Below are 71,827 nucleotides of genomic sequence, written 5' to 3'. Positions count from 1 at the left end.
GTCTGTTTTATTGTACAGAATATAAGTTGCACAAGGGCAGGGCCCCTGTCTTGTTCATTTCTGTACCTCTCATGTCAAGCGCGTGCCTGGCACAAGATAGGCACTCAGCAATTATCGGTGGAATGAACAGATCAGAGTGGATGAACAGATGAGTGAAGGCACTCTCGACAAGGAGAGTGCATTTTACCTTGGTTCAGCATTTCTGCCTTTCTTTGCAATCACCTAGATGATTGCAAAAGGAACCAAGGCCAAGGACACAGAATTCTTCCCTGGGAAAGAGCATCAAGATGCAGAGAAGCAAGGACAAAGTACAGAGCTCAAGAATTCCCCTGTCCACTGTAAATGATAAGACGCTGATGAAAGAAACCGAACAAGACACAAAGGCAAAGACATTTTATGCTCATGAACTAGAAGAATTAGCACTGTTAAAACGCCCATGCCACCCAAAGTCATCTTCAGAGTCAATGCAATCCCTCTCAAAATCCCAATGGCATTTTTCACAGAGAAAGAACAAACCATCCTAAAATTTGTATGGACCCACAAGAGACCCCAAATAGCCAAAGCCATCTGGAGAAAGAAGAACAAAGCTGGAAGTAGCCCACTTTTTGATTTCAAACTATATTCCAAGCCACGCAACCGAAACAGGATGGTATTGGCATAAAAACAGACATTTAGATCAACAGAACAGAACAGAGAGCCCAGAAATCAATCCATGCATATATGGTCAGTTTACAACGAAGGAGCTAAGAATACACGATGAGGAAAGGACAGACTCCTAAATAAACGGTGTTGGGGACACTGACAGCTCCGTGCAAAAGGCACTGGATTTTAAGATGTTTAGAGCTGACATTACATAACATCACCATATAACAAAAATAGTACTTTTCTTTTTGGCCCATCTGCAGCATGCAGAAGTTCCCAGGTCAGGGATCAAACCTGTACTACAGCAGCAACACCACCAGATCCTTAACTGCTCTGCCACCAGGGAACTCCAGTAATTACTTTTTTTTTTTTTTAAGAGAACTTTATTATGCCATCACCTAATAAAGTTGTGTAGAGAGAAGCACTGCAGGAAATAAAAGGCGTGCATGAGGGTCCTACTTGTTAGAGTTTCCCAGAGTGGGCTTAAACCTAAGTCCCTGCTGCCTTCGCTTTGGTAGCTCAGATGCCATTGTCAATAATTGTCTAATTTCCTCCCAGGACCGTGCATGTGGGGAACATTTCATGCCAGACCTGTTGAAGCAGACTCTCTGGGTTTGACGGAATGCAGGTATTTGCAATTTTAACAAGTTCCTTTGTGGATTCTTACACGTTTTATGGGGCTGGGGGTGGGGGTGGGGGCTGACCAGTGACCAAGCAGAAAATTTTCCTGTACAGCCCACACCAGTTCCCATTTAATAACCCTCCTCCACTTCTGTGTTTGTTTTGTCTGGACCTACAGTGGCTTTGGAGAAGGGAGTTGAAATCCTCACCCATTAAGCTTATTTGTTTGTTTTTCAAACGATGCTTTGATTGCTCCGTTGGGCTGGGTTTATATTGCCCTTGGCATCCTCCCAGAGACCATTAGTGCCAATGAGAAACTGTGTCTGCTGCCCCCTTTACCTATCCCTTCTGCTTTCTGAGCTCGATGTCGTGGGGGGTCCCCAGCTTTAGACATCTGCAACTCAGCATGGTGTACAGAGGCGCGAGTTTGGACCCTGGCAGGACTTCAAGAGCAACAGAAGAAAAGCAAGAGGAAAACTTCGGGGAGAGAGGACCTTCCCCAGGGACACTTTGAGGATGCTGGCAGGCTACAGAAGTCGGTTTCAGTAACAGTGGACCACTAGCCGTGGTTCTTCTCAGATGGTGTTGTATTAATGGCTCTTGCTACGGCAGGCATGACTGTTCCCTTCCAGCTTAAGCTCCTTAGGGGGTAGGGATTGAAATGAGGATGTTGCAAGAAATGGCTGTGCCTTGAAGATGGAGTCTACTCTGATGAGTTTACAGAGCACAGGCGGAAAGGCTCGTTAGTAACTATGGTACTTTCAATTCTACTCGACTCCAGTGAGTTTTTGGTGTGTCAACCAATCCCTGACGCCAGTGCCTACCTTCCCCCCTTCCCCCACCCCCTCCCCCACTTACACCTCACCTTCCGCTTGCTCTGCCCCGTGGGTCCCAAACCACCAAAGAAGCTCATTCTTATCTGCCGGACACAGGGCTTCCACACATGGCTCCTGTTAATAAAACCATCCTGTGCCTTTACGTTTACGAGCAAATGTTTGAAAATGATCGTAGATCCTGCTTCCCACAATCCTTCCTAAAGAACTTGAGGCCAAGAAAGAGGAATCACCCGCCCAAGGGTCCAAGAGCTCCGTCAACGGCAGGTGTAGGATGGATTGAGGATTCAGTTTGTTGCTGCTGTAATAAGTGACCACAAACACTATGGCTTGAAACAGCTCAAATGTATTATCTCACCACTCTGGAGGTCCAAAGTCCAAAGTGAGTTTCGCTGGGCTAAAGCCGGGGTGTCAGCAGGACTGTGTTGCTCCCAGAACAACTCAGGGAAGAACCTGAGTCCCTTCGCTTTGCCAGCCTCTCGAGGCCACCCGCTTTCTTTGTCCCATGACTCCCACCATCAATCACATCAACCCGGCCTCCCCTTCCTGCATCACGTCTCCAGCCCTGACCCGCCTGCCTCCCTCTCATAAAGACACGAGTGATTATATTGGACCCACCTGTGCATCACAGGCATCTCTTCCCAGCTCACAGGCCTTAACTCAGTCACACGTGCAAAGTCCTGTTTGCCACGGGAGGCAGGTTTCAGGAATTTGGGCGCTTGGGGAACCACTTTTCTGCCTACCACAAGGGACCAGAGCCCATGTTTGTGGACCCTACAGTCCGAGGAACCCTACAGCTCTTGGGCCCTCCCTACCCTGTCCTTCCTCTTGGGTGCTCAGAGTTCAAGGTCATCTCAGAGGTTCAGAGAGAGCAGGGGGTTGCAGAGCAGCAGGGGACTGCCTCCTAAAACGGGCCCCTTGTATGCCTGCTACTCCGTGAACTCCTCCCGGTTACCCGCACCCTCAGGTCGGATGCAACCTGCTGGTTCACTGAACAGGGCTGGGGGTGGGTGCTTCACCCAGGAATAAAGACAGTCCTGCTGACCTTGGGGTACCTCTGGGGAACCTGGGTGTGGTGGGGCGAAGCGCCCCGCTATTTTTGAGGCCCTGGTACAAATGCCCACTGGGCCATGTGCGTCAGAAGCCAGCAAAGAAGGGAAATCGAGGAGTTCCCATCATGGCGCAGCGGAAACAAATCCGACTGGGAACCATGAGGTTGCGGGTTCGATCCCTGGCCTCGCTCAGTGGGTTGAGGATCCGGCGTTGCGGTGAGCTGTGGTGTAGGCCGGCGGCTGTAGCTCCGATTGAACCCCTAGCCTGGGCACCTCCCTATGCCGCAAGTGCGGCATAGAAAGAAAAAAAAAAAAAAAAAAAAAAAAGAGAGAGACTCGAACAGAAGAGCAGGGGAGAGAGGTGGGCCCGAGGTAGGTCCTGCGAGGCCAGGACAAAGGAGGCGGTGCCCACGGGAAGAGCGACAGCTGGCCGCCAGCACTGCCCGCCGCCGAGTCCCCTCCACTCACTTCAGAGAGCCCCCCCACCCCCCAGCTCCCAACGAAAAGGACTCTGCGGGGAAAACACGCGCCGGCAGTCCTGCCAGCCTCCTTCCCACCACAGAAGTGACGCCGTGCCAAAGGGGTCACCACTTTCCTACCACCGCACCAGGGCCAGGAAGAGAGGAGGAGCCAGGAGGTGACAAGGGGGCGTTACCCAGGACCGGGGAGCAAGCCCCGCCCACCTCCCCGGCGCGGGGCCGACCCGCCGCAGTAACCCGGCGCCGTGACCTGCGGCAGCATTTCTTCTCAAAGCCCACAAACCTGCAAGGCGTCCACCCCCTGCGAATAGATGTGTGTGAAGGTCACGCAAGGCGACGAGGTCTGGCCCGGCCTAAGCCTCCACTGGTTTTCACTGGGCTCTGCTGGGCTCGCTTGGCTTCCTCCTGCGCATGTGCAGGTTCCCAGCCTGTCGGGCCGCGCGGAGAGCCCATCTCGACCCTTGGGCTGTCCGGTTACAGGGTTTTCTGTAAAATGTATGGCTGGTCCGCCGCGTACCCCCATCAGGAGCACATTTTCGGGCTTGCAGGTTTGTGCGTTTTCCGTTGGTTTCCTGCCAAGTTCTCTGTTACTGTCAAAGCTGTGGGTTTGCGCCCTCTGCCCTCAAATTGATTTGCCCCTTAGCAGCAGACTTGATATTTTTCGCTGATCAGTCGATTGCTGATAAAACTGCGGATGGGTGGACCCGGGAAGAGGGCTAGGAGCGGGGCAGCCGGGACCAAAAGAGCAGACCCCACTCTTCTTGCCTGAAGCTCTATTTTTCATGAGTAAATGCTTTTCCATTTGTTCTTTGACGTTAGCCAGTTTTCAAAGCCCAGAAATGATTGGCTCTGACCATACTGTCCAGTTTTATTCTGTTTGGGGTTTGTGACCTTTTCATGCTACAATAGTGGGACGTTTGGCCTTGGAAGTGCTTTTACAATTTTTAGACTCGATGGGACACAGATGCGTAAGTTTTCTATGCTTTCCACTGCCCCTCTGGTCCTACATTTGTTTTTCTTCATTACCTGCCTCACCCTTCAAGGCACTGAGCTTAGGAATTACAGCCCACGCGGTGACCATGAGACAGTGTCCTAAAGTGTAATGGACTGTATACAGAGCACTCAGGCCTGTGTGAGAGCCTCGAAGATAGAAGAACTCTCAAGAAAAGGTCCTTGTCTTCAAACCCCCAAATCCTGGGCAGAGTGGAAGCATGGATACAAAGAGACGGCTCTCAGTGCAAAGGCTGGAGTCCATGAAAACACGCGCGTAATCTCTGGAGGTTGGAAGGACGAGACATGATTTCTTACATCTATGACCCTTTGTATGGTTGGAAGGTTCCTGTCAATTACTCAGAATTACTTAGGTTCTTGGAATGAAATTGCTTTCATTGGAGGAATAAATCGGAGGATAAATTGGTTGTCCTAATAAAGAGAGGAGTCCCCGCTGTGGCACAGTGGGTTAAGAATCCGACTGCAGCAGCGTGGGTCGCTGCAGAGGTGCCGGTTCAGTCCCCAGCCCTGTGCAGTGGGTTAAGGATCAGGCATTGCCACAGCTGTCGGGCAGGTCGCAGCTACAGCTAGGATTCAATCCCTGGCCTGGGAACTTGCATGTGCCTCAGGTGCAGCCCTAAAAAAAGAGAGAGAGAAGAGTTTAGGAGGCGGAATATTCGGGAAGTTGGACATCTTGCTGCTGGTGAAATGTGGGTGATGAAGAGAACACTGTGTCAAGAACTCAAGATGTGGGCTCCGGTCGCAGCTGAGATTTGACAAGTCCGCTTCCACCTCTGTACAGTGCGGGAGGCGGGTGGAGAAGTGGAAATCACTCTTAGTTCACATGCTTCGTGGTTCTAGGGGAGGAGGGGGCCTTTTTCTCACCGTCTCCAGAAATATAATTATGTTTGTTTCCGTGTTTCAGAAAGATTGGTCACCAGATTTGCCCAAAGCGATAATCCTCAGAGTTTCTGAAAGTTTTCAAATTTATGTCAGTAAGACTATTTTGAAAAACCTGATGAAAATTACGACCTCTCTCTCTGGGCGAAAGAAAGCACATCCTCCAACACACAAAATGTTGTCTGAATCACAGGGAAATGACTGCCCCAGATGAAGGATTCTGGGGAGAAGAAAACAACAAGAAAAGCAACAGTGGTGAGCTTCAAACTCCCGCATTCAGTTTTGGCTGCTGTAGGATTCTCATTCTTTTCAAAACAGGGAAAGAAAAACCAAAGTGAAGGTCAGAATGAAAAACTAACCTAGAAAATGGAGTTCCGGAGTTCCTGTCGTGGCGCAGTGGAAACAATCCGACTAGGAACCATGAAGTTGCGGGTTCGATCCCTGGCCTCACTCAGTGGGTTAGGGATCTGGCGTTGCCTTGAGCTGTGGTGTAGGCTGGCAGCTGTAGCTCCGATTCGACCCCTAGCCTGGGAACCTCCATATGCCATGGGTGTGGCCCTAAAAAGACAAAAAGAAAGAAAGAAAATGGAATTCCCATCATGGCTCAGTGGTTAACCAACCTGACTAGCATCCAAGAGGACTGGGGTTTGATCCCTGGCCTCCATCAGTGGATTAAGGATCAGGCATTGCTGTGAACTGTGGCGTAGTTTGCAGACGCAGCTCAGATCCTGCGTTGCTGTGGCTGTGGTGTAGGCCGGCAGCTACAGCTCCAATTAACTCCTAGCCTGGGAACCTCCATATGCAACTGGTGCAGCCCTAAAAAGACCAAAAAAAAAAAAAAAAAAAAAAAAAAAACCTAGAAAAATCTGCCACAGACGATGAAAATTGTTCATGGCCGAGAAAGGCGGCTGAAAGAACAAGAAAGCCTCACTCTTCACAAAAATCCCAGGCCCAAGGGAGGAATAAAAAATTAAGGGCATTAATACTTATCACAGTCAAAGAAGGCAAACCTGCAGGAAATGCTCAGTGAGGCTTCAATAGCAATTCTAACTCAAGACAGGAAACTGCAAGGGGGGGGGACTTATCAGTTCATTTGAACGCAACACCGCAGGGGGCTATTTTGGCGGGCGCCTCAAAGGAAACTTCAGTCCTTCCATGGGAAGTACTCAGAGAGCATGTGGAAAGTTCGGAATGCTCTCTTGTGCCTCTCCCTTCTCTTTGCCTTCTCTTCCCTGTTGGAAAGGGAAGACGGAACTCAGCGAGACTGAGCAAGCATTTCTATCTGAACTCCTAGCCCAGGACGTTAGATGTTCATTTTGAGATCCTTTTCCAGAGCTGGCCCGAGGGCAGAGGTACCCATGTGTCTGACAGGAGCGAAGAAGCTGCGCCCAGGGGTCCAGCAGGGCTGTGGCGTCCCCCTCACTCCTGCTTCTGCAGCCCCGCCTGCCTCCAGGTCAGAGGTCAGGGCTGGCCAAGCTCCCAGGGCAGAGACGCCCACATTCTGCAAAGTCACAGGCACCACTCCTACCGCTGGGTTTACAGACTCCCAGGTCACTTAGGGAGGATGGCATGACTTGCAGAAGGACTCTGGGGACAAAAGCTAAAATGCAATGGCCTATGTGTTCTCTTTTGGGTCAGTGCTTCTGGCTCCTCAGCAGCCAGCTGAAGCAAGCAGCATCAAAGCCCGCCCTGCACCATGTCCTTACCCTCCCTCTGTTCTCCATGCCCCACGGTGATTGTTTCAACACTGAGTCACATCCTAATATTCCTCCCAAATCCTCCAAAGAGATCCCGCCTCTCTCTGGATGTAATCAAAGTCCTGGCCCCAGCAAAGGAGGCTGTGCTCCTGGCTGCCTTTCCCGCGCCTTCTCCCTGACGCCCTGCTCTGTGCTGTGTCCAGAGCACGCCATGCTCACTTCTGCCTCAGGACCTTTGCACACACTGCTCCCAGGTCTGAAGAGCTCTTTCTGAATCCCTTGATATCTGCAAGGCTCACTCTCACTCCTTTTAGGTCTCTGCTCATTTGTCACCTCATCAGAGAGGTCTTCTCAGCCCTGCTGCCTAAACAATAGCACTTTGTCCCTCCCTCCTTTTCTTTACAGCACTCATCATTACCTGGCCTGACTATAGATCCTTTGTTGGGGGGGGGGGTAATTGTATCTTTTTGAGTGGGGATTTTTGTCTTGTTCCTCCATTATATCCCTAAGACCTAGAATGTCTGACAAATAATAGACATTCAATAATTTTTTTTTTCTGTCTTTTGTCCTTTTAGGGCTGCACCGGTGGCATATGGAGGTTCCCAGGCTAGGGGTCTAATCAGAGCTGTAGCTGCTGGCCCCCACCACAGCCACAGCAACATGGGATCTGAGCCGCATCTGTGACCTACACCACAGCTCACAGCAATGTGGGATTCTCAACCCACTGAGTGAGGCCAGGGATCGAACCTGCGTCCTCATGGATACTAGTCAGATTCTTTAACCACTGAGCCACAACGGGAACTCCAACATTCAATAAATATTTTTTGAATGAATGTTGTTGGTTATTCTGCCTAGATGGGTATATAATGGTATTAACTCTTTTCTGGGGAAAAAAAAAAGGAAATTTATATTTTAGATAATTTATGACTATTCAGACAAAGCAGAGAAATCCATAAAGATTATTTATATCCGGAGTTCCCATCGTGGCGCAGTGGTCAACGAATCCGACTAGGAACCATGAGGTTGCAGGTTCGGTCCCTGCCCTTGCTCAGTGGGTTAACGATCCGGCGTTGCCGTGAGCTGTGGTGTAGGTTGCAGACGCGGCTCGGATCCCGCGTTGCTGTGGCTCTGGCATAGGCCAGTGGCTACAGCTCCAACTGGACCCCTAGCCTGGGAATCTCCATATGCCGCAGGAGCAGCCCAAGAAACAGCAAAAAGACAAAAAAAAAAAAAAAAAGATTATTTATATCCATAGTTAACTATTTTAATTTTATTTATTTATTTATCTATTGTCTTTTGGTCTTTTTAGGGCCACACCCACAGCATATGGAGGTTCTCAGGCTAGGGGTCAAATCAGAGCTGTAGCTGCCGGCCTATGCCCCAGCCACAGTAACACCAGATCCAAGCCGTGTCTGTGATCTACACCCCAGCTCACGGCAACGCCAGATCCTTAACCCACTGAGGGAGGCCAGGGATCACCCACAACCTCATGTTCCTAGTCAGATACGTTTCTGCTGTGCCACAATGGGAATTCCCACTCTCTTCTTTTTTATAGTGAAACATACATACAAAAGTGTGTAAAATGCATGTGCACAATTTAAAGAATTAGTGCACACTCATGTATTACCATGATGTGTGCTGACAATATTGTCTGAGGTACTAGGATAGATTTTCTATCAAGTCCAAGTACTAAACTCTCGCATTATGAGTCACTCAGGAGTCTCTTTGATGAAAGTAGCAGAAAAGCTGATTCAAACTGGTTTAAACAATAAGGAAATTTGTCACATAAATCTCTTAAAAAAATCCGTAGGTTGAAGGCAAAGGTTAATCCAGGGGTTAGAGTGTGTCATCAAAGTATTGTTTGAATTCTTTCCATGCTGCCTTCCTTGGTATCAGCCTCATCCTGAGGCTGACTCAGGAAGGGTGGCAAGATGACTGCCCATAGCTCCAGGCTATATGCTTCCTTTTGTGTGTGTCCAGGATAGAGCATCATGAACTAAAGATGCTGAGAGCACTCTGATTGGACCTGCTTGGTTGCATCACCACCTCTGGACCAATCACATGCCTAGGAGAATGCAATGTGCTGATTGGCTTGGCTGAGCTCAACCTTGGAGCCCCAGGGAGAAACGGGCAAATCCCTGAATAGAAATCAGGGACTGTTGGACACAGAGAACAGATTTGTGGTGGCCAAGGGGGGACGGGAGGGGAAAGATGGATTGGGAGTTTCAGATTAGTAGATGCATGCTAACGTATACAGAATGGATAAACAACAAGGTCCTACTGCAGAGCCCAGAGAACTGCATTCAATATCCTGGGATTCAATTATTTTGGAAAAGAATATGAAGAGAATATATAATTATATATATCATATAATTATATGTGTTTTATATATATATATATAACTGAATCACTTTGCTGTACAGCAGAAATTATCATGTAAATCAACTATACTTCAAAAAAATTAAGAAATCAGAGATTGTTGGAAAATCAGTAGTGCAGGCTGGGATGGCATTCATTCACACATGTACTCTTTCCCCAAAGCACTCCTGACCCCTGAAGTTCAGAGCCGATTTTATCCAGTGGTAGACAAATTCAAGCAAGCTTCATGCCTGTTCTCCCAGCTCAGATCAAGTGGATGGCCCTGGAAAGAGACAGACTGACCAAAAATAGGCAACAGCACCAAGAAGACGCCAGATTCCTAGAAACACGATCATTTACCACAAAGGCAAAAAGACAAACACAGTGGCTCGCTGATGACATCACTGTTCGGTATGGAATGGCACGATAACCCTGAGGAGCAGAACGTTTAAGCCGTATCCAGTGGAGCATGTTTAGAAAGATAAAAGGATGTTTAATGGATTTTGGAGAGATTCTATCAAAACATGAACTATTACAGTGATGACAGGCGAAGAGATAAGTTGCATATCTCCCAAATGATGTCAACCAAATGAACGGCTGTCGGCTATAATTACCCAAATTATAGTGAGAGGAGAGGCCATACTTGCCATGATTTGGGGGAATTTCTACCTATTACAGACCTATTATTAAAAAGAAAATTATAACAATTTAATAAGCAAAATTAATGTCTATTTTTTTCCAAAAAAGCAATAAGGAGTTCTCTCCAACCTCAAAACTTAAAAGAGGGAACTTACATCTCAGGTCACTCTATTCCTGCTTCTAGTGAGAAGTCTGTTGGAGCTAGATTCTTCCCCGGCACTCACTGAACACCTGAATGTTTTTTCAGCTTGAATGTCCCTGAAGGCATCTTGAGCAAGGAGGCAATGGCTACCACGATCCCAGGGTTGCGCATGGAATATCAAGACCCTAAGGAATGAAATAACTTAACTTGTGGGAGCATGGAGTCCACTCAATAGTAGAGCTTCCAATGTTGACTCTTTTTCCATTATGTTGCGCTGTTGATTGTTTTAAGGTACTTAAAAATAAAAACGAGAGGAATCAAGATCTAAGAATGGGTAAGAGACAGGACTCCATCTGGGGACACCATGGGGGGGGGTCTTTGCTCAATTCCTCAACTCACTCTTGTGCCGCACTGTCCACATTTTCCTTCCTCTAGATCCTTCCCTTCTTTAATCAGAGAAGCTTTAAGAGTAGCAATAGCAGGCGGTCCCCAAAGTGATGTAACCTAAGCGCCACCTAGGAAGAGCCTTTACTCCAAATGTTTTCTCCACCACTCTCACTGTTTTGTTGTTTTTTTTCTTTTTAAAATGTCAAGATTGAAGTTTCTGCTGTGGCTAAGTTAAAAATCCAGCATTGCCGCAGCTGTGGTGTAGGTCACAGCTCGGGCTCAGATTTGATCCCTGACCCAGGAACTTCCCATATGCTGTGGGGGCAGCCGAAAAAGAAAAACAAAAAAGTTAAGTTTTATTAAAGTATAATTTACATAATATAAAATACAGTTGGATTAGTTTTGACAAAGGCATCTTATCTCGGAACCAGCCCCGAAATGCAGATAAAACCATGACATTCCGCGGATGGAGATCACTGGGGGAGGATCATCTGGCCATCTTCAGGGACCCCATACATGGCATAGATGCCTGGGAGACAAAACAAGACCCTGGGCCGTGAAGACCTTGACCAGCGAGAGACAGCTTGGGGGCAGCTGGGCACGGGGCAGGTAAGTGTGGCAGTTGAAGGTGGGAGCAGAGGTTAGATGGGCTGACCACGACTGTTTTAATCCAGCCTGACGTCTCACTCCGGAGCCTCCTCCCTAATCCAGAACAGTCTGCTTTGGCTCTGGTCATTGCAGACCATTCCTTCCCTCTCCAGGTCGAGCCTCCCTCTCCCGGGCCGCATTCCTGCTCCCTGGACAGGTGAGCCTCAACACACCTGTATCAGTCTGCTCAGGATGCACTAAGGCTACCACAACGGAGGGCTTCAATGGCCAACACTGACGGGCTTGCAGTCCTGGAGGCTGGAGGCTGAAGTCAAGGAGTGGGCAGGCTGGTTTTGTAGACGGCTCCTGCCTCCATCCTCTCATGGACTTCCCTATGCATCTACGCACATTTCCTCTTCTTATAAGGACGACAGTCCTGTTGGATTAGGGCCCACCCTAATGACCGCATTTCAGTGTGCTGACCCCTTTAAGGGCCCTGTCTCCAAATACTGTCACATTCTGAGGAACTGGGGGTTAAGCTTTCAACATGTGGGAGTTCCCTTTGTGGCTCAGCAGTAACAAACCCGACTAATATCCATGAGGACTCAGATTTGATCCCTGGCCTCGCTCAGTGGGTTAAGGATCCAGCATTGCCATGAGCTGTGGTGTGGGTTGCAGACGTGGCTCAGATCCCAGGTTGCTGTAGCTGTAGCGTAGGCTGGCAGCTGCAGCTCCACTCCAATTTGACCCCCTAGCCTGGGAACCTCCATAGATGCGCCCCCCCTCCCCAAAAAAAAAAGTTTTCAGCATGTGAATTTGGTGGGGGTGTGGGGATGCATAACTCAGCCCACACCAATACCTGACTTTAAAGATCCCTAGAGACGCTTGACTCCTTCCCTGAAGCGTTGCCCTTAAATCCACTTCAAATTTATCATGGCAGGTTTCTCTGATCCAGGATTTTCTAGTCTGAAGTTTGGGAAGACATCAGGCAGGACACAGGGCCTTTCAATTAGGAGATCAGCTGGGCAGGCAGTGAATGGGTTTCTTTGTTTTGTCTGAATTAGAAGTGGGTTCTGGATGGAGCTATCTTGAATTATCCCCAACTTCGTTGGGATGGGTGATGGCACCCTGGGACCACAGCAGTAGACCCAGAAGGAAACTATAAATTAAAAGCATTTCAGGATGAAAAGAAGAAATCACAGAAATAAAACCAAAAGTCCTCATTCCTTCTGCTGGCTGAATCCTAGGGTTTACGGAATTCCAGCGCAGGCTACATAAGCCCAGATTTTTGATGGGAGCGGTCCCTCAGGCTCAAGTCCTCCTTTCATCACCTGGGGTGCATATCTTTCCAAAGAGTCAGGGTTTGCGGCTCCCCCCCTCCCTCCCCCGACCCCAGGCTGTAGGTATCCGCAGAATGGCTTCACTCCGGGCCCCTCTGTGAGAAGCTACTCCAGCCCCTTCCATCCTGGGCTGTGTGACCCCATCTGATTCTGGGAAACAGCCTCACATTCCCTCATGCCCACCCCAGGCCTCACCCCACCGCTGTCGCTGATGGGCTGCAATCAGAGTCCGGAAAACAGGAGGTGAGTCCCATGCACGACCACATCCACGCAGGGGCTCCAGCAAACGGCACTGTCCCCTCCACTGCCCAACGCCGGGAAGATTCAGGACTGGACCGAAACCCTACACCTGCCTGGAGTCAGAGCCCCACAAAACGCCAGCCTCGGGTAGTTCACAGACACAGCCTCGGGGAGCCCAGGAGAGAAACCTCCCCGGGCTATTCCCATTCCCCCTCTCCGGTCAGAAGAGAAGGCAGTCTCCCCTCTGGAGATCCTTAGAAGTAGCTGAAAGGCTCAGCTATGAGGATGCATGGGCCCAGTGGAATATCTCCTGGGGCCCAGGCCGGTCCTCTGCTCCAGAAGGCAGCTGCGTGGTTTAAACAGGCCAGGTCGCTTCTGCAGGGAATCCCAATGGACCATGAACCGTATCCTCTCCTCAGCACCAGCGCCCCCACTTCTCAGCTACTGCAAGAACGCGGACCTCGCATTTGTTCTATTGCATCCCCTGAGCACAGGCGCTGCTCCGACAGGGTAGCACCCTGGCCATTCTCCCTGTCCCCCAGGGATCTCACACCCATCAGTGATGCAGGACTTGGCCTGACTCTTGATGACGTCCAGCTGTGTCCTTTCCTGCTATGTCCTTTCCTCCGGCTGCTTCTGTCACACTTGGCGAAAGTGTGATTTCAGCCCTGCTGCCCTATGAGCAGTCATCCTATTGCTCCCCTGCCTTTGACCACAACCTTGTGCCTCCAACTCTCAGCCCTCAGTCTCTTCCTTAACCCCCCTCCAATTCAGTTTCCATCCACTCCAAATAAGCATAATTTTCAAAACTGTGTGTCCTGTGCACTAAGGGGGCAGAATGCCAGGGCCTGGTTTCTAAGAGATCAAAGGTTTTCTGATCCACTGGAAAGTGCTCACGCAGACAGGTGTCGAGGCCATCACGCCACCAGGCAGAGCGTTTCAAGTTATAGAAAGAGAAAGACAGATGCAGGTTCCTTAAAAAACTGAAAATATGGCACTGTGGCACTGTGGGTTTAAGAATCTGGCTACAACAGCTCAGGTCACTGCAGAGGTACAGGTTTCGATTCCTGGCCTGGTGCCGTGGGTGAGAGGATCTGGTGTGGCCACAACTGTGGCATAAGTTGCAGCTGCAGCTTGATAGTCACAGCTGTGGCTCAGATTCAATCCCTGGCCTGGGAACATCCATATGCTACCTTTTCATTCAGGTCCAGCTGAATTAAAAAAAAAAAAAAAAACAAAAAACTAAAAATATGATCCAGCAATTCCACTCCTAGGCATATATCCAGAAAAGACAAAAACTTCCATTTCAAAAGATACATGCACCCCAATGTTCATAGCAGCACTATTCACAATAGCTAAGACATGCAAACAACCTAAATGTCCATCGACAGAGGAGTGGGTCAAGAAGATGTGGTACATAGACACAACGGCATAGTACTCAGCCATAAACAGAATGAAATGATGCCATCTGCCGCAACATGGATGGACCTAAAGATTACCATGCTAAGTAAAATAAAAGATCAATACCATATTATATCGCTTGTATATGGAATTTAAAACATGATACAAATGAACTTATTGACAAAACAGAAACAGGCTCACAGACATTGAAAACAAACTTATGGGAGTTCCTACTGTGGCTCAGCAGTTTACGAAGAACCCGACCAGTATCCGGGCTTGATCCCTGGTCTTGCTCAGCGGGTTCAGGATCCGGCAATGTTGTGAACTGTGGTGTAGGTTGAAGACGAGGCTCAGATCTGGAGTGGCTGTGGCTGCAGCTCTGATTTGACTCCTGGCCTGGGAACTTCCATACGCCGCAGATGTGGCCCTAAAACAACCCCCCAACACAACAACAACAAGAAAAAACTTGTGGTAACCAAAGGGGAAGAGGATGAGGGAGAGATGAATTAGGAGCTTGAGACTGACATATATGCACTACTATGCATAAAGCAGATAAACAACAAAGACCTGGTGTATAGCACAGGGAGCTAGATTCAATATCTTGTAATAACCTATAACGGACAAGAATCTGAAAAAGAATACACATATACACACGAATATGTATCACTGAATCGTTTTGCTATACTCCTGAAACTAAGACAATAATGTAAATCAACTACACTGCAATAAAAAAGGGAATTGTTGTTGTTGTCTTTGCCTTTTCTAGGGCCAATCCCACGGCATATGGAGGTTCCCAGGTTAGGGGTCTAAGTGGAGCTGCAGCAACCAGCCTGCACCACAGCCACAGCAACACCAGATCCGAGCTGTGTCTGCGACCTACACCTACACCACAGCTCACAGCAACACCGGATCCTGAACCCACTGAGCAAGGCCAGGGATTGAACCCACAACCTCATGGTTCCCAGTCGGATTCGTTAACCACTGGGCCACAGCGGGAACTCTGGAATTGCATATTTAAGGCAAAAACTTAAAAAAAGGAAGAGAGAAAGGAGGCGGTGGACACACAGGAAAACTCCCCGAAGGAGGCGATGCTCAAGCTGAGCTCAAGGACCAGCAGGACCTTTCAGGGGCCAGGACAAGAGCAGTCCCGGCAGATGGGGTGCAGGTTCAGAATGTATTCAGGCCACAAAAGAAGCAAGAATCCAGTGAGGAGGGAACTGGGGGCCTGGCAAGAGGAATGCAGCACCGAGGAGGCTGGGCTGAACTTGGCCTGTGTGAGCTGGACTCTGCTGCCAGGAGTTGGTCACGCAGCAGTCCCATCTCGCAAACGGGGGCTTCACTCCATCTTGTCCACTTATTAGAAACAAAGGAATTGAGTCGTTAGGAGAGTAGATCCCTAAGTTCTTTTACCCCAAGTCTCGTGGTTCTGTCCCACCTGCAAGAAAAAAAAAAAAAAAAAAAGAGGAGGTAATTCAGTGGCTTCATGATGAGAAACTGGCATCAGCACGTTCACATGAGCAGGGTTGGACGTGTCCACTCTGACCTCGCACGGAAAGAGCATGGGCTTGTGTCAAGTGCAGAGCTGGGGGACAGGGGCAGGGAAGTTCAGGGGCTGCTCCAGCAGTTCAAGGAGAAGCCCAAGCCTAGTCCTCCACCCCTCATTAACAGGTTCCTTTCAGTTTGTCTCTCTTTTTTTTCTTTTATGGCTGTGGCTATGGCATATGGAGAGTCCCAGGCTAGGGGTCAAATCGGAGCCGCAGCTGCTGGCCTACGCCACAGCCACAGCAGTGCCAGAGCTGTGCCACATCTGCGACCCATGCCATCGCTCATGGCAACGCTGGATCCCTGACCCCTGAGCAAGGCCAGGGATCGAACCTGTATCCTCAGGGAGACAAGAGTGAGTCCTTAACGTGCTGAGCCACAATGGGAACTCCCCCAGTTTGTCTCTTAAGAGAACTGGGTCATCACTTTACAATCTTGAGACTGCTGCCAAGGAGGCTTTTCTGCCGGAGGACAGCATTCGCTGTTCCTGGAGGCAAGCCCTGGTGAAACGGAAGGCCCTGGAGATAGCAGACAGTGCTCAGGAGATTGCGATCAGACCCCGGGAGTGTGGTCAGCCCGGAGGCTGCCGCAGAAATGCCACACACCCTTGGCACCCTCAGATCCTCCTGTTCCAGTTACTGATAGTTTTTCACTTAATTTAAAGATGCCCGGCCAATGCCACCCTAAGGGTACCTCTTTGCTGGGCCAGAGGACAAAGGCTATATATATTTTAAAAAATTTTTTTAAATATCCCCCCTCCCCAATCCAAAGTTTCTGGCTTTCTTCATTTGCCTGAAAACTCTTTTGCCAAAAAGCAGAGTATGTTATTTTTTTATAGCTGCCTCATTGTAATAAGACTCTGCTTTTACAGTCAGTCTACCTGTCAGGTAGGGTCCTGAATTTGCAAAAGGCATTTTATTGAAGATGGGAAATCGGGAACCATGTTCTCCTGCAGGTTCTCTTAGAGCCTCAGTTTCTCCTTCTGAAAATGGGGTATATAATGCCCTCTAGTTAGTGAATTCATATCTGAAAAATATTTGTAAAAACTGCAGTCGGTCCAGAGCAATAGATGTAGCTTATCTCAAGCCACAGAAGTAGTCTTGTGTGTAACTGAATATTGCTTTTTTGCTTTTGGCTGTACCCTTGGCATGCAGAAGTTCCCGTGCCAGGGATCAAACCTGAGCCACAGCAGCAACTCGAGCCACAGCAGTGACAATACCAGATCCTTAACCCACTAGCCCACCAGGGAACTCTATAACCTGAATATTCTTAATGCACCAAAGGAGCTTATGATTTAAAGGCACCTTTTAGTAAATGCATTTACAAAATGAAGAATTATTTGGCCCTGTTAGAAATGTCTCAAACATTTGGCATTTCTTGTCTTTTTTTGGGAGGGGTGCACACCTGTGGCCTATGGAGGAACCCAGGCTAGGGGTCTAATCAGAGCTGTAACCGCTGGCCTACGCCACAGCCATAGCAACACCAGATCTGAGCCATGTCTGTGACCTACCCCACAGCTCACAACAATGCCAGATCCTTAACCGACCGATCGAGGCCAGGGATGGAACCTGTGTCCTCATGGAGGCTAGTCAGATTCGTTTCCACTGAGCCACGATGGGAACTCCTGAAATTTCTTAGCATGATATTCTAACACAGTTTAAGTCAGAATAGGTTTGTTATTTGTCATGCCCTCCCCTGATGAAATGAGACCACTCTTTGCTAGCATATCACATTTAGCTCTAGATCAGAGCTCAGTTGCTTAAACTATTCAATGTATGGGTCTAAGAAGGTCTATTCCTTTTCAGAGCTCACAGGCTCTTCCCAGGGGAGGAGGGAAGGGGAAATCCAATGACAATTAAGTAAGTTCATTTTGCTCTTTTTGGTAAATGTGAGAAATGGGCTATTAGAAGATAAAACTCAGAACCTATGACAGAATTGTTTGGATCTCAGGGATCCCTACTGCCCTCAAATAATTGCTGCAATGCGGGCATACTTGGATGCCCTAGTGGGAGGAATTCTTCCCCCACCGTAATAGATGTTTCACAGGGATGGACCATCTGCTCTGCCCAGGACGGTCAGAGTGAAGCAGGCTATGTCCCCTCCCTGGCCAGCTCTGCCCTGCATCTGCAGGGTTGTGAATCGACTTTTGTCACCCCTGTCTGTCTGGCTAAGGGCTTCCAAATAAAATCAAGAGAAGCTGCAAAGATCGCCCCAGCAACAAAGTCTGTGCAGTCCGGAGCCTGGAGCCTCGCTTCTTTGTAGCTTCTGTGGTTTGGCCTGAAAGGAGGGATTTACTCTGTGCTGCGAGAGTAGATGCTCTAGGTATGTTAGCCTTACTCATGGGATTACTGGTCTGGATATTTTTGATACAGGGAAGCACAGACTCTTTTTGTAAGTATAAAACCAGTACTTTGTATTTGGCATTCAGTAATTCTTCACGGAACACTTCTGGAAAATGTTTTTATACGTTCCGCTGAAATAGGGATTTTCATGTCGTTTTCAATCTTTAGCTGAAATGCAGCTGCTTCTTCTGTCATCCCTGTGGGCCTCCTGCTTAGTATCTCCTCAGCCAACTCTACTCAGATGAATGTTTAATAAGATGAGATTTCCACATTTCTAATGTTTATGCTCAGAAAACGCTCATGAAGTTCATACCTTCCTACAGCTCCCATTGTGATGCGGTGGAAACAAATCCGACTGGTATCCATGAGGATTCAGGTTCGATCCCTGGCCTTGCTCAGTGGGTTAAGGATCCAGCTTTACCGTGAGCTGTGGTGTTGGCCAGCAGCTGTGGCTCTGATTTGACCCCTAGCCTGGGAACTTTCATGTGCTGCAGGTGCAGCCTGAAAAAGACAATAAATAAATAAATAAATAAATAAATAAATAAATATAGTTAAAATGGTAAATTTTCTATTATGTATGTTTTACCACAATTAAAAAAAAAAACAAACAAACAACTTTTTAAAAAGATTCCGTCCTAAGCATCCATCTCAAACTCAATTGCCCAGCCCATCGGCCCCCAACCAATCTGCTGGTTCTGCCCTTTGGGTAACCTGTGCATTTCCTCAGGTAGAGCCCCAAGAGCTGAAGGGTGCCCTCCCACACACTTGGGTGGGCATGGAGCACAGGGGCTCCACCTTCCTTCCAGGCTCACTGTGCGTGCTGCCCTTCCAGCTCTGAGGACAGACCTCTCTGAGATCTCCAGCCTGGCAGTGGTCACAAGCCTTTCAAGTGTGTCCCCAAACCTCAGTGGGCTGGACATCTTGTACCAGGCTCCTTGGCTCCTGGACCACTCCTACCCTGTCTCAGCTCCTCGTGGCCTGGGCGCAACTACGAGGTCACCCTAGCAAGAGTCCAATTTCCCAGTCTTGTTGAACCCCAATCTTTGCTGTTGTTACTGGTTACAGCTACTACTAGATTGCCAGTGGCATTTTTTTTTCTTATTTTTTTTAAAGTATAGTTGATTTACAATGCTGTGCCACTTTCTGCTGTACAGCAAAGTGACCCAGTCAGACATATATTTCTATATACAGAACCATTCTTCTAGTATCTTCCATCACAGTCTATCCCAAGAGTCTGGATACAGTACCCTGTGCTGTATATACAGCAGGACCTCATTGCTTCTCCCTTCTAAATGTGATAGTTTGCATCTTTCATCCCCAAACTCCCAGGCCCTCCCCCTCCTTCCCCCGCCCCCTCGGCAACCGTGAGCCTATTCTCTTTGTCCATGAGTCTGTGTCTGTTCTGCAGGCAGGCTGAACCCCAGTCTTTATGCGTGATTGTCTTTGGCCTTGCCCCCCGACTTGGCTGTGGGGATTAAAGTCCTCCCCCTCGGTGGCAGGCAGAATCTGGCCAAGATTCTAGCCGAGTGGAGTGGAACCTGGGAATATGACCTGGTGCCCCACGGCGGGGAGCTGCCTGCCATGGATAACAACTACCCCTCCGTGGGGCTCAGGCCCCTCAAGCCTCTCCTCAGTTTGGATATGGGGTTGGGGTGTGGTTGGTTGTAGGGTCCGTTCAGGACTGTCCCTGAGTCCTGAGAAGGCGCTTAGTTCCTGGCGGCTTCCTGACTTGGGAACGGAAGAGGCGGTAAGTACTTTTGTCCTCAGCGCAGTTTTCGGACAGGAGGGAAGACGTCCCACAGCATTTGATTCTCAGAGTGAAGGGTGGCATGGGGTGAGTTCCCTCATGTTTTCCTATGGTGGGTCTCTATAGGGAGACGTTTTCTTTTCTTTTTTTTTTTATCCTATTTAACACTCTAGAAATGGAAATAAAATATTTTTAAGCTTATCAAAGAATTGCCAGTTTGATTTTTCTTTTCTTTCTAAAAAAAAAAATTTTTTTTTTTTATTTTGGTCTTTTTAGGGCCACATCCATGGTATTTGGAAGTTTCTGGGCTAGGGGTCAAATCGGAGATGCAGCTGCCGGCCTACACCACAGCCACAGCAACATAGGATCCAAGCCACATCCACGACCTTCACGGCAACTCATGGCAACACCAGATCCTTAACCCACGGATGGAGGCCAGGGATTGAACCCGCACCCTCATGGATACTAGTCCAATTCTTAACCCGCTGAGCCACAATGGGATCTCTCAGTTTGACTTTTCCTATCTTTTCTTCCACCAATATTGCAGCTTGGAGAAACCACTGCAACCCAGTGGCTGAGAACCTTTTGCCGTGTCCAAGTAGCACTGACAGGAACTGAGTTATTAAGTTCGCAAAGTTTGTAAAGCTAGGGGACAGACCGGACTCCACTGTCCTGCTAAACGGTCAACCGCCCTGCTTGGTGCTTCCCCGGTGTGATTCTCTGACTGCAACTCCAGGTACAGGGCCCCCTCAAAATCAGGGAATTAACATCCTGGACCTTCCTCTGGACCTTCTTTTTCAAGGTCACATCAAAGAGGAAGTTCTGTCTTTTTTTTTTTTTGATCTTTTTGCCTTTTCTGGGGCTGCTCCCGCAGCATATGGAGGTTCCCAGGTTAGGGGTCTAATCATAGCTGTAGCTGCTGGCCTACACCAGAGCCACAGCAACGCAGGATCTGAGCCACGTCTGCAATCTTCACCACAGCTCACGGCAATGCCGGATCCTTAACCCACTGAGCAAGGGCAGGGATCGAACCTGCAACCTCATGGTTCCTAGTTGGATTCGTTAACCACTGAGCCACCACGGGAACTCCCAGGAAGTTCTGTCTTGAGTCGTAACGGAATTGTATAGAAACACATTGGCCCTCAAACTCAGAAATTTCTTTTTGTCTTTTTAGGGCTGCACCTGCAGCATATGGAGGTTCTCAGGCTAGGGGTCGAAATGGACCTGGAGCTGCTGGCCTACACCACAGCCACAACAATGCCAGAACCAAGCTGTGTCTGTGACCTACACCACAGCTCACAGCAATGCTGGATCCTAAACCCACTGAGAAAGGCCGGGGATCAAACCTGTGTCCTCATGGATGCTAGTTGGGTTCATTACCTCTGATCCACAACGGGAACTCAGAATGAAAACTATTAACTGAAATGGGTTTCGAAGAATTCAGCTTCGCAGGAAGTAACACAAGCTAGGAATGCTAAGTATCCACCGCACAGGACTCATCTCTGCTTGCAAATCTGCCACCTCTTGTGTCTGTAACACAAATAGAACTGGGCTTCATTGGGTCCCAGCTCTTACCTGAGATCCACTTGATGCCAATTTCAGCCCATATTCAAATCTCCTGAGAATAAGGTTCACCCCCAAAGCACTCCTGAGGAGAGGAGGTGTTAGTCTGTGGGAAGATGGAGGGGGTTAAAAGCCACTTGCACAGGAATCTTCCCAAGGCTCTCCTATCCCCTGGTTCCATGCATTCTTTTCCAAAAGCCCGTCAGCTTTGCGTGCTCCATCTATAAACTGAAAGCTGGCCAGAGAGCAGCAGAAGCAAAACCACTTGTCCGCAAGCCAAATTTCACCAACCCATGAGTCCTCCGGCTTATCTCGGGGGGGATGCCGTTCACCTTCCCATCGTTTTGTTTACAGAAACACTTCTTTGCACCTGGAGGTGAATAGACGGGAGGTGATTCACCGGTTTATCTTCTGCATCTTGTCTGCATCCCCCGAAGCCCTCCTAGACCATAAATTCTGTGGACAGGGAGCTTCGCCATGATGCTCACTGTTCCATCTCCTAGACCTTACCCCTAGGAAGAAGAGGTGACTGATGATTTCTGGACGAAGCACGAATGGGCCCCCTACCTTCTCTCCTCCTGCTGGGACCTCGGTCACTTGGCAGGTCCTGAAGCTTGAGTGAACGGCACTTGGTTCCCCAGGGAGCTTTTGAAAGCCTTGCTTCCCTCTCAGAATCTTAGTGTGGAATTTAGATAAACCTTACTTACCATTTTCTTCCAACTTTGTCCCTTCCCCACGTATTTTTCCTTCAGAACACACACCTGGGATACAGACGTGGCAGCGCGTCGGCTAAGTGCTTTCAGGAAGTTTGGAACCACTTTGTTATCATTCTTTAAAACCTCCAGCTCACGGCAACGCCGGGTCCTTAACCCACTGAGCGGGGCCAGGCATCAAGCCTGAATCCGCAGGGCTGTGAGTCAGGCTCGTTACCACTGAGCCACAATGGCTCAGAATTTTAAAACTTCTTAAATTGAAGGAGAGTTGATTTACTATATTGTGTTAGCTTCTGGGGGTACAGCGCAGTGATTAATTTTACAGATAAATAGATATTCTTTTTCAGGTTCTTTTCCTTTATAGGTTATTACAAACTCCTGAGTACAGTTCCTTGTGCTATACAGTAGGGCCCTGTTGGTTATCCATTTCATATATAGTCGTGTGTGTATGTTAATTCTAGCTTCCCAATTTATGACCGCCCCCCGTAACCATAAGTTTGTTTCTATGCCTGTGAGTCTCTCTCTGTTTCAGAAATAAGTTCTTTTTCTTTTTTTAGATTCCACATATAAGCGATATCATATGAGATTTGTCTTTCTGTCGGGCTTATTTCACTTACTATGTTCATCTCTAGGTCCATCCGTGTTGCTGCAAGTGGCATTTTTTCCCAGAATTTTAAAACTTTAATGTAATCTAGTCTACTGGTCATTTCCTTCGTGATTTTTCCATTTCTTTTCTCCTCCCATCTTGAGGTTACATTAAGATTTGCCTAAATTTTCTCCTACTTTTCATATTCTTTTATGTAGCTGAAATTTCTTTTAGCACAGAACGAAAAGCAAGAGTTTAGCTTGATTGTTTTCAAATTAGTAGCTTCCTGAAGTTCATTTATTGAGAATCCGTCCCCTTTTCACCTCTTTTTTTTTCTTTTTGTCTCTTTGCCACTTCTAGGGCCACACTCTCAGCATATGGAGATTCCCAGGCTAGGGGTCAAATCGGGGCTGTAGCTGCCGGTCTACACCAGAGCCACAGCAACGCCAGATCCAAGCCATGTCTTCGACCCACACCACAGCTCACAGCAATGCGGGATCCTCAACCCACTGAGCAAGGCCAGGGATCAAACCTGCAACCTCATGCATGGTTCCTAGTCAGATTCGTTTCCACTGCTCCTGGATGGGAACTTCTCACTTATTTTTAGATGAATCCTGGATCACATATTAAAATCTACACTATAGCAACACTATCTTTTTCTGGGTTATCTATTCCATTTTATTATCTGTATCATTTAATATCTACTAATGCTCTATTTTGATACTTTAAATTACATTATACTATGTTTATACTATGTTTAAACAGGGCATGTCCCATATTTTTCTTCATTTTCATGATTTTCTTAACTCTCCTCATCTGCTACTTGTTCAGGTAAATACAAATTTTTTGCTTTTTGTTTTGCTTTTTTTTTTTTTAAGGGCCCCACCCGTGGCATATGGAAGTTCCCAGTCTAGGGGTCAAATTGGAGCTACAGCTGCTGGCCTACACCACAGCTACAGCAACACCGGATCTTTAACCCACTGAGCGAGGCCAGGGACCACACATGCATCCTCATGGCGCCTAATCAGATTCGTTTCTGCTGAGCCACCACGGGAACTCCAAACGTAATTTTGTTTTAGCTCCCAAGGTCGTTGTTAATAGCTGCATTGCCCAGTTGAGGAACTGAGTCTCAAAAAGGGTAAATAACTCAAGGGTATGCATTTTCTAAATGGAAGAGGTATAAAGCAAAATCATGTTTTTTTTGTTTTTTTTGTTTTTTTTTTGTGTTTTGTCTTTTTTTGCTGTTGTTGCTATTTCTTGGGCCGCTCCCGCGGCATATGGAGGTTCCCAGGCTAGGGGTTGAATCGGAGCTGCAGCCACGGGCCTTCGCCAGAGCCACAGCAACGCCGGATCCAAGCCGCGTCTGCAACCTACACCACAGCTCACGGCAACGCCGGATCCCTAACCCACTGAGCAAGGGCAGGGACCGAACCCGCAACCTCATGGTTCCTAGTCGGATTCGTTAACCACTACGCCACGATGGGAACTCCAAAATCATGTTTTTTTTGACATCTCTTTCAGCTCTAAAATGCTTTAATTTTTTCAGTAAACTAACCATTCTTTCTTTCTTCCTTTCCTGTCTACCTCCCTCTAGTGGCCATTATAGACATAGCAGTTTATCAAGTCAATTTTACATAATTATTTTTATACACAAAAAAAGTTTAGCTTAAATTTTTAAAGTTTACTTTAAAAATTCTTAATTTACATAAAGTAAATAAGAATAATTGTCTAATATTTGGGTCGATCTATCACCAGCATTTTCTTTTCTTTTCTTTTTTTTTTTTTTTTTTTTTTTTTTTGCTTTTTAGGGCAATTCCCAGGCTAGGGGTCAAATCGGAGCTGTAGCCACTGGCCTACACCATAGCCACATCCATGCAAGATCCCAGCCGCGTCTGCAACCTACACCACAGCTCACAGCAACACCAGATCCAAGCAGAGATTTCGACCTACACCACAGCTCACAGCAACGCCAGATCCTTAACCCACTGAGCAAGGCCAGGGATTGAACCTGCGTCCTCAAGGATTCTAGTCAGATTGGTTAATGGTTGAGCCACAATGGAAACTCCTCACCAGCATTTTCTTAGCAGAAACCAGCCTCAGAAGACATTTAGTACAAAGTTGAGTGAATAGAAAGTAAAATTTTGTCAATCTCATGATTTTTTTTTTTTTTTTTTTTTTTTTTTTTTTTTGTCCTGTATCCAGCATGTGGAAGGTCCCGGGCCAGAGATGGCCATCTTGCTGCAGTTGCAACCTTCACCACAGCTGCAGCAACGCTGGATCCTTAACCCACTGTGCCATTTGGGAACTTCCAATTTCAAGGCTTTTAAAGCAGTAACGATACCACGTCCAAAGACTCTCCAGATGTTTCTTTGTTCTTTCTCCCTTGATGTTACCTAAATACTTTAAGGAATAACAATCTTTAAATTCCCCCTCTAAGCTGTTTCTCATTTCTTAGCTCACTTTATGCCCTTTCTCGCTGTCTAGTGCCTTTGGGTAATAATGCTCAGTTGGCACAGAGGTGCCTGCGCAGGGGTGCAGGGGGCACTGGAAGGCAGCCTGAGCTCAGGTACTCACCCTGGGCACCGGCCAGGTCTACACAAGCCCTGAAGAAGGGCCACCTGTTCACGATTCCCACAAAGATCAGGTATGAGCTAGCAGGACTGGCCTCGTCCGCCTGGTGCCTTGGTTGAAACCTGTCCCATTTTCTGCCCTGTTCATTTCCTGCCTCCTTCACTCCCCACCTTTTTTTTTTCCTTTTATTTCCCCTTTCTTCCTTCTTAATCCCACCATCCTTCAATTACTTCCTCCTCATCTCCTCTTCACCTGAAAGATACTGTGTAAAATTTAATTTTTACACAAAAGATAATGTGTACATGAAAAATTTTTAAGTAAGCTTAAAAAAGCAAGCTAAACATAGCCTAAAAGCTTAATTAAGCAAATAGAACACTACTGCAAAGGAAAACAAACAACAAAAAACCAAGTCTGGGAAGCACTTGCCGTAATGTTTTTTTTCTTTATCTGAGTTCCTGAAAGACAGGAGCTGTCCATATTACATCTCCCCTGTGGGTATTTAATATTATTTAATTTTTACTAAGCCAATTCATGATAAATGCATTAGTGTTTAACAATATGGAACAAAATATAAGCGGGGGAAAAAAAAAGAACATGAACAGAAAGCTTACGCCCATTATTCAACAAGGATTAAGGACTGGCAGAATTGAATCTCTCCTGGATTTGGTTCAGAAAGAGGGGGATAATAATACTTGCCTAATTAACTAGCAAGTGGGGTAGATTAAAGTGCTTTGTAAACATTAATTAAAGATTCGGGGAGGTAGATGAGGCCAGTGTGTTATTAGTAAAAAAGTTTTCTTCCCTTTAATCAGGTATCTCTTCCTGGGGAGGGCAAAGAAATGATATAAGGACTAAGGAATTGGGGCTCAGCCCTGAGCACTGCCAGTGACTCAGTCATCCTGTGCAACCAGACACTTCCTTCCTTAGTTTTCTGTGAAATGGGGATAAGGACAACCGGCACTTTGAAATATGGGTTTTATAACGTCTGCCATTGGAGTATATATCAAACCCTATAATTAATTAAACCGCATAACTCTTGCTTTCTCCCTACCTACAGAGTCGTCCCACCCCCTGGAAACACCAGTAGCTTAACTTCCACCAACTTACAAAAGCCTTCCATAACCAACTATTAACCTCAGCGGATATTTCCACGGTGATAAAGCTATGGCATCAAGCCACCGGGGTCAAAACCTCTGGGACCAGTTTCTTTGCCTCTCTGAACCTGTTTTCCTCCTCTGTAAAATGAGGGTAAGAAATCAAGGGGTTGTTCTAAGGAGTAAATGAAGTGTGTGTGTGTGTGTGTGTGTGTGTGTGTGTGTGTGTGTGTGTGTGTGTGTGTTAAATGCCTTGTCTAGGGGTAGTAAGAATTCGATACGTGATAGGTATTATTATTGCCATTACATATAAAAATAACCTCTCGGAACGGACTATGGGGGGGGGTATAGGAGGGGAAGGCCCGTCTTATTCAGATCTTCAAAGGTAAATCTCTTTTTCTCCTTACGGGGGTGGGGATTCGCTCAGACCCTCCCTAATTCTAACCTCGCAGAGACACCGACTTCCCCGGCGAAACAGAGCTGACGCGAGGGGCCTGTCCCTTTAAATGCCCCGGGCGCGCGCCGTGAGAGTTTGAGGGGCAGAGCCCCAGCCGGGAGCGCGCGCACGGAGGGTGGTGCAGAGCGCGCGGCGGGGAGTGCGCATGAGCGAGCGCCAACGGGAGCGCGCGGTGGGGGCGCGCAGGAGCCAGCGCGCCGCGGGGCGGTCCGGGACAGTCGGGCAAGACCCAGGCGAGCGCGCGGCGCGAGGGCTCTGCTCGGGGTCACGGTCCGCGTGGGCGCCTGCGGCCCCCGGGGAGGGAGCGCCTTCCAGGTGAGTGCGGACTTCTTGATCCCCGACAGGGTTGGAGGGTGGGGAGGGCGTCCTGGCAGCTGATCCCCTCGCCCCGCACGCACGTCGCTCAGCGGGGCGGCGTTTGGAGCTGGTCGGGGGAGGTTTGGGCGCGGGTGGGGTCCAGGCGAGGAAGAGGGACCCCCTTTTCTCAGGAGCCTGCTGCCTGCACTTCCCACGCGTCCCTGCCGGTGCCCACCCGACAGGGATCTTTTCTGCGCGCTCTCCCTCTCTTGCGCATCGCCACCGTCCCGGGAAAGTTAGGAAGGACTGTGGCGCCGTCCGAGGGGCCTCCCACCCGGGAAACCTGGTGGCTCTTTCGGGATCCCGGAGGTTCGCTTGGCGCCTGGATCGGGGTTGGTAAGAAGGAGGCACCGCTTTCCGATTCCTAGGCTCTCCTGGCAGGGGGCCCACGGTGGCCCGTGGGCAAGCTTTTAGTTTTGCGCGCAGAGCCGTCCAGATTGTCCCAACACTCGTGTCGTGTCCCCAGCGCCCTCCGCGGAGTTCCATTTGCCTCCTCAGTCTTTGGAACTCCCGGGCGCTGTGTCCCTTACGCCTCCAAGAGGACGGCGGGAGCCTCACATTGGCAGGAGGTGGCCGGAGCCACCTGCTAAAGTTGGGTCCTGCGCAAAGTGACCAGTAGGTTTTCGTCCCCGCCCCCCTCCCCAACCCCCGACCCCCACCAGGGAGCTGCATCATGCGGGAACGTAGGATCTGCCAGGGAGCCGGGTCGAGAGGGATTTTTTTAAAAAGACAATGTGGCCGATGTGATGCAGTTTAACAAAAGGCAATAAAATAAACTCCAGTATTTCTCCCGGCTTTGAAAGTTTCCCAGTATTGTTTTACGGAGTCTAAATTTAAGCATCTAGCCTTTAAAAAAACAAAACCCAACCAAACCGCAGGAACTAACCTCAGAAAACTTTTTAACTCTTTGCCAGGACCTAGCTTGTGTAGAGCAAAAACTAAGAATAGAAGAAAATGAATTTTGTGTCTTTCCCCCCCACACAGAGTAGACCATTCAGGTCTGTTGGTGGAGACTGCAGGAGGAAGGTTCCTCTGGCCCCAGTTTTAATGAAGAACAGCTTTGAGGTAGATAGATAGATAGATAGATAGATAGATAGATAGATAGATAGATAGATAGATAGATAGATATTCTGAAAAAATATATATATATACATATTCCAAAAGATATAGAAACACCAACCCAGGTCTAAGGGTAAACATGAGGAAATATTCCCAAGAAGGACCTAATTTATAAAGATGCTTTTCCACTTTTTTTTAAAAGCACTGCATTCTTAGTGCTGTAGCATGCACTGAAAACTTTGCCTCCTAGCACCGTGTCTGAATGTTACGGATTGTGTTTCTAGGTGGAGGAGGTATTTTGGTTCAAGAGGCCAATGTGGAAATACAAACAAATGCCCTATTTACTCGGGATTTGGGTGGGAAGGGTGGAAGTTGTCTAAAATCTCTCTTGCCAGACCTTACACTGTATGTATGGAATCTTGTGTGAGTTTCTTGCTCAGACCAGTAATAGCCATTTTTTAAAGGACTGGATATATGCCCTAGTAACAGCGCTTAAGAACCCCCCCTTATGGAAAAATTTTGGATGCTGATAATTTCAAAGTAATGCATTTTTTCTCCACTACTAGAAATCAGAAAGCCGAAATCAGATAATTAAGAGAAGGCTGAAAAGAGGAGAGATGCTTTTAAGAAAGCGTGCATATGTTTGATGCCCCGATGGCTTCCTTTGTGGTGGGGGAGCGGGATTTGCCTGTTTCAGTTAATTCACTCAGCAATATTTACAGGCTTGTTTGACCACCTACAATGTGCTGAGTGCTGAACTCAGCATGGGACATACAAACACATCTTGATTACAGCCCAAACTGATTAAAAGCAGATCAAATAAGCCTTCCTCGGGAGCTAAAGATACACCTGGCCATGGTTCCTAAGTTCTCAGACACCCAAGGAGCCTGCGGTTGGCACTCTGTGTTGATTGTCATGATCATCTCAAATAACGACAAGAGATAGAGTGGAGCCTTGATGCCTGAGGGGAGAGACGGGAAAGGCCTGGGTGGAGCAGAGCTGGGAACGGGGCATCCTCTGGAACAAGAGTTCAAGTGCATCTTATCCACTTGGGCGGGCTGCGGAATCCTAGGAGCATCCCCCAACCTGAGCCGTTTACTTCACTGGTAAAGGGCAGCTTTTCTTTTCCATTCCCACTGCCCTCTCTTGTGGCAGGGCTGGTGGCTTTACAGCTGCCTGCCTGTTCTCAGGAGGATGGGCTGGGCAGATCTACCCCTGGGGGCTGCAGCCTTCCTGTCTTGGATGGGCGTGAGTCCAGCCTTTGTTCATATGGACACGGTGGTCCAGCCTCTGTAGGGAGCCGCTGTGAGGCTGCGCGTCTCAGCAGCGCCTTGTCCCCCTCCCAGACCGCCGCATGCATCCTAAATCCTGTTCTAAGAAAGTGGTAATATTGCATGGGTTTATAATCCGTGCAGTTGGCATCAGTGGCTAAGGAATGTGTCAGGAAGGAAACTCTGCCTTCTCAAATAGGGATGTGATGGCTCCTTATGAACTGTAACTTCAGGTAGTATTTCCAGAGACCCTGCCACTGTGAAGACTTGGTTCTCTTTCATTTCGCTTAATTGTGGTAAAATACATATAACTTGAACTTATCATTTTAAAAGGTAAAAATCAGTGGCATGAAGTACATTCACATCATATGTGTTTGAGAAGAATGTATCTTCTTTCATTTTTTTTCTGTAGAGACTTAGATATCCATTAAATGAACCTTATTAATTGCATTATTCCGTACAAACTTTGTGTCCTCCACTTATTCAATAATTGAGAAAGGTATATTGAAAGATCCCATTATAATGGGGTCTTTGTCAATATCTCCTTGTATTTGAGCTAAAAAAACATTCTGAGATTATTTGTATATACAGCTTTCTATTAGTTAATTAATTAACGGCTGCACCCACAGCATATGAATATTCCCAGGCCCGGGATCAAGCCTGAGCCACAGTGGAGACCCGAGCTCCTGTAATGACAACACCAGATCCTTGACCTGTTGCACCACAAGGGAACTCCACAACTTCCTACTATAATATCTAACAATACACATTTGTAAATTTATATCGTTAGGCATGCAGTATCTAATAGGAATTGAACTTTTATCATTACATAGTTACTTTTATCCCTAATGAGAACTTTTGCCTTAAAGTCTCTTTTGCCTAATGCAGTATAACCAGAAGTGTTATTTTCATTGTTGCTGTTGTTAATATATGCTTGATGTATCTTTTCTCATTTTTTAAATTTTCTTTCAAATATTTTTATGGCAGTATAATTGACATTCAATAAACTGCACATGTATAAATTTTTTAAGTACATTCATAATGCTTTTCAACCATCACCAGTATCTTGTTGCAGAACTTTTTTATCACCCCAAAAGGAAACTCCCTACCCATTAAGCAGTCCCTCCCTATTTCCCCCTACTCCAGCCACTGGCAACCACTAATCTGTTTTCTGTCTGTATGGATTTGCCTTTCTGGAAATTTCATATCAGTGGAATCATGCAATATATGTCTGCCTTCTTTCACTTACAGTGCTCTCAGGATTCATCCATGTTGTAGCATGAATCAGGCTTCATTCCTTTTCATGACTGAGTAATACTCCATTGTTTGGGTATATCGCAGTTTGCATATCCATTCATTAGCTCATGGACATTTGGGTCATATCCACCTTTTAGTTATTGTGAGCAGTGAGCTTATGAGGAACCTCCAAACTGTTTTCCACGGTAGCTACACAATTTAACATTCTTTGAAGAAAAGTCTGTTCAAGGGCTCGATTCTCTTTTGCATTAGTTTTTATAGCACTAGCATCTTTCATGTAAGTAAGTGCAGTTATTTTTATAGGGCTTGGTTGGTGTAGTGTGTTCTTTCTCAAATCTTTATCCTAGTTTTTGGCTTTTGTCTCTTTTTGAACTTTCTCTTCCAGCTTCTGCTCCTCCCAGAAGACTTGTTATCTGACTAGTACTTTGAAATATTTAATATTCTACCTATTTTAGTTATTGATCTGAAGTCCTGAGCTGTAGTCATTGGAGATACAAACCCATCCATCCTCATATACTTCTGTTTTGTGTGCTTGCAGATTTCCTTTTATTTTTTTCATCATCTGATTAACAGAGCCTGGCATAGGGGAAAAGAGCAGTACTTAACTCTCTCCGCCGAGGTTTCAACACCAAATAGCTGTATCACCGTCTGGTTCTCCACTACCTTTGTGGACCTCGGATTCCTGATGTCTATAAAATTGGGGGCGGGACTAAATGACTTCTCAGGCCCTTTCAGACTTTGAAACTGGAGATTATAAATTAATGATTCACCACAGTTCTTCTTACAAACGTAATTCTGTGAGTGTATGTATAATAGTTTATTTTGTACCATTTACTTGAGGGAAGTGTCTTGTGTGGAAAAAAAAAAGATGCCTCTGCTCTTTTATACTACACTAAACAGGTGAATTTGGTCAGTGGCTGTTTTCCAAAGTGGCACATTTGGAATTTTCTGTGAAGATTCAGAGAGTCTAAAGAGCTTTTGTGAACATTTAAGTTTGTTAAACCATGCTGGGTGCAGCCGGGAATAGAGAGGTCAGTAAGTGTGGTTTCTTCCTTGGAGAAACTTGTGATGCAGTAACAGAGATACAGATGTCAGATAGGAGTCAACCTGAGAGGCTCACAAATGTTTCAGGAGCAAGAGGACAAAGGTACCCTTTCTTAGAAGAAGATGCAACATGGGAGCCAGGCCAACAAGGGCAGGACAGTGGCAAATCAAAATGGCTTCACTTATCATGCCAAAGAATTTAGCCTTGAGTTTGGGGGCATTACCCACTGACAGGTCATGCATGGCCCATGTTCTGGGTATGCTGTGCAGGAGATATTTGTACATTGAGGCAACAACCTGAGTTGAGTGGGGTGCTTAGCGTTGAGGAAAGGAGGATGGAAAGATTGAAGGTGGAGATGCTTTGGGACAGACAAGGGGATGGCACTGAACGTGTCCAGTGTTGAAGAGAAGTTCTGGGGCAGAGAAAGTTTGTAAACACATTCACTCTTCTAGAGTGGAAAGCTAAGGCCTAAATCCAACTCTTTCTGACCTCAGTTTCTCATGTGCTAACTTGTCCTCCGCACACACCAGAGAACCCATGAGTTTGTTGACTGAGTTCTTGCTCGTATAGGCAGCTGCACTTCATGAGTCAGAGTGTCTGTCCATTGCATGCCAGATGAATCTGCTACTATTTTGTTCCCCTGTTGATTCCTAATGCGATTTCAGAGGTATCTTCTGAAGAAACACAGTTTGGTATCAACGGGTAATAAAGCCATACTGCAACCAAAACTTTAAGGAACACTTCACTTTTTTTACGATGTTAATTATCAATTTGATTCCAAAACCTTTACAAAATTACTGGTATTCCACTATTTTTTTTACCAACGCAAATGACGACCTTATATGATTCAATCTACCTATTGTGGGCCAGACGTGAGACCCTTCCCCTCTCAACCACCGGAAGAATGTCATCAGAGAACTTGAAAATTCACATAAAAATATAATGTGGGTTTTTGTGTGTGTGTGTGTGTGCACGCGCATTTTTTGTATTTATACTTTTCATATTTATTTGCTGGCTAATTCTCGTGTTAGTCTTGTTTTTGTTTTCCAAAGTGGGTGAGGTTGACGAGCCAACAGCTTCAATAGCCAAGAGGCCTTTATCAAATGCTTTGTAAATTTGAGTCATTATCAAATTCCACCGTTGAGCTCCTTAATAGTGCTGAGTTTTCTCCCAGAGAGGTTGATAGGCAGTCCTTGAAATTCTGACATCAGTATCATCTTAATTGTTGGTTGGAGTCATCCAGTTTTTTCAACAAATATTTAGTTGTCCCCATTTTTTTTCAGGCTTTTTTTTTTTTTTTTTTTTAATTGTAGTTGATTAACAATACTGTGTTAGTTTCAGGTGTATGGCAGATTGATTTAGTTTTTATTTATACACATTTTTTTCCAGATTCTTTTCCTTTGTAGGTTACTACAAAATATTGAGTATAGTTCCCTGTGCTATACAGTTGCTCCCTGCTGATTATATTTTATGTTGGTTGTCCTCATTTCTTGGAAAAGTTCTGAAAACCCCTTACCTCTTCCTCTCTGTTAAAACTGGGATCAGTGTTTATGCCCAAAGGCCTGGATTTGCAGGGAGAGGTCTGAGAGCTTTGTTACTGGGCCCAGGAGGGGTCCAGGAAAAGCCTGGGGTGGAGGGGGCCTCTGTAGAGGCATCTCCAGGGCCCCAGCAAAGAGACTGGAAGATGGGGTTAAAAGTTCGAGGCGGTGGACTGACCCAGCAGGAGGTCCTGCTGGAGCTTTGCTCCTTAAATCTGTTCAACCTGAGATAAGAAATGTAAACCAGATCTCGGCTTCCGGTCTAACCAGGTGTTGTAAATACCAGCACTGAATGAACACGCTCTAAGTCAGCTTTATTTTTGCTGTGAAGGGGAATGAAAAATTCAGCTAAGAATTTTGAGCCTCTCAGAAGGAGAGAAAAAACAGGATTATAAAACAATCAGTTATAATTCTTACGTTCAAGTAAGATGTTCTGCATTTTAGCTCCCAGAGCAGTGCATGGTGGCTGCTCTGGTCATATGTGCTGAAGAAATGACGAGAAAGCACACAAGCTTGTGTGACAAGAGAACAACTTAAACTGGGATTTTTTTTTTCCTTTGATTTTTTTTTTTTAAACGTTGCTAAACAATCCAGAAATGCCGTAGACAGATTGTCAAATTTTTTTTTTTTTATGCGCTATAAGTAAAAATTTGATGTGTCTGCCTTTGCAGACGTTTTGCCAGGTGGAACTTGATTTTCCTTTCGTTGATGCGCTCCTCTTCACATCTTGCTGGGTTGTTACTTTTTGTTCCTAGGTTGTTTTCAGGTGAGGTTTTAGGCTGGGAAAATCTGATTTCTGCATCTTCTGTTCAGAGGCAGGAAACTGGAGATGGGAGAAGACTTCCCTTGGGGCCTGCTGACCAGCCTACCTGGGTGTGAAGGTCTTTGCTTGTGTGTAGACGAATCAGTTACTTTCCTGTGGCGTCTGGCCTTAAGTAAATTAATTACTGCCTCCTATTAATTGTTGAAACTATGCACAATTGAGATGGTCTGAAACCAACCTTGTTTTTCTACCTTGCTCAGTAAGAGGTCCCACCCCCAGGAAAAAATCAAAATGAAAGCATGGTAATTCTTCTGGAGAAGTCAAATTACTAGGCTTTTAAGTGTTTAATTGTATTCAATACCCTTGAGTGCCAGTGAAGATTTTATGGTCCTAAGTGCTTACAGAAAACATTTCCAAAAGTAAGGGAAAAACCCAATTCCGAGAAAAAGAACAAGCAGAGGAAAAGGATGCTAAACCGTCGCCCACGTCAACCACAGAAAACTTCAGAACAATCTTAGTCTCCACGCCCCAGGCCTCCGAGCAACAACCCGCCTGTACCTGAAAAAGGCTTTCCTTTGACGGTCTGTGCTGGGATCCAGGCCTAGTCTGCTAGTTTGCTTAATGCATCTTTTTGGAAGCATTCTTTTCTTTCCAAGGCTTTTGTTTTCTTGATGGAGAAGGAGCCAAAACCAAAGAGTAGTTACTACGTGTTTGTTTTCCTTCAGCTGTTTATTCGTGTGGAGGCCTGATTTGGAAGTCGGTGTTGCTCCTGGTTACACCTGCAGGTGTACGTGTGTGTGCATAGATCCTGACACGTACCATGTTAATACTGGGAAGCGTTACTGGCTTAGCGTGTCCCACGGTATTGGTGCCCTTTTTAACAGATCATTATTCCTGTTTTGGTGTTTTTGGTTTTTGATTTTTGTTTTGTTTTGTTTTGCTTTTTAGGGCCACACCTGCTGCATATGGAGGTTCCAGGCTAGGGGTCAAATCGGAGCTACAGCTGCCGGCCTACACCACAGCCACAGCCACGCAGGATCCGAGCTGTGTCTGCGACCTACATCATAGCTCACAGCAACGCCGGATCCTTAACCCACTGAGCGAGGCCAGGGATGGAACCAGCAACCTCATGGTTTCCAGTCGGATTCGTTTCTGCTGTGCCACGACAGGAAGTCCCAAATCGCTATTCCTGTTTAAACTTATTCCCCTCCTGCTCCATATTTGCCCTTGATTGGAATCTATAGATTGACTGGGAATAATTTCTCCTCAATTTCAAGGCTTTGGTCTCTGAATATGACAGAGGGATAAAGGATGGTTATTGCAACAAGGTTTACATGTATGAAACGACTCCTACATGTTTAAGCTTTTCTTGTAGATCAAAGGTCTGTTTTAAGGATAATCTAAGGTTTTAGAGTTTTAAAATATAAGTTTGGTGTTCATGGCCACAGTATTTACAGTAGCCAAGTGGAAGCAAGCCAAGCGCCCATCAGTGAATGATTGGATTAAGAGGATGTGGTATATGTCAATGGAATACTACTTAGCCATTAAAAGAATGAAATGCTGCCAATTCGCAGCAATGTGGGTGGACCTAGTGAATATTATGCTTAGTGAAATGAGTCAGAGAAAGACAAACACCATACCACTTATGTGCAGAATCTAAAAAATAATACAAATGCATGTATATACAAAACAGAAACAGACTTAGAGACAGAGAAAACAAATTTATGGTTACCAAAGGGGAGAAGGGAGGGAGGAAGGGGTAAATTAGGAGTAGGGGATAAACATATACACGCTACTACATGTAAAATATTCAAGCAACTAGGATATACTGTAAAGCACAGGAAATTATAGCCACTGTCTTGTAATAACCTATAGTGGAATATAATCTGCAAAACTACTGAATCACTATGCTGTACACCTGAGGCTAATAACACAGTATTGTAAATCAACTATACTCACATTATTTGTTGTTGTTGTTGTTAAGTAATGAATACTAAGTCAATATTTGGAGGCAAATATTTTCCAAAATCCTGTGGCCATAGCTTAAAAGAGAGAGAGCTTTGCCCACAAGGAGCCTGTAGTCTGAGGAAAAGGAATTACGTGCCTAATGAAATCTGGTGAGTGGTATCAGAGTGACAAAGGTGGCATCACGTGGTTGACGAGTGGTGGAAAGTCAGTGGCTGGCACTGAGGGAGGCAGGCAGGCGAGGGGACAGTCGCGAGCGCATCCTGAAGGAAGCTTGGAAGTCTGCCACGGTTTCTGAGCCAGGCTTTGAAGGCGAGGAGGAGAGGGTGGGGAGGCCGAGCAGCGGTGTCTCGAATCCAAGCAGAAGGTTAGGGAGACCAAGCTGGATGGGAGGGTTTGTGTTGTGGAAAATCAGGTGGAAGAGAGAAGGTTGGGCTGGGTTCACGAACACCTTAAAGCCCTGTGTGCTTACAGGTAGGCTCCTTGGCAGGTTGGTTAGGAAAACAAAATCGTGCCAACGTGGACAGGCCTGCCGTCCCAGAAGGAATCCAGGATTTCAGAAAAGTTAGTTAACTCCTTGCTGGTCACAGGCGAATATTGCTGTGTCTCTGTTTTATCTTTAACAAAGTTTTCGAGGGCAGAAAACTTGGAAGAGAATAAACTACAGGAGCCAAAGCTACTTTTCCCTGCCTTCCGGGTCAGCGCTGTACGTCTGTGTCTACAGGTGCATCTTCGGTTCCTCGAGGGCTGGGAGGGGCAGAGACTGTCCTTTAGGTGTGAAATGGGAGCCGGGACTGGACGTTGTGCTATCAGATGTGTGTGATCACTAGAGCTCACTTTTATGGAGTTTGTCTAGACATTATTCGTAGGAGAAGAAATGACATGATTAAGATCAGCCTAAGAATTATACTAAGGCCTAATAAGTTGGATGGTAGAAAAGAAAGAATATCGGGACTCCGTTTCTTTTAACTTGGGGGGCGGGTTAATAAAAATTAAAATATGTGATATATAAAAATACAAAAAATAAAAGCGTCTTGACATCAATCACAGCTTCGTCTTCGAGGTGACTTCTCATAATACAGATGTGATACATTCATTTGAGAAAAAAATTAAAAAAAGGACTGAAGTTTGGAAGGAATATTTTGTTATTTTTTAAATTAAAGTACAGTTGATTTACAAAAAAAAAAAAAAAACTCACTTTTTTTCATGCCCTTCACTCCCATAAAGATAGAATTAGCACAGAACCAGAGAGAAACCTGTAAAAGTAGGACCCACCTTTGTTTTTGAGGAAATGGGACTAAAGTACCCATCACGTCAGTATGTGATCAGACAAACGACAGTTGGCAAGAGCTGCCGGCATTAAGGCCAACAATGTCTGTTTTGTGTTTTCTGATCATTTCATCTAAGAGTATACCTTCCATTAAAAACAGCTCCTCCTGGAGCTCCATTACGGCTCAGCGGAAAGAAACCTGACTAGCATGCATGAGGATGCAAGTTCGATCCCTGGCCTCGCTCAGTGGGTTAAGGATCCGGCGTTGCCGTGAGCAGTGGTGTAGGTCACAGATATGGCTCGGATCGCAAGTTGCTGTGACGTGGTGTAGGCCGCCAGCTGTAGTTCCGATTCAACCCCTAGCCTGGGAACCTCCGTATGCCGTGGGTGTGGCCCTAAAAAAAAGAAAAGACAAAAACAGCTCTCCTCTTTACTTTCACCCACTGCTTAACTGTAGGAAAAACCCATGCGTTGTAAGGAGCCGTGATGACTCAGAAACAGTTCCCACCGTGAAGCTCCTTCATTTTTAATGTCCTTGAAGGTCAAGGGGGAAAAAAAAGATGAAGTAATGACATTTGCAGCAACGTGGAACTAGAGATTCTCATACCAAGTGAGGTGAGAAAGAGAAGGCAAATACCATATGGTATCCCTTATAAGTGGGATCTAGAATATGGCACAAATGAACCCATCTGGAGAGCAGACTTGTGGCTGCCAGTGGTGGAGGGGAAGGATGGCTTGGGAGCCTGGGGACCAGCAGGTGCAAACTATTATATATAAAGGGCCTACTGTAGAGCACAGGGAACTATATTCACTATCCTGAGATAACCCATAATAGAGAAGAATATGAAGAAGAATGTACATATATATGTGTGTGTGTATAACTGAATCACTTTATTGTACAGCAGAAATTAGCACATTGTAAATCAACTATACTTCAATAAAAAAATTTTTAATAATTTTTTGAAAGCACTCGGCTGTTAAATCGTCATATTGGGATTTCTCAGGATATAGCCTTACAGGTGATTTCTGTCCTAAGATTGTTTTTGTAGGTTTGAGAACAAAATTCCTGTGAATGCAAGTCAGAGAGAATGAGATGATGGAAGGGTGGGATGCGGGTTTGCACACGGATCCAGCCCTGGGGGATGGCCCCACATGGGGCGGGGAAGTTTTTTAGAAGCTCATTTCTCCCCTTGCCCAGCTGAGTGCTGGTGGCTCATGGTGGTGTCTGGATGGGGCTCTGGGCCTCCTGTCCTAAGCCTGGATCATAGTCTCTGCGGTTCAGAACCCTAAGACGCAATCTGGATCTTTTCTTTATGAGGCGTTTGCCTCGGCAGTGAGTGGGAAGTTTTTTGGTTTTTGTTTGTTTGTTTGGCCATGTCCATGGTATGCGCAGTTCCCCGGCCAGGGACTGAACCTGTGCCACAACAGTGACCCATGCAGAACAACACTGGATCCCTAACCTGCTGTACCACAAGGGAACTCTGAGCAGTTCTTTTTTTTTTTTTGCTTTTTAGGCCACACCCTCAGCATATGGGGGTTCCCAGACTAGGGGTCTAATCAGAGCTACAGCTGCTGGCCTACGCCACAGCCACAGCAACACAGAATCCGAGCCATGTCTGCGACCTACACCACAGCTCACGGCAACGCCAGATTCTTAACCCACTGAGCAAGGCCAGGGATCGAACCTGCAACCTCATGGTTCCTAGTTGGATTTGTTTCTGATGCGCCCCAATGAGAACTCCTGAGCAGCTCTTTTTAAAGTGTAACCAGACATGCTAATGAGCAAAATTAGCTCCACATCACTTGGTTAAGGAGGGTCAATTTCCAACTCACACTGAGAACTGCAGAGACAATAAGCACCCTTGTGATTTTGTTCAGCTCGTCTGCGGGGCATCTAAGCCTTAGAAGACATGATTTCCTTCCCCCACAAGTGGGGCAAGCCTAGTAGTTGAATGTAAGGGAATTTACAGTTTAGATTCTTCAGTAAATTGGATCAGGTCAACCTTTCCCTGGCTAATTTCAAGCTAAATTGTGATCCAGGAAAAGTTTAAACTTAGGGTTTCTCCTTCCTGGTAAAGCCACCTTTAGTGTTTTCCTCCTAAATTGCCCCAGGATTTGGAGATTGTGTGTGTCTCCCCTGATTCCCTCATCACATCTCATCTGTCCTGTGTCATCTCCTCAGATACCAGACCTTTCAGCATTTCCCGAGTGATACAATGATCTGGTAAATTATTTCTTCACACCTCCAGGAAATCTTTCTTTTTGTTTTGTTTTCTTTTGTTTTTCCAGCACTTAAAGAGTTAGGTGTGTGCAACAGTCCCACTCCAGGGGCATCTATCCAGAGAAAACCCTGATACAAAAAGATACCTACACCCCAGTCTTCATTGCAGCACTATTCACAATAGCCAAGACATGGAAGCATCTAAATGCCCAGTGACAGAGGATTAGATAAAGATGCGGTACATCTATACAATGGAATATTACTCATCCATAAAAAAGAATGCATACACTCCAGTCTTTTTGTGTGTGTGTGTCTTTTTAGGGCCGAACCTGCAGCATATGGAGGTTCCCAGGCTAGGGGTCCAATCGGAGCTGTAGCCACTGGCCTACACCACAGCCACAGCAACTCGGGATCTGAGACACATCTGCGCCTGCACCACAGTTCACAGCAATGCCAGATCCTTAACCCACTGAGCAGGCCAGGGATCTAACCCACATCCTCATGGATGCTAGTTGGGTTTGTTAACCACTGAGTCACAATGGGAATTCTATATCCCGATCTTCATTTCATCACTATTCACAATAGCCAAGACATGGAGCACTAAATGCCCATCAACAGAGGATTGGATAAAGATGTGGTACATCTATATGATGGAATATTACTCATCCATAAAAAAGAATGACATAATGCATTTGCAGTGACATGGATGGACCTAGAGATTGTCCTACTAAGTGAAGTCAGTCAAAGACAAATATCATATGATATCACTCATATGTGGAATCTAATAAAAATAACACAGAGGAACTTAGTTATAAAATAGAAACAAACTCACAGATTTCGAAATCCAACTTAGGGTTACCCAAGGGGAAACAGTGGCGGAGAGGGATGACCTGGGAGGATGGGATTAACACATACACCCTACTATATATAAATATAAAGAGATAACTAACAAGGACCTAGTGTATAGCCCAGGGTGTCTACTCAATGTCCTGTAACAACCTATATGGGAAAAAAGACTGGATTATATGTATATGTATAACTGATTGACTTTGCTGTGCACCTGAAGCTAATACCATATCGTAAATCAACTATACCTCAATACATTTTTTTTAAAAAAGATGTATGAAGAAAACAGTGGTATGAAGTAGACCATTGTCTCTATAGGATGGACAGCAGAGTGTGGCCCCCATTCACCCACCTGTCACCACCATTGGGATGTGTCTGTAGTTATGGATGTAAGATGCAGTGTTGGGTGTACTTTCGGTGTATATCCATGGATGGTGCTAAGGATCTAGTTACAAGTTTTTCACTCCGTGCATTTCAAGATCTGTCCATGCCTTGTCCAGTCAGTTGCTTCTGACTGATGAACGGTTTCCTCTGTCACAGAGCTAAACACAGGGATGGCTGATGAACAGTTTCCCTATCACAGAGCTGAACCCAGGGATGCATCCAGAAGATCTAAACAGACAGTTCTCCAAAGAAGACATACAGATGGCCGAAAAACACATGAAAAGATGTTCAACATCATGCATCATTAGAGAAATGCAAATCAAAACCACTATGAAGTACCACCTTACACCAGCCAAATGGCCATCATCCAAAAGTCTACAAACAATAAATGCTGGAGAGGGTATGGAGAAAAGGGAACCCTCTTACACTGTTGGTGGGAATGTAAACTGGTGCAACCACTGTGGAAAACAGCATGGAGATTCCTCAGAAAACTAAAAATAGAATTACCATTTGATCCAGCAATCCCATCCTGGGCATCTATCCAGAGAAAACCATGACTCGAAAAGACACTTGGACTCCAATGCTCATTGCAGTATGATATACAATAGCCAAGACATGGAAACAACCTAAATGTCCATCGACAGAGGAGTGGATCAAGAAGATGTGGTACATATACACAATGGAATATTACTCAGCCATTAAAAGGAAAGAAGGGCATTTGCGGCAACATGGATGGACCTAGAAATTATCATGCTAAGTGAAGTCAGTCAGACAATGAGACACCAACATCATATGCTATCACTTCATGTGGAACCTTAAAAAAGGACAGACGAACTTCTTTGCAGAACAGATGCTGACTCACAGACTTTGAAAGACGTATGGTTTCCAAAGGAGACAGGTTGGGGGGTCAGGGGATACACTGAGGGTTTGGGATGGAAATACTATAAAATTTGGTTGTGATGATTGTTGTACAACTATAAATGTAATAAAATTCATTGAGTAATTAAAAAAAAAGAGGATACATCCATCTGCCATCAGAGTTGACACCATGTGGAAGAATTACATGTGGAACTTAATAAAAATGCATTATCCCACAGACATACTCAGTAGGTCTGGGTCTGATCCGTTGCTGGATTAAAGACAAGTGCCTCAATCAAGTTCCTGTGGGGAAGAGATATCTGGTACCTACGTCTCTTTCTCTGGTACCCCGAATCTGCTCCGTGTGAACTAGCAGAACAGTCAACATCAGAAAACGTCTAAGACTAGAAAGGAGGATGGATTTCAACCTGAAGCAAGTATTGATTGATGGGATGAACTTTGATGCCGTGATCCGTGGGGAGTGGGTTAAAGGTGATTGCTAGCTTTTAGGACAGTGGTGACCTCGCAGTAGTGTTTCAAGATTATCCAGCAGGAGAATACGGCAGAAATATGATCCAGAGTGGAAGAAGTGAGTCAGATGGGGTAAAATGGTCCTAAACTCAGGAGTGAGCCCGACGAACATTGTGAAGGAAGAATCAGCAGGGCTGGGCAGCTGGATGGTTGTGAGTGGCAGGAGGAGAGAGGTGTCAGTGAAGCCCCCAAAGCTGCTTGTGCCTCAGGATGGGTCTGTGACAAGATGACTCAGCTCTGGCGAATAATGGAAAGACCTAGTTCCTTGGGCTGCTCTGTAGACCTGACTGTGGCCTTGGAACATTGATGGAGAGTGGGTGATAGAGGAAGGAAGGCTAGATGATTCCCTCAAGGTCATTCTAGGTCTTTCTGGAATGGACGGGGAGGATGACGAGGAGGAGCTGCCATGCTCTCTGGCTCCAGGGCATTCACGTCGGGGACTTGCCTCACCACCCACAGCCCCACCAGCTCCCCTGGCATCGTCAGCTACGGTCCTGTGCTCAGCAGGTGGAGATTGACCAAGACTATAGATTCCTTGTGAGCATCTCCTGAAAACCTTGACCTTACCAGAAGAGGGTGTTACTAGTGAATACTGAGAAATGAACACAGGAAACCTATGAGAATAAACAGAATGCACACACGCGGCGGCTCATGTTTCTGTCCTGTGCTGTTAGCTTTTGGCGACCCCTTCACGAGCTCGCTCCTTGCCCTGGGGAGAAGTCCGTTTCCCCATCTGTGGGGCTGTCTTAGTCTGCGTCTAACCTCCGTTTTTGCAAAGTGCAGTGTTTGCAAACACAAAACTCGAGCCCTTGATTGGACAAGGAGGCTGAATGGGAGAGGGGCACGACCTGACTCACAGCTGCGGCCACTCTGTCAAATGTGTCTGCTCCTGTCTCTTTACCCCAGGGTGTCCCCGTTCCAGGGCAGACCTTGTCCTCCTGCCCAGAAATCCACACCCCACGGGGGTCCTCCACGGAATTCTGTAGTTAGGGTTCCTGGGGAGCTGGGACCAGGGAAAGATGGACGGCTCAGCCTGTGCAGGATGTCGAACCAAGGTTTCCACGTTCTCCCCGACAGCCTCTACCTTCTGGAGAATTCTGACTCTTCATTCAGGCGGATAATTTATAGACGTCTAGACGACAGTTCTACGGCGTCAGAATAGCCTTTTAAACAAATGTTTATTGGTATTGATGTTGGGCGGATTGACAAGGTTGGGCTCGTTCCAGGTGGACAGCGACGTGCAGAATGACTTCTGCAATGATGGCAGCACCAGAGAGAGCCTGGGTCTTGGGTGTTGCAGGGCCCACGTGCTGTCTTCCCCCTGCAGGCCCTGCCCCACCAACCACGCAGCTCCCTGGGTCCCTCCGGGGGGAGGGGGGGAAGACCGGCTGCCCCCTCCCCTCCTTTCCTCGGAGCAGTGGCCAACTTAGCTCAGGGATGAGGCGGCAGCGCTGAGTCAGTGGGTGGGAATCCTCAGGGCAGAAGAGATCCCAGAACCGCCTGTCTTCTCTGCACCTCCTGTCCCCACTTCCCGCAGGCCCCGCCACGCATGGGGCCCCAGGGTGTAGCTGTGATACCTCCGGCTGCCTTCATCCAGCTTTGTCACCAGCCACTGTCATGAGCACACGTAGTGTGCCCACTATGTGTGTGCATGTGCGTAAGTGTGTACTAGACTCATCTTAGGCACTTATTTTTTTTATTTTAATTTTTTTGTTTTGGGGGGCTGCACCCACAGCATATGGAGGTTCCCAGGCTAGGAGTCGAATCAGAGCTGGAACTGCCGGCCTACACCACAGCCACATCAATGCCTTATCCGAACCTCATCTTCAACCTATGCCACGGCTCACAGCAACTCTGGATCCTTAACCCACTGAGCAAGGCCAGAGATTGAACCTGCATCCTCATGGATACTAGTCAGGTTCGTAACCTGCTGAGCCACAACAGGAACTCCCCACTTAATTTATGAGAGTGATACTTTGCAGAGTTTCGCCACGGATATCTGAATGTCTGAGTTGCATTTTATTGGCTGTGTGGACGGTTTATATCAAGTCCGTGTATTGTTTGGGCTTTCTTATTATTAAACAAGTCATAAAACCTTTAGCATTTCCTTAAGTCTTTTTTTTTTTTTTTTTTCCCCACTGTACAGCAAGGGGTCAGGTCATCCTTAGATGTATACATTGCAGTTACAGTTTTTTCCCCCACATTAAGTCTTTTTTTAATACCATTTAGAATAATGGCAACTTACAAAAGGGATATACGCTCAGAATCTCTGTTCTCTAGCCTGGCTTCTAAATTGCCATTTGACTTGTGCCAACCTACCTGCGAAATGAAGAGAAATGGGAGGAGGAATAGTTTCTTTTTATTACATTTATTTATTATTATTTTTGACCACTGCCTTTAACAGCTGGACATGGGATCTCAGGTCCCAGACCAGAGATTGAACCCCAGCTACAGCAGTGAAAGCACTAATCCTAATCACTAGACCGCCAGGGAGCTCCCTGGAATCGTTTCTTTTTTAACCTGTTCAATGTCTTCATGGTTGCCCTGAGATCTCTCGGTAATTTGGGGTCTTAAATGACAAGTTCCCCCAAAGGTGTCCAGTACTGACTGAGCTTCTGCGGGAATAGTTATGTTTCTATTAAAGATTAATACATACAAGCATGCACACACACACCACACACACACACACACACACACACGCCCCAGATGGTACAGTGGTGGTTAAAGCTCACGTATTCTTCCAGGCGCTCGTAAGGCAACCTGGCAGTGTTTTCCGTCCCGGGAGGGGGGGTGAGCATCCGTGACTCTCCTGGCCATGATACCAAGTCCTGTGTAATGGACGGGAGGCTTATTCCCTGATTCCCAACTAGTCTGGTCTTTCAGAAGGTTCTGTTGAACTCCATTGTCTATTGTTCAGGGGCCGAGCTGAATTTCCTGCAGAAACAGTCAGAGGACTGTATGAGACTAAGGAGCTCGGCTGAGGGGACAGTTTCAGTGTCTTTGTTCCTGGAAGTGAGGACATGAACTTCCTGATGGGATTAATGGACGGGACCTCAGTGTTTCATGCAGACGTTGCAGTAGGATCGTGGCCTCTGGGGAGTCTAGCATCTCTGGAGTGCCAACTAGCCTTCCCTTCGTCATTTATTAGCTGTTGTCACTTCAAACTATGAGCTGAAATGAGGCTGGAAAAGGTACCAGAATGTTGTGGTGTGAAGCAGAAAAGACGAGTTTACGTGCAGCCCAGGGAAAGCCTGGGTGCGCGTGTGACGGGGCCTGACCGTACAGCCCCGGAGAACAAAGGACGGGACCAGAACGTGATTTCATCAAGTTTTCAGCACCAAAGTCATTTTCAGTCCACCAGCTTCCCTTAAAAACACTTCCTACGTCTTCTTGATGGAGAAGGAGATAAAGGAGAAAATGAGCATCAGCAAACAAGCTGACGTAGGGTCCTAATTATCTAGGTCTTAGTGGGCGGGGCTGTGGACCAGCCGACACCTGCCGCTGGTGCCCTTGCCCCGTGGGATCAGGCCTTCGCTGTCTGGGCTCACTAACCCTTGTCCTCTTCTGCTTCTTCCTCCAGAGGTGACCCCCTAGGGGGCATGGGACCCCGGCCCCTCCCCTGCCTCCTGTGATCAAGCAGCGGCCCGCGTTGCCGTGGGGATGCCTGTCCATCACCAGAAGTCAGACTCTTGGGAGATGGACTCTGACTTGTCGCCAAGCTGCAAGCTTGGGGACCTGAGCCGGGGAGCAGTTCGGACAGCCGGACCAGCAGCGCTCGCTCCAGGAGTCTCACTCTGGTAAGTAACCGTTTCTGTAGTGCTCCGTGTGCCCGAATACGGGCTGACTCCGTACCCCCGTCGGGATTCTCAGACGGCATCCTTTCGGGGGTGACTAGCATGATGTTTTGGAACACTTGCTTTGTGAGGCGGCTTTTCGGTGTTTATCTCTTCGGATGCGCACAGTCCAGAGTGTTAGCAAAGGCGGTGATGACCTGGAGAGCACCGTGCCTGAAGGTGGCTGCCCGCCCCGGCCAGGGGACCGCTGCCTCTCAGGGCCGGTGACTGGGAGAAGGAACACACCTCCCAGGGTAAAATCAAATCCGCTTTCAAACAGATGTTTAACTCTTTTGCAAATATAAATGCTTCTGCATCCTTTTCTCTTGGAATCCAGAGCTTCACATAAGCGTCGATAAGCTTCAGCACGTTCACAAAAAGTCCTTACAGTTCAGAAATGACTTTTGGCCCTTCCTGCCCCTCAGAATAGTCATCTTTTAAGATCGAGACCTTCATATTCATAGAGGGAAGGACAGGACAGAGGTAGCGTCGGAGCTCAGTAATAACAGTCTACTGTTCATCTCAGTCCATCTTCTGATGGGAGCACAAATTTCCTTCTGTGACACCGAGCCCTAAAATTAACCCTGGCTCTGCTGAACATCAGAAGGAAATGTGTGGAAGGTGATTGGTTGTAATGATAGAATTTTATAGACTCCGACTTGCATATTTTCTTTTTCTCAACTCCCATGGTAAAAGTGTAATAAGTATTGTTGGATTGATTCACTGAAGGAAAAATATATTGCAAATTACTCTCTGAATATTTGAGAACTTATAAATTCTTAAGAATGGGGAGTTTGGATGAATTTTTTTAATTTAAAAAATACATTTAGGAGTTCCCGTCGTGGCACAGCAGAAACAAATCCAACTAGGAACCATGAGGTTGCAGGTTCGATCCCTCGCCTTGCTCAGTGGGTTAACGATCAGGCGTTGCCGCGAGCTGTGGTGTAGGTCGCAGATGTGGTTCAGATCTGGCATTGCTGTGGCTGTGGTGTAGGCCGGCAGCTACAGCTCCAATTTGACCCCTTAGCCTGGTACACTCCATATGCTGCAAGTGCAGAAATTTAAAGACTATATTAAAAGACATATTGAAAGATACGTAGAGAAGACATGGAGGTGAATACTCCGGTCATTCGTGGAGTCTGCCCTCCAAAGCTGGTCAGGAGGCAGCCCCCTCTGATGCAGAGGGCATTCCTAAAACGTGGCATGGCTTCCTTAAGAACCAGAGTCATACTGCTGAATAGCATTGAGAACTTTGTCTAGATACTCATGTTGCAACAGAACAAAGGGTGGGGGGAAAAATGTAATTGTAATGTATACATGTAAGGATAGCCTGACCCCCTTGCTGTACAGTGGGAAAATAAAAAAATTAAAAAAAAAAAAAAAAAGAACCAGAGTCAAAGAACTGCCCTGTGGAGGTGGGGGGTGGGTAATAAAATTGAGAATGGTCATCAGATGGCCTTGAGCTTGGAGGAAAGGGGTGTGGAGCGTTGTGAGTCAGTGTTTGAATTCTTTCCTTGCCTTTCACATTCATTTTCTTGTTGAACTTGAGGCAAAGCTCTGAACATCCTTTGTACATGGCCTCTTTTGATAGAAAGTTGAAATAGCACCTGCTCTCTGTCTCCTCCTGGGGGAGACCAGAATCCCAGATATGTCAAGTGCTTTGAATCTGGGGCAGGAAAGTTGCTACTTTTCTTTTCTCTTTTGTTTTTTTGGGGGGGAGGGTGAAGTAGAAAAGAAAAGCTTAATTGCTAATGCCCCCAAAATTGTGTGTTCCTCAGGCAAGTTGCTACTTTTCTGTCTGCATTGCAGTCATTTAGGGTCCATTCTTCATATTAACCCGCGGATGCCTCCTCTGCTCTCACCCTCTGTGGCGGCTCAAAGCCATGTCTTCCAGGGCAGATAGGACTTGACCCATCTCTACAGACTTGTCCTTGGCGGGCTGGCATTAACGGCTCTTCCGTGCTGCCTTCCGTCTCTTCTGTGTCTGTGATTTATCTGTCTTCTCAAATGCTGACACGTTGTTCTCAGAGTGAGGACCCGGAGGTGGCGCTTAGCTGCCACCACAACAGAATAGGTTGTGGATTTGCTTTCGGGGGCAGCAGATCCTGAGACGGAGGTTACAGTGCCAGAGGCTCATGAAGGGTGTTCCTGGGCCCAACGTTTGGAAGGAAGAAGCAGCAGGATCTGGGCAGAGAGAGAAGCCGGGCTGTGATGCACACCTAACAGAGGCCTTAGCGGTTCCTCGGGCACCAAGGGTGGAGCCTAGATACCCATCCAGCCATCAGCCCATGGATGCAGGACACCCCTACAGGGAGGCACGACCTTGACACGACAGGTCCTTCATCCCCAGGGTGATCTAGAGGGCAGGAAGGTGTGGGTGGGAGAAAAGGAACAGAAGCCTCGCCATGGGACCAAAGCTACCAGAGCAGCTGCAAGACGTCTGAACTGGAAGAAGCAAGGTTGTGAAATGGATTCGGGAAGTTGACAAGAGATGCCCTATAAATACAGCTCTTCACAGAGGGTCTGTCTAAGCAGGTGGGCTAGTCATTCCATCATGCGGCACATTTGAAGAATATGCGTCACGCTGACGGTCAGAAGGTCATTCCCAGAGGGGCATCTCCAGAGACCAAAGCTCTTCTTCGAAAGAGGTCTATTAAGTTTCAGCTCCAGACTCACATAGTCTGGACATAGTTTTTGGTAAGATATCAGAAGTGTCATTAGGCTCAAAGACAGGAAAGACTACATCTCACATTTGTAAATGGGAGGAGATCAAGGTGGGCCAGGTGAGAACAGCCTCATGCCTCTGAGCTGCCCGGATGGTGTTGGGCCAGGAAGGGTCTCCAGGGGAGGTGAGTAAGGATTAGAAGGACATCCCCCAAGATACGTATAATTTCTTTTAAGTCCTCACCAATCTTTGAAGTTGCTTTCTCCTTTGCCAACCAATCAGTATCCTGAAAATTAGCTCAGAATAGTAATAAATACAAGGATATGAGAGACATGTCTGGGTTCAAATTCAAATGCACCTCCCTCAGTGACCTGGGAAAAGTTACTTAATCGCCGTCTTCCTTAGTTATACAAGGGGGGTGAGTGGGATGATGGTTCTCCCTCAAGGGTTACTGTAAAGAGGAACGCCCAGCATCTAATCAGCGCTTACTCATTGCTGGCACCAGCTTCCCTTTTTCAGTGCCCCGTTGGCCTCAGGCTGAGCATAATGCCACTTCATCCTGCCTCCATCCTCTCATTTAGGTCCAGGCCTTTTATTTACTTATTTTGCCTTTTTGTCTTTTTAGGGCTGCGCCTGCAGCATATGGAGGTTCCCAGGCTAGGGGTCTAATCGGAGCTGTAGCTGCCAGCCTACACCACAGCCACAGCAACGCGGGATGGAGGCCACAGCTGCAACCTTCACCACAGCTCACGGCAACGCTGGATCCTTAACCCACTGAGCAAGGCCAAGGATCGAACCCAAGTCTTCATGGATGCTAGTCGGGTTTGTGAACCGCTGAGCTACGGCGGGAACTCCAGGTCCATGCCGTTTAGATTCAGCTCTTAGCAGCAGCCTTCTGAATTGCTTTCTTTGACCAGTAAAGATGAGAAGAAGGTACCTCTTCCTCCCCGCAGTGTTCTGCCCATCTTACTGTGGGGCATCACTTTGAATTTAAATGAAAGACTCTCTGCCCTCTCTAGTTCTTTCCTATCCAGTAAAAATCTTACGGTAGCACTATGATGGATTCGATTTCATCTGTATTTTCATGGCTGTCTGTAATACAGCATAGTCACGCAAAGGGCATTAGAAATTCTACGTTCACGAAGTGTATCATTCAGCTGTACTCCTGTGAGGGGGTTGGGTCGTCCCACTCACTTGTCCATCTCGCACGTCTGATGGAGGACGTGTCCTAGTCCTGTTCCAGTACCTTCTACCTGGACCTGTGGACTCTTTTCAAGTGTTCTCCTTTATGGAAAAATCATTGAGCCAACTTTAGTTGTCGTCTGTTTTCGTTTCACAGTCGTGTACCGTGCTTAGACCTGACACATGGAAAACTTGGCATTTGGTTTTAAATGGCAACTAACGTTTTCTAAACAACTGCAAGATACTTGACCTTTTTTTTTTTTTTCTTTCTTCTGTTTGTTGTTGTTGTTTTGTTTTCTTTGTTATGGCTGCACCCAGGGCATTTGAAAATTCCCCAGGCCAGAGGCTGAATCTAAGCTGCACTTGCAACCTACACTGCAGCTGTGGCAACACCAGATCCTTTAAGCCACTGCACTGGGCTGGGGATCACACCCACATCTCCACAGTGACCCAAGCCGCTGCAGTTGGATTTTTTTTTTTTTTTTTTTTTTTTTTGTCTTTTGTCTTTTGTCTTTTTGTCTGTTGTTGTTGTTGTTGCTGTTGTTGCTATTTCTTGGGCCGCTCCCGCGGCATATGGAAGTTCCCAGGCTAGGGGTTGAATCGGAGCTGTAGCCACCGGCCTACGCCAGAGCCACAGCAACGCGGGATCCAAGCCGCGTCTGCGACCTACACCACAGCTCACGGCAACGCCGGATCGTTAACCCACTGAGCAAGGGCAGGGACCGAACCCGCAACCTCATGGTTCCTAGTCGGATTCGTTAACCACTGCGCCACGACGGGAACTCCCTGCAGTTGGATTTTTAACTCACTGCGCCACGGTGGGAACTCCTCACTTGACTGTTACAAAACATCGTGTTAACAGCTGGGCCCTTTGAGTGAGTGACCTGTCTATACACCATTACAGAATCTGTAAACTTTTTACAAGTCCGATGCCCTCAGACTCTCCTTTCTGGAAGTCTCAACTTGAAGAGTGTCTATATAGGTTTTTATTCTAAACCCTCAGTGTTTTTTTGTTTGTTTGTTTTCGTTCTGTTTTTTGTTTTTTTGCTTTTTAGGGCCGCACTCGCAGCATATGGAAGTCCCCAGGCTAGGGGTCCAGTCGGAGCCACAGCCACCAGCCTACACCACAGCCACAGCAACGTGGGATCCGAGCCACATCTGCGACCTACACCACAGCTCATGGCAACGCTGGATCCTTAACCCACTGAGCGAGGTCAGGGATCCAACCCGCATCCTCATGGTTCCTAGTCAGGTTTGTTAACCACTGAGGGAACCACGAAGGGAACGCCTAACCCCTCAGTCTTTTTATGACTTGCCTCTTTAGAATCAGAATCAACCAAAGTAATTTCTCCACTCCCTGTTTTTCAGTCCCTGACCTCATAAACAATTTGTCAGTAACAGTGTTTTTAGGTCCCCAGATTGTATGGGGTTAAATGCACCCCTTGGGGGGCTCTCTAAATAAAAGATAGTGCACTGTGTATTTCTTTTAAGTAAAGGCTATTTTTGAAAGAAGATAAAACATTAATGCCTGATGTTAAAAGAGAGAATTGTAAAGTTTCTAAACACCAGTTGAAGTGCTGCCTGGGATAACAGATCTTTGCTCTTTACGAACTTCTGAGCCAGTACAAGTTAAAAATTAAAATAGCTGATGAAGTAGGATTGCTGTGGCTATCCATGTGGCCGCCTTCATGCCCCGGCTCTTGCAGAGGGCGGGAGGGGTGTGTGAGCTCCTTATCACTCAGGAGGCTGCCTCGGTTTGTGTATGTACATCATCTATCTTGCAAGGAATTCCTCCTCTGAACATTTTCTAGCGAAAGTGATAGCTAGGATAAAACAAACTGGCCAAATCCTTGTATACTTGACTAAGTATACAAAATTTGAAATGTAAGGACAGCTTCCGTGCAGTACAAAGTTGGCAGTGCAGTTCTAGAACTCTCGAGAGGTGGTGGGGATTCAAAATCCATGGTTCAGGAAGGATTCAGAGACAGTCATAAATGATACCTCTTCATGGCGACAAAGGAAGCTTTGGGCCTAGGGTGACGTATTCTTAACCCCTTAATAGTATCGATATTATTAAGGGGCACACCGCCGGCGCCAGGGCTGCCTCGTGCCAGGATTCTAGGTTTTTATTCCGAATGTGGTCTTGCATCTGCTCTGCCCGCGGGCACCCTGGATCTTCCCGCTGCCAAGTCCTATGGAATGTCATGATTGCATACACTTTTTTAAGGGCATTCTGGAAACATCTCCAGTCCCCAGGCCTGCTTCCTAGTCCCTCTGACTTCTAACTCAGGCAAAAACAGTGATCCAGATCCACTGATGAGTTTTTGGAGGTTTGCTCTTCAGTGAGCCGTCTTGAAACCCTCCCGTCTCCCTCCGCGGACAGTGTTGCGGCCCCAAAGCCATGCGGTGAGTGAGCCTATGACCGGAGAGCGGCGCCCGATCTCGCTTCCTTCTGCGGTCGTTTGCCCCCGCCCCGTCGGTCGTGGAAGAGGAAGATCATAGGAGGGTAAAGCGCAGGGGTGGGGTGGGGTGGGGGTGCGAAGCCATCCATGTGGCGGGCGCAGCGCGACCTCTAAGTGGTACAGTGTGAATCTGAAGGTTTCAAGGAAAGGCTGCAAGGCAGAGGCGTGGAAAGGAGAAGCTGAGCCATCAGTAGAAACCCCATCGTCCTTTCAGCTCTGGCTCCTTCCCCAGATGGACCCCAGGACTTCCCGGTCAGAGCAGCTCTTTTAAGGCAAAGCCGAATAGCCTTGGTGAAAGTTCAGTTCAGTAAATGCCCGCTACACACACAATCGCAGCAACGACGGAATAAAAAGCCGTGTAAATCTTTTCGGGGCCTCACAGCCCAGGGACATGACAGCCACGTGGAGCCCCAGACTGGGGGGACCCCAGTTTAGGAGGGGTCTCACACATGATGCCACGTACTTAAGGCATTTCCACCCCAGTGGGAATCGCTTTATCGAAGGGCCAGTTCTGAGAAGCTGAGGGCCGCTAGGGAGCCCAGGCATAACCCTTGAAAGCCCTGAGTCTCTCCATCTGTAATCAAAACTCTGCCTACCTCATTCTGCACTGGCTTCCTTGTGTCTCCTTCCGGCCAGAAGTACGGGTTTAAGTAAACCACAGTGGAAAATTACAACAGGGACTAGTTAGAAATGACCATAATTAAACCCTTACTCCAAAACCGTGGGAAACCCCACTGGCACTTATGGTCCCTCGTCCGGGGTCGCCAAAGGAAGCGTGGCATTCAGTGGTGTTCAGAGCCAGGTGGGAAGTGCAGGAGCAGCCAGCCCTGTTTTCTTCTTACTGCTGCGTTGTGTTTCAACTCGGGGGAGGGGGAGGGGTCTCTCATCAACTTGGTTGGTTGGTTGGTTAGTTTGGCCTCCCTGTGGCATATGGAAGTTCCCAGGCTAGGGGTGGAATCGGAACTGCAGCTGCCACCTACACCACAGCCACAGCCACAGCCACTCCAGATCTGAGATGCATCTTTGATCTACTCTGCAGCTTGTAGCAACACCAGATCCTTAACCTCCTGAGTGAGGCCAGGGATTGAACACGCACCCTCAGGTTCTTAACCACAGCGGGAACTCCTCAACTGGGGTTTTAAAGTAATGAAATCTTGGAGTTCCCGTCGTGGCTCAGTGGTTAACGAACCTGACTAGGAACTGTGAGGTTGCGGGTTCAATCCCTGGCCTCATTCAGTGGGTTCAGGATCTGATGTTGCCATGAGCTGTAGTGTAGGTTGCAGATGCGGCTCAGATCTGGTGTTGCTGTGCCTGTGGCTGTGGTATAGGCTTGGTGGCTACAGCTCTGATTAGACTCCTAGCCTGGGAACCTCCATATGCTGCGGGTGTGGCCCTAGAAAATGCAAAAAAGACACCCCCCCCAAAAAAAAGTTTGTCCTCCAGCACAGGAGCGTGTTCCTCTCGGAGTGCCACACTTTGGCTGTCATCTTTGTGTGGGAAAGGTTCGGCCAAACCGAGACAGGGGCTGTCCTCGTGGGAGACTGGTACAGGGTGCCATACAATTACAGCAGCAGACCCGGCCTTTTGAATTTCCTGAATACATTAGCAATTATTTCTTCACAGCCGTAATGTACAGATTAGGGTAGAAGCATATGAACTTCCACATTCTGGAAGCAAAACCGTGTTTCCCTGGGAGGCTTGCAGACATCACCTGAAGTCAGCATGCTGGGTGGGGTGGCCCAGGTGGGGAACGATTTTCTGGACAGTTCTTTCTACATCTGGAGATCCATAGCCTGAAAGAGGAGCCTTTGACTCCACAGCCCAAATTGGCGCATTAAAAGCTCCACTGAGGAGTTCCCATCATGGTTCAGTGGTTAACGAATCCGACTAGCAACCACGAAGTTTCGGGTTCGATCCCTGGCCTCGCTCAGTGGAGCTGGGGCTGTGGTGTAGGCCGGCGGCTACAGCCCCGATTGGACCCCTAGCCTGGGAACCTCTATATGCCGCAGGTGCGGCCCTAGAAAAGGCAAAAACAAAAACAAAAAACCCTCAACTGAAAGAAAGGGATTTTTTTTTTTTTTTTAATTTCTGCTGTCGCTTGTTCCCTTCTAAATAATAGATACAAACTTAAGTTCTCCCGTTCACCTCTTCTCAAGAAAGCTGCTGTGTTTTTTGTCTCCGTTTCCTACCTGCCTGGTTCTTTGGGAACTGAGTTGGAAGATCTCCTGTCCAATACCACCAGAGGTCAAGCAGGGGCCACCACGGCCAGAGGGCCGGCTTTCTTCCTGCCTCACATGGGCCACCAGGCCACTGCCTTGCTTTCTTTTCTTAAATATAACAGCTCTGCTGGGATATAATTCACAAACCATGCGGTCACCCATTATTACAGCATGCCGTTCAGCGGTTTCTAGGAGATGGACAGAGGCAGACAGCCATCATCATAAGCAAACTTAGAACATCTTCGTCACCCCAAAAGAAACCCCGTGCCCGTGGGCAGTCACCCCCCCACTTCCCTCCAGTTGCCCCGGGCCCTGGGCAACCACTCATCCGCTTCCTGGCTCCATAGCGGCCCGTGCTCGCCGCCCTGCCTTCCCCGCTCTGCCCCTTCCCCACGTCTTCCTCTTTAAGCTCCGGCCTGAGGGGCAGTGTCAGCATCTCTTGGGGACAGAGGCGTGGACAGGACTTCTCTCGGACAAGGCCTATGCGCCCCTTTTCTGGCCCTGAACCCCACAGTCCCCGGCCCCTGGCACAGGGCTTTCTCTGTGTCTGCCATCTTTCGTCTCTGGCACATGCCAAGTCCAGGGTCATTTGGAGGGCACTTCTTATTGGGGGAATTAGGCAACTGAGTCCCCAGTGTTTGGGGCCCGCCCCCTTAGGTCAAGGCTCAAGGGCAGACTGATCGCAAACAAGTCACCCAGCCCATCCTCCAGCTTCTAACCCGGGAGACAGAAACCCCGGACAGGTGAGGATGCAAGAATCCAAGTCTCTGGGGACCAGGGGCTTTGATCGCTGCCCGACCTGGTGACATCTGATTTGTGTCTCACGTTTTACCAGAGCGCTGAGGGAGCAGTGCCAGCATGAGGAGCCCCAGGCAAAGATGTGTGAGAGGCAGGTGTCGAAGCTTGGATCTTAGATCAGCACGTGACTGGAAAGGGAGATAAGTCAAACAAAATAGAAAGCCGGTGTAGACTGGTTCTGGGCTTGGCCGCACTGCGAAATCCTTGTACAACCCTCAGAAAGTCACTGCAGTGCCTCTGAACCCGTTTTCCTGCCCTCAGATGTGGGAGCTGGACTCACTGACCTCTGGTCGCATCTCTTAGCCTGTGGGTCCTGTGGTTTGTTGCACAACATAAATGGCTGATTAGACGCTTCCCTCTCAAAGCTTCTCCAAACAAAATTTTGTGTTGGGGATCCGTGCTCTGAGATTGGATTAGGCATGCAAGGTTGTTTTTTTTTGGGGGGGGGGCACACCTGAGCATATGGAGGTTCCCAGGCTAGGGGTCTAATCGGAGCAACAGCCACTGGCCTACACCACAGCCACAGCAATACCATATCCGAGCCAAGTCTGCAACCTACACCACAGCTCACAGCAACGCCAGATCCTGAACCCACTGAGCAAGGCCAGGGATCGAACCCGCAACCTCATGGTTCCTAGTCGGATTCGTTTCCACTACGCCGCGATGGGAACTCCCTACCCCATTCTTATTGTGCCTCACTTAATATGGGAAACTGGCCTGTGTCTTAAGCTGATGGTCTGTTACAGGCCAGTTGCCTTTTTAATTCTATTGGCTTTCCAACCAGAGAGAAATTATTATATCCAGCCAAAATGGATTATCAGAAATCTTGGGAATAACTCTATTGAGACACTGAACTGGGGAGGTCAGAGTAGGCGGAAGGGGGTAAATGGCATTTGTTTATTTCCCAAGACTTTTAATTTAACAAATAGTTGTGGTGAAGACATTTTTGGGCTCTGGTCGTTATCATCACGTCACCCTAACAACGTCCGTGGTGGTTGCAGTTAGTAACTGCAGGGGACATGGTCATGCCGAGAGCCCTAATCCTTTCAGACTTGCAGGGGTTTTGATTGTTGTTGTGGCGTCTCCGAGCTGACCTACTGTGCATGGAGAGAAGAAGAATGTGACATGGCTTAAGGTGAATCTGGGAGAAGCAGGGCTGGGTGCTGTGAGCTGAAGGGTGGGGTGGGTAATCTAGCGAGTCTCAGGCAGACAGAGAAGAAGCAGGAATGCTGTCCCCGACGTGTCGTGACCCTCCAAATGACCCTGCTGACCCGCCGTACGTCTGGAAAACTCCCGAAATAAGTAGCACCACCGGACCTCTAATGAAAGCATCATGTTCTGGTGGCTGGAGGATCAAGACAGACCTGCAAGGGAGGAGGCAGCTGTCACTGTGGTTGCTGTAACTGCTTCCTGGACACGAGACCCCGTATAAGCTTTCGTGCGTGGTTTCCTTTGAAGTTTAGCAGAGGTGAAGGGCGTGGGTGATGCCCAACTAGTGTGAAAGGCAGAACTGTATACGGAGTTGATTCTTCCTGTTAAATAGCCCTCAGCTCCACCTCCTTCCTGTTCCCACCACCCGTGCTCCATTGTAGACGACTTCAAAGTCATTTGTCTACTTTGTTTCCATATTCAGTTGTCCATACTGTTTCCTGTTTTCCATACTATAGCCCGCATGATCTCTCCAAAATAGGCATCGAATTCCCCCTGGTCTCTTTTTGGTGATCTCCCACCTCCTTCTTTCAGGGTCTTGATGACCGTTTCCTCTTCAGGGTTTTTCCGCATCAGGCCCCTTCCCCAGGAGTGTGAGGTGATAGCCCCACCACCCCAGTCACCTCGTCACAGCCATTTCCACCCCCTAAAGTAACTGCCTGTTTTCTTATCTGAAGCCCTCATTAGATGAGCTCTCCCAGACAGCAAGAATGTGATGTATACCCTGTATTCACATTGCCTGATGCTTGCTCGCTGCTCAAATATTTGAATGCATAAGTCAGGGAATGTTGTGGGAGTTGGCTGGAGGTGTGGCGACACTGAAATTGGACCAGGAAGGACAGGTAGGATGGAGCTGTGTGGCTGTGAGCCCTGCTGACAGAGAAACAGGTACGGGAAATAGCAAGTGATTTGATTTGATTACAGGGCAAGAGTGAGCAAACCCCAGCCTGTGGACTACATCTGGCCCCTTGCCTGTTTTTGTAAATAAAGTTTTATTGTAACAAAGCTAAGCTTCATTTACATATCACCTGTAACGTTCATATATGCTGACAGACTTGAACAGTTGCCCCCATAAAGACTGCAAAGCCCCAAATGCTTCCTCTCTGGCCCTTTAGAGAAAAGGTTTTCCAGTTTTCTGTTCTCTAGTCACAGAGTATAAAAGGGAGGGGAGAGGAGACACTGGACAAGCGGGTAGGGCCAGATCCTGGATTCTCAGAACAAAGGGTAAATCCCTTGGTCATGTATTCTGTAGGCACAGAGGATGGCTAAAATTACGACGCAGGTTCTTTTATTAAAACCTAGTCCTCTCTTCTTTGGTTCAGTGCTTAATAAAAAGTATTACACAAGGAATGCTTTGTGCTCATTTTCCCTTCTAGTATCTTGCTGCTCTTCTGATGTCCCCTCACACTGATGCTCTTAAAGAGGGAAAATTGAAGTTCTTACGGGCCACACAACCACTAGAGATGTAAACTGATAAAATTACAGAGACCTCGTTGATACCAAACTGTTACAATTTTAACTGGAGGGAGTTCCCATCGTGGCACAGCAGAAATGAATCCGACTAGGAACCATGAGATTGCGGGTTCGATCCCTGGCCTCGCTCAATGGGTTCAGGATCCGGTGTTGCTGTGAGCTGTGTTGTAGTATACAGACATGGCTCCAATCTGGTGTTGCTTTGGCTCTGGCATAGGCTGGTGGCTGTTGCTCCGATTAGACCCCTAGCCTGGGAACCTCCATATGCTGTGGGGGAGGCCCTAAAAAAGACAAAAGGCCAAAAAAAAAAAAAAAAAAAAACAACTCAGTGGAGAAAAACTGCTCTTAAAATCAGCCTTTTCCTCCCCCAGCACCATCCAATCTCAGAAGAAGTAGAGCAAAAAGATATGCCATGAACTAAAATCTTAGGGCTCATTGTTTCCTAAATTCAAACTTAAAAACATAAAAAAGGAAATACATACAAAACTTGATTACAGTGAAAGGAAAATTATAATCTGTCTTGTGAATATATATGCAAAAGTTCTAAATAAAATATGAGCAAGTCAGATTCAGTGATGTATAAAAAGCATGGCACAAATTAATCTTTCCACAGAAAAGAAACTCATGGACTTGGAGAACAGACTTGTGGTTGCCAAGGGGGAGGGGGAGGGAGTGGGATGGACTGGGAGTCTGGGATTAATAGATGCAAACTGTTGCATTTGGAGTGGGTAAGTAATGAGGACCTGCTGTTTAGCACAGGGAACTATATTCAATTACTTGTGATGGAACATGATGGAGGATAATGTGAAAAAAAAGAATATATATATAAATATATATTTATATATATATAAATAAATATATTTATTTATATATATATATGACTGGGTCATTTTGCTGCACAGGAGAAATTGACAGAACACTGTAAATCAACTATAATGGAAAAATAAAAATCATTTTAAAAAGCATACTAATATCACAACCAAGTTGGATTTATTCCACGAATGCAAGGTTGGTTTAATAGTTGAAAAATCAATCATTATATGTCAGTACATTAACAGAATAAAGGAGAAAATTGTGCCAGCCAGAATTCTCCCCATACATTGCCAAATGCCCCATGGAGGGTAAAATCACCTCCAGCTGAGAACCACTGCAGTAAATGAAGAAAAAAGCCTTTGACAAAGTTCAAAACTCATTCATTATTTTAAAGACAAACATACTTGGCAAACTAGGAATAAAAGAGAGCTTTCTTAATCTGATGAATATCATTTTTAAAAAAAAGCAAACACTGTACTCAATGGTGAAATATTAAAAGTTTTCTCCATGACATTGGGAACAAGATGAAAGATGAGGCTACTTTTGTTCAACTAATTGGAGAACTTGGTGGTATGATAAGGAAGAATGAAAAAAATGAACAAAAGGCATGAGGAATGGGAAGGAGGTATTAAAAATCTCTCATTTACAAATACAACTGTATATGTAGAAGACTGAAAAGAACCTACAGATGAACTGTTAGTATTGTGCTGCAGATTTGTCAGACATACATATCTCAAGGTCCATATACTTTGTATTTCTATAGAGCAGCAACAATTAGAAAATTTTAAGTGATATCATTTATAATTGCATCATAAAACATCAAATATCAGTCTCCGGCTTCAGACTATACTACAAAGCTATAGTCATCAAAATAGTATGGTACTGGCACAAAAACAGAAATATAGATCAGTGAAATAATATAGAAAGCCCAGAGATAAACCCACACACCTTTGGCCAACTAATCTACAACAAAGGAGGCAAGAACATGCAGTGGAAAAAAAGAAAGTCTTTTCAATAAGAGATGCTGGGAAAAGTGGACAGCTACATGTAGAAGAATGAAATTAGAACATTCTCTAACACTAAACACAAAAATAAAATCAAAAGGGATTAAATACCTAAACATAAGGCCAGATACTATAAACCTCCTAGAGGAAAACATAGGCAGAACACTGACATAAATTGCAGCAATATCTTTTTGGATCCACCTCCTAGCATAATGAAAATAAAAATAAACCAATGGGACCTATTTAAAATAAAAAGACAACCTATGGAATGGGAGAAAATAGTTTCAAACAATGCAACTGACAAGGGCCTAATCTCTAAAACGTACAAACAACTTATACAACTCAACAGCAAAGAAACAAACAACCCAATTGAAAAGTGAGCAGAAGACCTAAATAGACATTTCTCTAAAGAAGACATATGGATGGCCAACAGGCACATGAAAATATGCTCAACATCACTTATTATTAGAGAAGTGCCTGTCAAAAGTACAATGAGGTACTACCTCACCCCAGTCAGGATAGCCATAATTAATAAGTCTACAAATAGCAAATGCTGGGGAGGGTGTGGAGAAAAGGGAACCCTCCTACACTGTTGGTGGGAATGTCAATTGATACATCCACTATAGAAAACAGTATGGAGGTACCTCAGAAAACTAAATAGAGAACTACCATGTGATTCAGTAATCCCACCCCTGGGCATATATCTGGACAAAATTTTCATTGAAATATATGATGCACTCCTATGTTCACTGCAGCACTATTCACCATAGCCAAGACATGGAAACAACCTGAATGTCCATCAAGAGATGAATGGATTAAGAAGATGTGTACATACATGGAATGGAATACTACTCAGCCATAAAAAAGAACAAAATAATGCCATTTGCAGCAACATGGGTGGAACTAGAGATTCTCAGACTAAGTGAAACAATTCAGAAAGAGAAAGACAAATACCATATGATATCACTTGTATCTGGAATCTAATATATGGCACAAAATGAACCTATCTACAGAAAAGAAACAAACCCATAGACATGGAAAACAGACTTGCAGTTGCCAAGGGGGAGGGGGCGGGAGTGGGGTGGACTGGGAGTTTGGGGTTAGTAGATGCAAACTATTACACTTAGAATGCATAGGCAATGAGGTCCTGCTGTGTAGATACAGAAGATAACATGAGGAAAAGAACATATGTAAATGTATAACTGGGTCACTTTGCTGTACAGCAGAAATTAAGAGAACATGGTAAATCAACTCTAATTTTTACAAATTTTTAAATAAAATAAAATTAAAGACTAGTCATCAGAGACCCCCATTAAAACAGAGAGAAGAGGCAAGCCATAGGATAGGAAAAATTATTTGCAATAAATATACCCACAAAGGGTTTGTATCTAGTATGCATAAACGAATACCCACAAATTATTTCTTAAAGACAGCTTGATAGAAAAACAGGCAAACGACTTAAACAGGCACTTCCTAAGAGGATCTCCAAATGGCCAGTTAAGTATCACGGGGGAAAAAAAAATCTCAACACCACTTCTCTTCTGGGGCGTGGATTGAATATCAGAACAAGACACTAGCACACACCTACCGTGCAGGGCTGTGCACCTACCCCTGGGCTGGTCCGGCCACTTGGGAGAACTGTGTGGCCCTGTCTATCAAAGCAGACACCTATCTGTGACCCAGAGACTCTGACACTAAAGCTCTGGACACTGCAGGCTCTCTGAGGGGCCTGGGTTGGTGGGCATTTGGATACTTCTCAGATCACGGTATGAAATGCATTATTCTGCACCATACGGCTAACTCTTAGTGACCTTTGCTTCCCCCACAATTTTTCCTATTGTTTTATCAAAGTTTATGCCCATTGTAGAGAGTCAAAATGGTTTTTGTTTTTGTTTTTGGCCACACCTGCAGCATGCCAAAGTTCCCAGGCCAGGGATCGAACCCAAGCCAGAGCAGAGACAATGCTGAATCCTTAATCCATTGAGCCACTAGGGATGCCTCAAATCGTCTTACAAGGTTTACGAAAAGCATTCGTTTTACTTGTACCCATCAAGTGCTCACTCTCCGACTCACCAGAAGCGGTGACTTGTAACTCATTCCTGTTTCTTTCTTTACCCTCATCCCCCACCCGCACTATTGACAGGTTCCTCTGTATCGTCTCTGTAGTTTTTGTATGTGTGACATACGAAGTATGCATGTGTTTAAGTCAAATTGACACAACTCTTATTCTTCTTATTTGCATTTTTCCGCTTAACACTGTATTCTTTTGAAAACACCATTTACAATGGCTGTAGGAGGGTCCATGTGAGGGTGCCATGCCCGTTTCTTGTTTTCCTGCTGTATATACTGATATACTATGCCTGTGTGTCTGTGTCTCACAGATACATGCTTTCTCTCATAACTTTAGTTTTTTCGGGGGTGAATAACGGCTTTGGTTTCAGCTGCTGGCATTGTTCATGTTCTGAGTGGCCTCTGGCTTGCGCAGAACGAGGCTGCTTGTTTGCTGCACAGCAGACATCCTGGGCATGTCACTGTTATCCTGGGGTTCCCTCGGCTTTCCCTCATTCTCTCCTGTTTCCTGGCTCCCAAGTTTTCTTCTTGGTTCCTCCCTTGTCTGGGGAACAGCCCCACCCCGACTCCCCTGCGGTAGCTTCCTGAGAAAGGCAGGCGTGGGAGATCCGCTGCTCAGACCCTTATTCTCCTCTAGCCTTGGCTTGATTCCAGGTATGGAATTCTAGTCACGAATTCGTCTGGAATTTTGGAGGAATCACAGCATGATCTCCCGGCTTTCAGTGCTGCTGCTAAGAAGGCTGCTGCTGTTCTGACTCCTGATGTTTTGTTTTGTGACCTGTTCTCCAGCCTGGGAAACTTTCAGGATCTCTCCTGGTCTCCAGTGGCTGAAATTTCGCAGGGATGGGCCTTGGCGTAGGTCTGTTTTAGTCTTCTTCATCCGGTTATTCTCATGGCTCCTTTGAACTGGGAACTTGCATTCCTCTGTTTAAGGACACGTCTCTCAACTATTTTACTTGTTTACTCTGATCATTTCTTCCCCTCTGTTTTTCCTAATTTCTCTTTCTGGAACTCTTATTATTCACATGTTAGCCCTCGCACATTTATTCTCTAATTCTCTGCTTAAATTTTTTTTGACTTTTTGTTGTACTTTTGTGATTTCTCTACTTTATCTCTGGGATTCTATTTCATTTTTCTTTTTTCTCTCTCTCTCTCATAGTTTTAGTTTCTAAGAGTTCTTTTCTGTCTTCTGTTTGTTCTAAACAGCATCGTATTCCTGCTTATGGATTCAGTCTCTCCTCTGATCCCCTGCAGAGATGCTCATGATCCTCTTTTTGGCATTTTCACTGTTGTTTGAGTAGTTTGTTTCCTGCAAGTTGTTTCCCTTCTTGTCTTGCTTTGTGTGTCCTTCTTGTTTAAGGTTTTTCTCAGCTACTTGGTGATCAGTAGCTATATGAACACCTTAAAAGTAGGATGTTGAGAAACTGATTAGAACTTCTGTGCTGGGGTTGTGGACTGTGATTTTTGTTTGTTTGTTTGTTTTTTCCAGTCTTGCTAGGCTGTTTCACTGGGGAGCCCGTGGTGTCCGCTTCTTGGCTCTTGGTCCATTCAGGCTCCCAGAGAAGACCCTTCTGCTGCCCAGAGGGTCAGTTCGATTCCCTGAGTCCCTACTTTCAGTACAGTTCTTCACCGTGAACTCAGCTTGATGCAAACCCTCTCTTCTTCATATGCCTTCACTTTCTTTAAGAATAAGTATCTAATTCTCAGGTCAGTCTCCCAAAGCAATAGAAATTAGAGCAAAAATAAACCCATGGGACCTCATCAAACTGAAAAGCTTTTGCACAGCAAAGGAAACCAAAAAGAAAACAAAAAGACAACTTACAGAAGGGGAGACAATAGTTTCAAATGATGCAAGTGACAAGGGCTTAATCTCTAGAATATATAAGCAACTTATACAACTCAACAGCAAAAAAACCAATCAATCAATGGAAAAATGGGCAAAAGACCTGAATAGACATTTCTCCAAAGAAGATATACAGATGGCCAACAAACACATGAAAAAATGCTCAACATTGCTGATTATAAGAGAAATGCAAATCAAAACTACCATGAGATACCACCTCACACCAGTCAGAATGGCCATCATTAATAAATCCACAAATAACAAGTGCTGGAGGGGCTGTGGAGAAAAGGGAACCCTCCTGCACTGCTGGTGGGAATGTAAACTGGTACAGCCACTATGGAGAACAGTTTGGAGATACCTTAGAAATCTATACATATAACTTCCATGTGACCCTGCAATCCCACTCTTGGGCATCTATCCGGACAAAACTTTACTTAAAAGAGACACATGCACCCGCATGTTCATTGCAGCACTATTCACAATAGCCAGGACATGGAAACAATCCAAATGTCCATCAACAGATGATTGGATTTGGAAGATGTGGTATATATACACAATGGAATACTACTCAGCCATAAAAAAGGATGACATAATGCCATTTGCAGCAACATGGATGGAACTAGAGACTCTCATACTGAGTGAAATGAGCCAGAAAGACAAAGACAAATACCATATGATATCACTTATAACTGGAATCTAATATCCAGCACAAATGAACATCTCCTCAGAAAAGAAAATCATGGACTTGGAGAAGAGACTTGTGGTTGCCTGATGGGAGGGGGAGGGAGTGGGAGGGATCGGGAGCTTGGGCTTATCAGACACAACCTAGAATAGATTTACAAGGAGATCCTGCTGAATAGCATTGAGAACTATGTCTATCGCTTCTCGGCCTTTTGGCTAAGATCAAGTGTAGAACTATGTCTAGATACTCATATTGCAACAGAAGAAAGGGTGGGGGAAAAACTGTAATTGTAATGTGTACATGTAAGGATAACCTGACCCCCTTGCTGTACAGTGGGAAAAAAAAAAAAAAAAAAAAAGAATACACATCTAAGAGTTCCCACTGTGGCACAGTGGGCCAAGGATCTGGCATTGCTACCATTGTGGTATAGGTCATAGCTGCAGCTCGGATGTGATCCCTGGCCTGGGAACGTCCACATGACCTGGGTGTGGCCAAAACAGAGAAAAGAGAATGAGAGTAAACATCCAGTTTTCTGTCTGGGTGACCTGATCGTTTCTGAAAGAGGCTCTCATCCAGTTCTGGCTGCTCTCTTCAATGTCATCTTAACCAGACTTCCAGGGCCTTCCCTCCAGCCTGTGCTGAGCTTCGTGTGGGCTCTCCTGGCCACGGCAGGTTGATTCCTAGACCCTCAGCTGCTGACCAGAATTCACCCCTTTGGGTCTTCTGAGTCAGTGACCACCTGTCCTGCTGTCTGCCTTTCCTAATGTTGTGGCTGTCATCTCTTTTCCTCTTATTTTCCTCCTTGAGATTTGTGCCTTTTTAAAATTATAAAGCCCAAGTTTGTTTTAGTGAGGGTTCTGGAGGGAGAGCAGATAAATATGTGAGTTCTCTCCACTGTCTCTCAGCCAAGAGCCCCCTAGTGCTGTTACGGGGAAACCAGGTGTATCTGCGGAAAAAGACCTTTTGCAAGGAGGTTGCTTTCTTATCACTGACCTACTAGAACCAAGTGTCTATGAGCTGTAATGGGCTACACCTTCTGGGCAGCCTTCCCTCCTCTGCAGGTAGAATGGAGAGGGACACACCAGCAGGGGGGCACTGGGGGGTTACCTGGATGTTACCCTCTCCCCAGGTGGGAAACTGGAGGGCAGTGAATTCTCTCTCAGGCTCTATATAGATCCCTGCGTTGTTGTGGGGTTTTTCTCTTCAGTGTAACCACTGTTGCTTTTATCTCTTCGTGCCTCTTCCCCAAACCTTTGGTACAGGATGATGAGAGCCTGAAGTACCTCACACATGAAGAAAAGGACGTCCTTCTGTTTTTTGAAGAGACAATTGATTCCCTGGAGGACGACTTTGGGGAGCAGGTGCCGTGTGCCGGTGATGCCCAATGCCTCTCTCTGCCATCTGTGGACGAGAGCGCGTCCGGTCCGTCTGAGCCAGAGGATGTTGTGGACTTGGTTAAGCCGGGCCCTGCAGCCGGGGAGCCTGAGAGCCTGCAGGATGTAACAGAGGCAGCAGGTGAGGACCGGAGCACAAGTCCCCGACCTCTGACTTGGCCAAAGGCTCTCCTTTTGTGTTGTGTTCTCTGCGTTTCCAGTATGGAAGCTTGTGGAGCTGATCAGATTTTTATAGTGAGAAACATCCTCTTGGTAGTTAGATTGTCCAGCCGAGGTGCTGCTTTCATTAGGATGAAAACACATGAAGGGACGTTCCAAAAGGGCTAGAATAACAATTAGGACTAATTCCGCAAACAAACAGATTGTATACATATAGAGAAGAAAGAAAGAAAACTGGGAATGGCTTCAGGGAAGAATTCCATTCTACCAAAAAAGACCATACAAGGAACTTGTGCTTGAGCCCTTGAGGTTTAATTTCAATTCTTGGGCAAGATGATACTCCTGTTTCAAAGCTGGGAGTATTTGAACTGGAAAAGACTACTTGGTTCAGGGGAAAAAAAAAAATCAGAACGAAAATTCAGCTCGGCATCTACTCTGTAAATTTTGCTTGACTCAGAGTGGCATCAGAGGAGTGGTGTGCTTTTTGTCCCTTGAGTCCTATGATAGAATCAGAGGGAGATGGACAAGGAGAAAACTTTCTTCCAATTTTTTTTCCTAGTTGGAAAAGATCCTGGAAATGTGAACAAGGGGATATGGATTGGAAAAGATGAGGGGAAAATAGCCTTGCTCTGCCGACAACAAAATACTGCCGTTTGTCATGAGCATCTAGAAATCTATCCCTCCGTTCCCCCCCCCCCCCAGCAAGACTGTGTATTACACAGAATTTCATCTGCTGTGGTTCCAGATATGGGGCTGAGTTTGTAGCCCTCTCTTCAACGAAGAGACTTAATATAAATCTTCCATTTTTATCATACTTCTCTGAGGTATAGTTCCTAAAATTAACTCCAGCCAGCTGATCCTTTAGAAAATCAGAGCATATAATTGTGCCGAGGAAAACACTTGTTGAAAGTAAGCCACTTGCCCATAAATTCTCCAACCTGATGTTTCCATAACAATTTTAAGAGCCCACTCTCTGTGGCAGGCATCGTGTGAGATTCTGAGGATACAGAGATAAATACATGACTCCCAGTTTTGCAGCAGACACACGTGTATAAATATAAGTGCAGAAAAGTGCTAGTGATCTGGGATCAACATATGTTAGGATCCTGTAAAGGTTCAGAGGCTGACCTATTAAATTCTACCAGATGCTGCCAGGAAACATTTCTGTTTGTAGAGGAAAGTGACCCATCTAACTATCCTTCATCTAGAAAGACTAGAGGGAGGGGTTGGTGGGTACCACAAACTTCCCAGCCTGTATTTCTCCTCTGTAAAATCCCCCATAAGGCAAGTTGTTGTTCCCGCCTGTTACAAGCCTCAGGATCATGGCTCCTTAGAAACGTGCTTTTACACAATATGCTTCCCAGGTACTGACTGTTTGGGGCTTGCAAATCTTTCACCACCGCTAATTCATTCCTTCTCGCCCATGGTTATGAGAATCACATACTAAGTTCTCTTTTGCTGGTCCAGGGAACAGGAAGGAGGGAGCTTAGCTTCCAGGAGGTACAACTGCATTTGACATCACATCCCTTTGAGACCTTTGTAAATTCAGTGAAAAGGAAAGGTGATGCATTTACTTCTCCATACGGTGGTAGCTTATAAAGATGCTCACTACCTTCCAGGGTCTGGCGCTGTTGGAAAGGAAGACATCCCTGTCCTTGGATGCAGGAAACAGGATGCTGAGAAGTCTCCCCCGCCAGACCCCCCAGGTCCTGAGGCCCTGCTCCAGCTGCCTTCCCCGCCTGTCCCCGCAGCAGCCCCGGTCCACCCCAGGAGAGAACCGCCCCCTGCTCCTCCAGCAGAGCACCCAAAACTGCCCCGCTCAGTCCCCACTCCGCTCGTCATCGCCCAAAAGATGTCAGAGAAGTTGGCAGGAAATGAAGCACTTTCGCCCACATCCCCCTCCATAGAGGGCAGGCCCGGAGAATGGAGGGTGCTGACTCCCGGGGCCCCTCGACACAGAGACCACTCGCCGTGGCACAGACACGCGGCGCCGCCCAAGATCCACCGCTTCCCGAGCAACATCAGCCTGAGCAACAGCACGGGGAAGGACTTCAATAAGACCATCTCCAAGGCCGCGGTCAACGTGCAGGAGCGCAAGGCCCAGGTCCTGGCCAACATCAACGGGGTCTCCTTCCTCTCCGCGGGGGAGACGGAAGACCGGGCCCAGAGGGGCGACCTCGCCGAGCAGAGGAGAAGCGTCTCCCTGGAGCAGAGCCAGCCGGGCCCAGCCCAGGAAGCCGTCCCCGTGCGGGCAGGGGCGCACAGCGCCCAGCAGTCCAGGGCCGTGCAGACGGAACAGCCTCTGCCGCTGGCCAACGGCTTCCAGAACATCCACGATGTCCTCAAGAGCCAGGCTGGTCCCTTCATCTCTACGGGCAAGACGGTCACCTTCCGTCCAGACCCGGGGACGCTCCCCAGCAAACTTGCGTCCCGGCCTCCAGACTGCAGCCAGGATGTTAGGAAGCGGTCGGGCTCGCTCCCCAGGGCCATGGGATTCAGGCCCCAGGGCATCACTGTCCAGTTCTCGGGCCGGGGCTCCACGGAGGAGGCCCGTCGGGAGGCCCTGCGGAAACTCGGCCTGCTGAAGGAGAACTTGTGATGGAGAGCGAGCGGGCTCTGGGGGAGGCAGGGTGGTCAGGTCCTTTTGCCAGAAAATGGATGTGCGCATGCGTGCGGCGCAGCGGCAAAGTCAGGACTGCGGTGCCTGGTTGAGGACCAGAGATGCGGGCCCAGCACTCAGCAGAGGGGATGCCCTGCTCCCGTCCGCAAATGAGCTGGGCCATCCTTCCGTTCAAGAGGGTCCCGCACCACATCCTGTCTGCCCTTTTCCAAGAGCTCGGAAAATAACCTTGAAAACCTACAGGTTTCTATGGTTTGTAAATGCCACATGTTTTGGGGCCTAGGAAGAGGGGGGTTGAGGCTGATTTTTTGTTGAGTCTCTAACCTTTTATCCCAAGTGCATGAACACGAAAGCCAGTTTACCAGTTTAGATCTCATACTTGTTTCTCTAAAAAAGGGGTCCTCCCCTCCTTTCCAAGAAAATAAAGAAGAAATGCGTGTTCAACTTTCACAGTATCTTAAAATATTTTTTTGGCTTTTTGTTTTTCAAGGGTGAAAGTATGTTCGCCTGAGCTATGCCTTTGTTTCTTGATATACTTTGGTTTGCCCAGTTTTGTTTTGTTTTTTAATTGGAAATTGAAGCCTTTAGAGTATGATTTACTGTAATTTTGTGTTATGGGAGCAGAATAGGAAGATTGAGTTTGGACAAGGTGGTAGTTTTAAGAAAGCCAGTCTCAGACTACAGAGTCTGTGTGACTGGGAGATATGTGTATGAGTGTGTACTGTGTATATACATGTGCATAATATGTGTTTATAGATACATGTTATTATATACAGATAGAGGTGTGTGTGTGTATATATATAAACTTCTTAAAACCCTATTACAGAACTACAGGATGCAAGCACTTCCTATTGTTTTGATAGACAAGCCATCTCAGTGTTGAGATGATGACACAGAAATGGTCACTTCCCAATGAGGAAGTCTTTTAAGGACACATCTCCATAACATTTCGGTGATCCAAAGTGCTTTTACCTCAACAATGCATTCTGTTCCCAATTAAAGGAATAGTCCAAATAAGCTTCCCACTCAGCAGGAGTTCCTTTTTTAGTGAAGCAGACTTTTAAAGATGTCCTTTATCACCTAATTTTAATTTATCACCTCATTTTAGTTTTGCATGTTCTAAGGTGGCTGGTAAACAGAAGGAAACAAAAAGATTCTTAACATCCCCTTGTTCCGTGGGCAAGATCTCAGGATTAATTTAAAAGGGAAAAAAACTGAACTGGGTTCCACAGCCTGAAAAGAACTGGTTTTCTCCCAGACGATGTCTTACATGCTGAGTTGTAACCACAAGGATTATTATCAAAACTATTTCAGGGTGGAGTCTTAAACCTCTAAAAATAGACCGGGAAGGACCACACTTGAAAGCTGGCCCTTTTGTTGTACGTCTCAGCCACTGTCCCAGATTCTGTTTCTTTCCTGTTGAGCATTATTTAAACTCAGACTTCTAAATGTGCTGTGAAGGATGTTTTTCATAGTATTCAGTTTGCCTTGTAACTTACATAAAATGATTGTAATGTGTTCCTTAGAATGACAGTATTTAGTGTCTCGCCCAGCCCGTGTCCTCCTGAAATAGTCTCACAGATTCCTGATGGTCTTAATTTAAATAAGTGTTTTGAATTTACAGGTCTTGAAAAATAGTTTCTATTTTACTCCTGTTTATGTTGGATGTGTTTAAAGGATTCTTAGGGGCTCCTTACTTCGTTTTAATAAAGCAAGATGCCATATTACATGGTGTTGAAAAATAGAGGATCTTGATAATGGAACAGACTTGTGGTTGCCAAGGGGAGGGGGTTGGGGGAGGGCTGGAGTGGGAGGCTGGGGTTAGCAGATGTCAGCTCTTATACATGGACAGGCTAAACAACAAGGTCCTGCTGTATGTATAGCACAGAGAACTCTAGTCAATGTCTTATGATAAACCGTGATGGAAAAGAATATTTTTTAAGAAATGTATATACATATAACTGAACCACTTTGCTGTAAAGCAGAAGTTAACACAACATTGTAAATCAGCTATACTTCAACTAAAAAAGATAGAGGGTCTTGCTATGGCTAACATTTTAAATATCCCCTATATTTGAGGATTCTTTCTTTTTATCATATCCTCTGAATTCATTGTAATTAGGGTGAACTTGACTATATGTTAGTATATTTGTTCTTATAATGGCATTTTGGAAAAATAAATTTGGAGATCTATCTTAAGTAAAAACAGCTTTGTTTTTGCCTTTTATGCTTAATCTCAGTTATTTTCTTTTAAATGACTATATCCTTTCCTTCTATTTCTTCATAATTTCTTTAACCTATTTACACGTAATTATTCTGACTGTTACACTGGCCATTTCTTGTGCCCAAAACCCTAGTAATTAAAGTCATATCTTTTGTACAAGATTCAAATTATAGCTGCTAATGATCCAATCTGTGTATGCATCACCTTAACCAAAACAACTAGTTTTCTGAGGGGCATTTGTTTCCTTGCCAGAACTATATGATAGGATTTTTAAATTTTATATATATATATATATTTTATTTGTTTGTTTTTTTAGGGCTGCACTTGCAGCATATGGAAGTTCCCAGGCTAGGGGTCAAATTAGAGCTGCAGCTGCTGGCCTGCGCCACAGCCATAGCAATACAGAATCTGAGCCCCATCCTCAACCTACACCACAGTTCACGGCAACGCTGGATCCTTAACCAACTGAGCAAGGCCGGGGATAGAACCTACACCCTCATGGATACTAGTGCGGTTCATAACCCACTGAGCCATGAAGGGAACTCCCAGCATATACCTAAAGGGTCATCATTGAGGGATTTTTTTGGGGGGGTTGCAGCTTGCTTGATGTGAGATCTTAGTTCCTAGACCAGGGATGGAACCCAGGCCACATCAGTGAAAGCATGAGTCCTAACAACTAGACCACCAGGGAACTTTCCATTTAAGGGAGTTTTGAATATCTTTTTTTTTTTTTTCTTGATCACGCCTGTGGCATGTGGAAGTTCCCAGGCCAGGGATCAAACCTGAGCCACAGCAACAATCAGAGTCACTGCAGTGACAACATCAGGTTCTTAACCCAATATGCCACAAAGGAACTCCATCAAGGGAATTTTAAAAACCATGTTTCAA

At 46.5% G+C, this 71,827-nt stretch overlaps 1 protein-coding gene and 2 long non-coding RNA genes across 3 annotated transcripts; all 3 read left to right on the top strand.

The window, feature by feature from the left end:
• Positions 3,723 to 10,945, top strand: LOC110255713. Its single transcript, XR_002336414.1, has 3 exons — positions 3,723 to 4,175; positions 5,543 to 5,772; positions 9,756 to 10,945. It is a non-coding gene; the product is annotated as an uncharacterized LOC110255713 (long non-coding RNA).
• LOC110255712 lies at positions 11,012 to 13,713 on the top strand. Its single transcript, XR_002336412.1, has 2 exons — positions 11,012 to 11,349; positions 12,857 to 13,713. It is a non-coding gene; the product is annotated as an uncharacterized LOC110255712 (long non-coding RNA).
• On the top strand, positions 27,086 to 70,937 carry PROSER2 (proline and serine rich 2). Its single transcript, XM_003357769.4, has 4 exons — positions 27,086 to 27,239; positions 45,870 to 46,086; positions 65,805 to 66,057; positions 67,715 to 70,937. The coding sequence occupies exon 4, from the start codon at positions 67,948 to 67,950 to the stop codon at positions 68,692 to 68,694; it is 747 nt and encodes a 248-aa protein (XP_003357817.2). The 5' UTR covers positions 27,086 to 27,239; positions 45,870 to 46,086; positions 65,805 to 66,057; positions 67,715 to 67,947; the 3' UTR covers positions 68,695 to 70,937.

Source organism: Sus scrofa, chromosome 10 (assembly GCF_000003025.6).
Source record: "Sus scrofa isolate TJ Tabasco breed Duroc chromosome 10, Sscrofa11.1, whole genome shotgun sequence".
In the NCBI taxonomy this organism is placed as follows: domain Eukaryota; kingdom Metazoa; phylum Chordata; class Mammalia; order Artiodactyla; family Suidae; genus Sus; species Sus scrofa.
This window is presented reverse-complemented; position numbering and strand designations above follow the sequence as displayed.

Bases quoted from the DNA above. Each gene is read 5' to 3' on its own strand.
- PROSER2 (XM_003357769.4), top strand. From the start codon at position 67,948: ATGTCAGAGAAGTTGGCAGGAAATGAAGCACTTTCGCCCACATCCCCC.